General features: G+C 42.5%; 1 protein-coding gene across 1 annotated transcript; it reads left to right on the top strand.

Moving 5' to 3' along the window:
• Positions 1 to 652: 652 nt before the first annotated feature.
• LOC146547444 (TSC22 domain family protein 1) lies at positions 653 to 29111 on the top strand. The gene is made up of 3 exons (XM_085263787.1): positions 653 to 3426; positions 25534 to 25585; positions 27200 to 29111. The coding sequence occupies exons 1-3, from the start codon at positions 1388 to 1390 to the stop codon at positions 27446 to 27448; spliced, it is 2340 nt and encodes a 779-aa protein (XP_085119913.1). The 5' UTR covers positions 653 to 1387; the 3' UTR covers positions 27449 to 29111.
• The last annotated feature ends 31837 nt before the right edge of the window (positions 29112 to 60948 follow it).

The following is a 60948-nucleotide window of genomic DNA, read 5'->3' as shown; positions in this document are numbered from 1 at the left end:
ACAATATCTGAAAAAGGGGATCCTTGTTGGTTGAATAGGTCCCAACAGGCAGAACAAGGCGATCCTATCTGATGAGGTGGTTAGTTTGTGTCAGCATTATAGTTATGGCCTGTTGTCAGCAATAAAAGGGTTGAAACCCTGCCCATAAAAAAGAATACATAAATTTCTTGCATATGTATAGATGTGATTGTTTGAAGTAATAACTCACAATAAGGAAATAAAAACAGGGGTAAGACCCATGCTTGAAACAGGCTTAAAGACATCAATCAGTGCTGTTTATTTTAACAGTTTAGTAGTTCTTTCAAAACAGTGGCTTCCTAGAAAAAAACAAACACAACACTTAGGCTGATGCTGCCTTTCATGTGCAATCAGGTCAATTTGTGAAACATATTCTATCTATGTCGCATATGATGTTTTTACTGTTTTTGAAATTCCTGAAGCCAAATCTGTTACACCCATGGTCCAGAAGTTGGGTCATCAAAAAATTAAATTCATTATTAAGCTCAAAACCCGTTCTATTACGCGACAGTGTTCTAGTGTTTGGGGAAATCCGTTCCAACAATCGAACATGAACGTTGCACTAGTGTGAAGAAATGGACCCGGATACGCATGCGCAGTGGTTATGTTTGCGTTCCTCCTCCCTCCTCTGAGACTGACAGCCCGTTAGCTGCTGCCGCTGCACACCGGCAATGAGACAGCAAACACGGACGTGATACGACAACCTGAGATGGACTTAACGAGTACTTTTTACCACTACAAAGACGGATATTATTTAACACCGTCGTTCATTAAGAGCAGAAGGTGTCTCTGACTCATTTTTTGGTCTCTGAGGTGTAAAACGAGACTCGACGTCCGGGAGAAGGAATGGATGCGACGGCTGATTTCCTGCGACACGCACCGGCCAGCTAAGAGGCTTGCAGATTCGCGTTGAGGAGCGGTTGAGTGCAGCTGAATTTGCTCACGGTTTGCCTTATTTCTCCGTGCTTAAAGTGGCAGCAATATCCTCAAAAATACAGTCGTAATCGGGAGGGTGAAAGGATACACGAAGTTCCAGAGGAGCGTATCTAATCGACCCAGCGCAGCTTTAGCTAGCCAGCGGCTACCTGTATTTCGCATTCTGTTGATTTATTTTGTAATCGATTATAGTGTTGTTTTTATTGTCATGCAGCTTAGCTCCTGCAGAGTTAGGAAGAGGAACACCGCCTGCAAGCTTGGGTTTTAGCCTGACTGCAGCTGGGAGCGTTTGGCTTGTGTGTGTGTGTGTGTGTGTGTTTGTTTGTTTTTCAGGGCACGTTAATCACGTGACTTTTTCACTTATGGCTCGCTATTTGCGCTAGCTAGTAGGCAGCGCAGCTTTTTGGCCTCGAGAAACTCTTTCAGCATAAAAATGCACCACCAAGACTTCCCCGGAGACCTGTCCGGGACCGGGAGCCGGAAAACCGCTTACCACTACAGGAGAGGCAGCAGCGGGGCGCCCCCAGCCTCCTCCGCTGCCGGTGTCAGCGCAGTGGACGACAATCCAACCCAGGTTGGATCCTCCTCTCCTGGACTCCACCATCAGCCTCAGTCCCAAGTGGCTGGAGCTCAGGTGAAGAAGAAAAGCGGCTTCCAGATCACAAGTGTCACTTCTGCTCAGATAAACGTTAGCGGCAACAACAGCTTGGCAGATGATACTGAGAGCTACGACGACATGGATGAGTCCCACACTGAGGACCTGTCCTCCTCTGACATGCTAGATGTGTCCGTGTCAAAGGCCACGGATACGGGTGTGCCGGAGAGGAGCTCCTCTGATGAGACTTTGAACAGCCTCCATGGAGTCGACACGCCTGGACTGGTGTCACCCAATGAGCCTCTCCAGCCTCATTCTATCCCACAGGGGTCTCAGCATCACCCCTCTATGGTAAACGGGACTGTGCATCATCAGTACTACCCTCAGCAGCACAGCCAGGCCCACCATCATCACTCTGACAGCTTAGGAGGAGGTGAAGCATCACTGCCAACACTTCCCATTGCTCCTTTGGCAAGCTCCAGCCCATCTATAGCTTCCAAAGTTGGTCTTAACCAGCCTCAGAGGCCACCAGCAGTGTTTGATAACACTAAAACTGCAGGGGGGGCAAGCCAGCCTGCAGCCTCTGTTGTTGGTGGGGCAGCCACTGATCCACTTGTACAAGGCAGTGTGAACATTTCTACTGTGTCGGCTGTTGCTGCTGCTCCAGGTTTTGATAACACTAACATGGGTGGGCAGGTGGCTCCTGTTGGTGGAGGAACTGGTCCATCTGCTGCTACTGCTCCTCCTCCCAGCACTCAGACTCACCACACCCAAACTCAGACAGCCACCGGCTCTCGCTTCAGGGTGGTCAAACTAGACACAAACTCGGAGCCGTTCCGCAAAGGGAGATGGACTTGCACAGAGTATTACGAAAAGGAGGTTCCTCATCCTCCTATGGCGGAGGCAGCAAAAGGTGCAGAGGTGGTTGCAGACCCTGAAGCAGGTAATGCTGGGATCAGTCCAGGTGTAGCTGCCGTACAGCTCCCTCACACCGTGCAGCCCTATCAGCCACCAAGCCAGGACTTCACTAGTCCACAAGCCATGCAGAGTCCACTGCTGGGACTGGCACAAACCACACCTGTAACCTATGTTTCACCTCAGGAGGTTGTTGTAGGGAAGCCAGCGGTTCCTGTCAGTATCCCTCCTGCATCACCACAGGTGACACCACAGACTGGTGTAAGCCAGCCTCCACTAGTAAAACCCCAGCAGCCCTATTCTGTGGATCCTCTACAGCCTCAGCCACAGGGAGGGTATCCTGCACCTCAGCTCCAAACGGGGGTCAGACAACCAGACTTTATTCAGCCCACCGCACCTTTCCAGACACAAGTCCAACCTCCACTGCCGCATGCCACGGCTATAGTCTCTGTGACGCCACTGTCAGGGGTCACGGTGCAGCAGCCCGTAAGCATTACCCAGCAGCTGCCCCATCATGGTCAGGTTGCCCCATCTGCTACAGCAACCATTGCCGCAGGACAGCCCCAGACCCTCCCAGCTCCACCTCAACCCCAGATTCGTCCACAGCCACAAACCCAACCCCATTCTGCTGGCACCATCACCATAGCACCCACCCACGGGACCCCCTACATGCCTCTGACTGCGCTGCAAGCTGATCTTCAGCCCATCCTCACGCCAGGCACAACCTTCACCCATGTTCCTGCCATAACAGCGTCCCAGCTGGAGGACGCCCAGAAGCTTCTGCTCCAGCACCAAGGTCTGCTCGGGCTGCCCAGGCTGGGGGCTGCAGCAGGTGGAGACGGCGTCGCAGAAGCTGGCAGTGCTGCTAGAACTCTGGCCCACATGGGGATGTCCGCTGAGGCCAGTGCCTTCATGGTGGCTGCAGGCCTGAGAACTCATCATGGTGAAGGAGAGGAGGACAGGTGAGGATGAATGGCTTGTGCTACCTAAACTGTTTGATTCTAATGTAAACTGTGAAGGTCTTTAATTAAACAAAAAGCTATTCTTGGTACATTGTAGGCAAAGCTGAGGTACAAACAAAATAAGTCTTTCCCATTCCTGTAATTTCTTTTTCCCCCCCACATCAGTGGTACACACTCTGGTCTTGTTGTTTAAATCAGAACTAGAAGTTCAGTGTCACATGTGCTTGATCCTGTGTCCCTTGAGGTGGTCCCCCTGACAGCTATCAACACACCAGACATCAGAAAAAAAAAGCCGACTGGACACTGCTGCTGTAAAACATCAGTGGCTGCGGAGCTGCTGACTCACTGAGGTGCTTGTGACTCAGCAGATGCTGTAGCCTGTTCATCCCCCCACCCCCCATTTCTATCCATCTACTGGACACTTGTCCAGTTTTTTAGTCTGAGTTTCCTTTCCCTTCACTCTCCCCTTAGATTTAATCTTTTGTTAGACACCAGCTCTGTTGATATGTGCCATGATATGGAGAACTGTGCAGCAGTTTATTTATATGCACACATACCAAATGCTCATTTTCTAGAGTTAGTAGTTTCTAAAAAAAAAAAAAAAAGCAAGCTTTGTTTAAATTTAGTTGCTTCGGGGGGGACTTGACCCATTTGCGTAAAGTTGTGTTGCATAAATCTAAAAACTGTGGCGACAGAGAGAAACAGAATAGTGTCATGGAAGCATTCTCCTGTTACCATAGTGCTGCCCTGTGAGCTGGTTAAGCAGGAGATCCATGTTGTGAGTACCGTTAACCCCCCCTCCCCAGAGTGTAGAGGGCATTTGATGGACTGCCACCAGGCTCCACTGAAGACCACTAGGAGAAAAGGACAACATATTCTGTGGATGTTGTGGTGTTTTTGTAACCAACTGTTGGCAACAAATAGACTTTTTTTTTTTTTTTGCTTCCAAATTGTTAGCAGCAAAAGAGAGAATATTTAAAGCTGAATTCAGTTATCACGTCATGATTTCAGTTGTCTTCTTGGCGTTCGAGTTTAAGAAACAGAGAAACAAATGATTGCTGGCTTAATGTTGACGTAATCTCAGTAACGCTGAGCCACAGACAGAGCAGGACAGTGTTCGCTTGTGGAGGCTTTTGTCAGCAGTTCGTGGCACCCCATCAAGGCCGTGTGCAAGTGCGTTTCTGTCTGTCAGTCAGCTTCTTTTCTTGCCATGAATCAGCCACTGTCCTGCAGCAGCAGACTGTCTTGCTGTGTGTGTGTATCATCTTTGTTTATAGTCATTGTCCTGTCATGGTGCGATCAGGCTGTGTGTTTCCGTTACTGTCACAGCTTTCGTTCCACCCCCTCTGTCACAGTCTCTTTTCTTCCTGTTTCCTTTCTTTGTGAAAGCATCTGAGGTGATCTCTCTTCTCTTAGACACCAGGGCTTTTGTCTTTCCAATCCTAAGATGCTCCTTTCTTCTCTACAGGTTGTGACCTTAATGATGACTAACATTTGTACACATCCAGTTGTAGGTGTAGCTTTTCATGAAAAATAGGGTGGAAATTGTTGTCTGTGGCTGTTGGCTTATTGGAAACATGTCAGTGGCTATCGCTGAGGAAAAATAATTTCCAAAGAGTTTCAGAGGTCTCTTTCCACTTCCACCTCTGAATCGACACTAACTCATTATCCTGGGTGATCGGTTTCCTGTTGAGCCCAATCAGCCCTGTTCACACTCAATATTGTTGCTTCTGTGTGTCAGAGTCCAGATTGAGTCTTTAAAAGCCGTCACGTTGCAGCTGTCAGGAGGTCGAAAACGCTTGATCTAGCACAGCTGCGGACACGGACACTGCCAAGTTCTGAAACAAAGATGCAAGGGTGTGTCTGCAAAGGATCCTGCTCTCGTTTTTTTTTTTTTTTTTATATCTGCCCCTGTGATGTTAATTAGTAATATCACAGCAAGACCAGGGTCCTCCTCCCTAGGGCAGAATATCAGCTTGCTGTAATTGGACTTTGGGATATCAGAGTAGAAGGAAAACACTCATGACCTCACACAAACACACTTCTAGGTGACCGTGCACTTGCCGTCTGTGTCCTGCACACACGTTTCTCCATTTCTGTCAACAACACTGTGTAGAAGTGCGAATCTGCAGAGAAAGTGACTTTAGGAGTAGCCTCCTTTTCAACCTCTGCAGGTAGTTTCAACTCAGAGTGTACATGGTCTCCTGTGCAAATTTATTCCTTTTACTTCCTTTATGTATGATGCCGTATGTAAATATCTGTCATGTGCTCTTTTAGACTTTCAGCTGACTGAATGTCAAAGTTACCTGAGCTTTCGGTTTGCTTGCAGCACATTTTGCATGGATATTTACCCATATGACTTCATCCTCAGCTGTAAAAGCTAGAGGTGTGCTCTAGTGATTTATGGCCTGTAAACTTTTTACACAGCTTCTTTTTTCAGCTTTAGATTAGCAGCATTGTGTCTCATCTTGAAGCTTTCTTCTGTGTTTTACAACCCTTTTCAATGAAGTCCACATCCTTGGCAGCAGTTAAAACATTTGTTCATTGTTGGATTAATTCCACTATTATTATTGATCATTTTTAAGAGTCTTTATCTGATCTGATTCATGAGCATCAGAGTGTAGCTCTTCCTTCCTGTTTAAATGACTCCCTTTTAGATATTTTAGCAGAAAAGGGCCATATGAATTTGAGATGTTCGGCTTCTTAAAACCTCTTCAGGTCATAGAGATAATAAGCCACCTGTCAAGCTGTATTTGTAGTTATACTGGCTCGGCCTCATGATTCATGTTTGCTAATATTGGCACACCTGCTTTTAACTGACTTGTCATTCATAGCTAAGCTTTGACAAAGCAGAGGAAGTCCCCGATGGCTAAGATTAAACTTGACTGTAGCTGGCATCAAAGAGAAGTTGCTCTGGGTGCCCTTTTATTTCAGGGAAATCCAGCTGAGCACTCCCACAGTTACCAGGAGAAGGTCCAACAAGTCCAAAGCAAGTAATATGATGCTTTAAAAAAAAAAATTACCTGGGAAAAGCAAATGTTACCAAAAAACCTCATACTGTTCTGTTAATGGCAATGGTATTAAGCTTTAAAACAGTCATAGTGCAGCACACATTTTTGCACCATGACTACTACAAACAAGCTGAGACAACAAATTAAAGAGTAAAATAGAAACTCATGCCTGACAGCATCAGACTCTCAGGTGTCCAGGAATGTTTTATTCTATTTTTGCATCTGGGTGTTGGATTTAAAGCTTTCAGTAATACTAGTTCCTAAATGAAACCTTTTGAGGTCTTGTTTTTTTCCACGTAGAGCCTTTAGGGTGTTCAGTAGCATTTATGGTTTCATGCCAGTTGTACCTGTTGGAGCAGTGTGCTCAAGGTGAGTGACTTTTCCATTTATTTCTTCTTTTTTTTTTTGTGGTTAAGGCAAACCGACAGACACACCTGTGGCAAACTGTCTCAATGCCGGTGGTTCTCAAACTGTGGGGCAGGCAAACAACCAGGTGAAAAATGTGATGGGAATTCAGGGCTGTGTAATTGTGTTTTGATTTTGGAAAGTTTCTCAGGGGGAGATACAAAGTACACATTTAACCTTACTGCACACGGAGAGACATGGAGCAGACTTCTGATCAGATTTTGTAATTGATACCTTAGATTTGTCTACGAGAACGCTGAAGGGTAGTTTTTATTCAGTTATTGTCTTGTCTATCACATGGGGAAAAAAGTTAATGCCCATCACAGTTCTTCAAAATTACCCCACTACTGATTAAAATTTTTAAGGTGTGGGGCGGTCCTCATTTTCTGAGGAGGGCATGTCACCCAAAAAAAAGATCTGAAATGTGCTCAGTTCCTTTTACGTTCCCATCAGATGAAGGTTTTGCAGTAAGCCCCACCAGTACATAACTTTCCTCCATCACCTCATCAGACGCTTCTCCTCAACTTCAACAAGCATTCTGATCCAGCTTTTTATGAGATTGACCAGGTTTTTCTTAGAAAGGATGTTTGGCTTCCAGGTGCCTCTTCAGCTTTGTATAGCAATATGGTAGCATTTGCTAAAATTCATTGAAGCCACAAAATAGTAGCTTTCACTATAGTTTCTGCTGATAGTGTTATATCTCTTTATTTTAGGTGGTGAGTTATCTGCACTGGTAGTTAATTGTTAGCTTATGGATGGGTACCAAAGGATGGTAGTTTTGATTCGGCATTTGCATGCTTGCCTGTGTAAATTTATATCATTTGCACAACATGAATGCAGAAATACTTCCTTTATATACAATGCTGATATGTAAATGTCTGTCAAGTACTTATTTTAGGCTTTCAGCTGACTGAATGTCAAAGTTACCTGAGCTTTCAGTTTGCTTGCAGCAAATATTATGGAGATATTTCTTTATGAATTAATTCTCAATCAAGTGATTTACTGCCTATAAAACTTGCACATTCGCAGCTTTATATTAGCGACATTGTTTTGTAGTTTGATTGCAAGCATTTGGATTTCATTGAAAAAGGTATTTCATTGGTTATGGTAGAAGTTTTGCCAATACCAAAGTATTGACCGTTAGAAAGCAGCAGCTAATTTCATAGCATAATGCAGTTTAATTAAAGACAATGCGTGTGAAGAGGTGGTTTCGGTTAAGCAGGTTAACACCAGCAAGCTCCTCGCAGGATGGCCTGCTTGAAGCTTTCCTGATCATTTCAGATAATACACCTTATGAAAATGAATTGCTCACAGCTGTTTTCAACAGGAGAGAGAGATGCCAGATGCTGGCAGCAGAGGTGCATAATATTGAAGGTTGAGATAGAAAGATGTAAAGTTTCATTGGTAACAAGGTCTGTCAAAGCTAGCATTAACTACTTTTATGTCATTATTTTACACCCACATATGGATAGCAGCACTGATAATAGTATTGATAAGTGTCATTGAGTAAATCAATAAAATCTGAATGATAGCCACCCCAGTAAAACTCATAAGGCAATAATACACCCCCCCCCCCCCCCCCCCCCCCACACACACACACACACACACACACACACGTTTTATTGTTCTCCTTACCATCAGTCAGAACTGTTTGATGTGAACTAATATAATTATGTAATATTGGTTTCCACATGGGAACCACTTTTTTTCTTGATAAACCAAGCTTCAGTTTTTCCCACGTGGAATGTTTGCTTTGATCAAGACAAACCTATGAAATCACAGATGTTTTCTGGCAAAAGATGGCTTTGTTTTGCAAGTGGAATCAAATGTTTTCAATGGTATTTGGGGTCATTTCTTTGAGGGAACACAAAGACTTTCATGAGGTCAAACTCAATGAGTTCACAAGCACAAGTTGTTCCCTCTTTACCATAGGTGTCAAACTCTAATTACATTTGGCCCGTGAAGCCATATCAAATTATTATTAGAGCTGGCCTACTGGTGTTATACAGCTAATATATATATTGTTTAGTATTAAGCTTTCCTTGTTCCATATTCAGTTTTTCAGCAAAACTTGTTTGAGTCCATAAGAAGAGATTCATTCTTAAATCTGGAGGAAGATTATTATTATTATTTTTTTCAATAAATATTAATGTTAGCCCGCGACTTTGTTCCAGTTTTGAATTTTGGCCCACTGTGTATTAGAGTTTGACACCCCTGCTCTATACAAATATGTCTGTGAAGTTTTGTGAAATCCTGCAGCAGAATTTGTCTTGAGTTGGCCAGCTTAAACCCTTTCCTGCAGGCGCCTCTCCAAGCACGCTCATTACAGGTGTATTATTTGAACTGTGAACTGCCGCAAGAGCTCAGCAGGTTTCCCTTTGAGTTGTCGTGGATGGTTTAGCTCTGCTTCAGGTTTACTGGGCGGCATCTCCTATCTGTCATGAGCGATAAGTCACACCTGAGGGCTGTTGTTTCTCCGGTAATTAGTTTTAACATCACGTTACGCTTCAGTAGAGACGTTGACTCAACTGTTGGTCTGCTCTGTTGTGCTGCTGCTGAACCACGAGGTGGCAGTGTGGGCTCATAAATGATCACAGCATTGAAACGTGGTTGTTTATGTAACCGTAATATGCTTGTAGAGTCACTGACCTAAAATATGCCTTACAGCTAAGCGGACACATCCCTCCTGCATGCAGTGTACAAACAAAATGAGCAGTTTAGGATCTTCTCTGTGCTTGCTGTCAGAAATCGGCATGTAATAACTGTTTGGACGGTTGCTGCATGCAGGGGTTGTTATGATTTATCCCAGGGAAGGGTTTGAATTGCACTGGAGGTTATTTCTGAGATGGATTTGCTCCTATAAGCATATTTGCATCAACTTGTCGCATAAATATGCATCCCCTTTGCCTCAGTGTAGAAACATTTTGTATATAGTTGCATTTGAAAGGCAGTAGATGAAGTTGTCATGGCACAGTGTAATTTTTCTGTGTGGTGACAAACCTAAATTCTGCACATTAATTTCAAGGTCATTGGGGATTTATATGCAGTGTAACCTGCACGCAAATGTCTGCTTTCTACATGCGCATTTGATTTTCTGTCATGTTTGAGACTAGGGCTGCCACAAACGATTATTTTGATAGTCGACTAGTCACCGATTATTTTTGCGATTAGTCGACTAATCAGATCATCATCCATTGGACGTAAAACTACAGCTTATTGCACCAGCAGCATCTGCTCTTATATAACTATCATTAGCTTACAGCTTTAAGTGTTTATGGTCTGTGCTAACTAAAAATAAAGACAAGATGATAGTTTATTAAATTTTAATGAAATTTGCAGATTGTTTCGGTGAAGTTTAATAAACTCCTTGCTATCTAAAATATAACAGGACACTGGAGTATATTCTGGAGCATCTCACACTTCTGATAATCAGCTGTCTGCTTGACGTTTATTCAGCTGTGTAAAAACTATAACTTTAATCTCAGACAAACTGATTTACTCAGGAACAAATAAAATACTAAAAAAAAAAAACCAAACAACAACATTTTTAAGTTATCTAAGTGACTCATATATATTTAACCTGAGTAGCGAAAGACGGCGGTGGGTTTGAAAACGATTTGCGGGGAGTCCGGTGTTCTCACGGCGCTAGTGACCTAGCCCCCGGCTCGCTAACGAGCTAGTGGGTAACAGATGTCTCCGAAAACGTCGGAGCGCTTTTGAAAATATGTGGTGTCTTGATAAACTGAGCAGATATTTGAGGTTTACACAGCTACATTCTCACCTGAAAATATGTTAAACGTTTATTTTGTGACCCAGAAAGAATAATAAGAGTAACATTAAAACTAACTAACTGCCGCCATTGTTGGAAACTGCGCTGGGCCGCGCTATGAATTCTGGGACACAGCTGCTTCTTCTTCTTCAGGGTTTAACGGTAGCTGACATCCTTGTACATGCAATGCTGCCATCTTCTGTTTCAGTCCGTTATTACACTCTTAAATCCTGCCACTTATTCCTGCGTCTTTTGTGATCTTACAAAGCTTCAAACGACGCGTCGACTATTAAATCAGTCGTCGACGATTTTGATAGTCGACGTAATCGTGACTAGTCGACAAATCGTGGCAGCCCTATTTGAGACTGTGCTATCATCTCTGAAAGTGCATCTTTGTGCGTGCGTGTGTGTGTGTGTGTGTGCGTGTGCCTGCGTGTCCTGAGATCAAGATCAGAGTGTCCGCTGGCTCTGACGGGTTCTGTTTTGGGCAGCATGTCAAATCAAATCAAATCAAATCACTTTTTATTGTCACATCACATGTGCAGGCACACTGGCACAGCACATGCGAGTGAAATTCTTGTGTGCGAGCCCCACAAGCAACAGAGATGTGCAAACACAACAACACAAACGAGCAAAATACAAGAATGGCCAACCTGAAACTAATAAATATATGTACAATATATAATAGTGTATGCATTTCTGGATGTGTATACTAAATATTTTCCTACGTGTGTGTGTGTGTGTGTGTGTGTGTGTGTGTGTATATACACATTTTTACAAATTAAATAGTAAAAAAATAAAATAATAATAATAATAATAATAAAATATATAAAATATACAGAGTTGAATATGTGCAAAACAAGTGGCATTTATATACAGTGTGGAGTGCATAATGTTGAAGTTCCAGTAGTGAAGCTGAGGTGTCTATGACGTGTTCAGCAGTCTGATGGCCTGATGGAAAAAGCTGTCTCTCAGTCTGCTGGTACGGGACCGGATGCTGCAGAACCTCCTTCCTGATGGAAGCAGTCTGAACAGTTTATGGCTGGGGTGACTGGAGTCCTTGATGATCCTCCCCGCTTTCCTCAGGCAGCGCTTCCTGTAGATGTCTTGGAGGGAGGGAAGCTCACCTCCAATTATCCGTTCAGAGCACCGCACTACTCGCTGGAGAGCTTTGCAGTTGTAGGCGGTGCTGTTGCCATACCAGGTGGTGATGCATCCAGTGAGGATGCTCTCAATGGCACAGTGATAGAAGGTCCTGAGGATGCGGGGGCTCATGCCGAATCTTTTCAGTCTCCTGAGAAAGAAGAGGCGCTGCTGCGCCTTCTTCACTGTTTTGTTTGTGTGTACTGACCACGTAAGATCCTCAGCCAGGTGTACGCCAAGGAACCGGAAGCTGCTCACTCTCTCCACAGCAGCGCCGTTGATGGTGATGGGGGTGTGTACTTCTCTGCACCTCCGGAAGTCCACTATCAACTCCTTTGTCTTTGCGACGTTGAGGGTGAGATGGTTGTCTTGACACCAGTGGGTCAGGGCGCTGACCACCTCCCTGTAAGCCGTCTCATCACCGTTGGTGATAAGACCCACCACTGTAGTGTCGTCCGCAAACTTCACAATGATGTTGGAGCTGTTAGTGGCTGTGCAGTCGTAGGTGTAGAGTGAGTACAGGAGAGGGCTCAGTACACACCCCTGTGGAGCACCAGTGTTCAGTGTGATGGGGGATGAGGTGATGCTGCCCAGTCTGACCACCTGGCGTCTGTCAGACAGGAAGCTAAGGATCCAGCTGCAGAGGGAGCTGCTCAGTCCTAGATCCTGCAGTTTCCTGTCCAGCTTCGAGGGAACGATGGTATTGAATGCTGAGCTGTAATCTACAAACAGCATCCTCACATACGTGTCTCTCTTCTCCAGGTGTGACAGGGCAGTGTGTAGTGTCAGGGCTATGGCATCATCATGTGTTGGGGTTTTAGGGCAAACGAGTGTCACGTTTCTCCGCCTTGTGCCTTCATGCAGAGCTGCTCCTAAAGAAAGTCCCACACCATTGAGATCATAATGTGGGTCCATGCATGTAGAAGCGTGTTTATGGCTTGAGCTGCTGGCATGGTTTATGGTGCATGTATGTGTGAAGTTGTCGCTGTTTACAGGAGAGGGAGTTTATTGGAATGAGTGAGCTGCTGTTTTCCTCCAGGCTTTTGTACTGAACGGAAAAGATAAGCAGGGAGGTGCATTTATGATTTTAACTGGCTGTGTCACAATAACTGTGGTGTTATTTTTTTTTTTTCTTTTTAATTCTCTGGCTTTTCTCACACTGACCTAAGAAGTAAGAAATGTGATGATATTGAACATGAATCCATGCATTTATGGTAGGTAACTGAGCATATAGTAATTTCATATCCTCAGCGTAGCTAGGAAGTGGGAGACTGCTTGTACTACTGAAAGTTTTGTTTTTGCAAATGTAAAGAGGATCTACTTAAAAGTTTCCACATGCTCAAACTACATTCTTTAAGTTTAATTAAGGCTGATCTCCAGGGAAAAAAATTCTCTACTAAACCGTCCAAAATAACTATTCTTCTGACAACCCAAAGCACATGGCACATTTCTGAATTCATCTTCTATAGCCTAATGCATCTTCTTGGAATTTTCTTTTAAAGATACCCGTTATGGGGGGGAAAAAATCCTTATTTACTTAATCCCTTTCCCTTTATTCCATCCTTCTTCTGACTGGCTGCCCTTCACAAACAGAACGTTTGAACAGCAGGTGCGTGGGACTGGTGTGCATGAGATGACAAAGTCTCTGAGTAGTGAAAACCATCTGAAACAAAACATTTCAGAATGTGGAACTTTTAAAATCATGGCGTAGTATGCTCATAATGCCTGGCTTTCTAAATTATTTGAAAGGCTGATCCTTACAGCTTCACAAAGTAAACTCTGTAAGGAGTGTAACTAATCAGTACATTTTTACAAAGCCTCAAATATATCCCTCTAGATATACATGGGATTTCTGACTGTCCTTAGTTATTATTTTGCGAGTTGGTCATATTGGCTTTTAAAAATTTTTTTTTGAAAGCCACTTTATCATATAGCAAACAGTATATTAATGGGTGTATAAATCTAGTGTTTGTAAAGCTAATGTATAAAAATGTCTGAGACAAGAGGCCCAAGCAAGAAAACCTCTGTGGCACATGTTTGATTACAATTTATCTATAATTAATTATTGTTTTTATGTTTTATTTTTTTTAACTCATCAACACTAAATAAATGAGAATAACCACAGACATGATTCTAGATTATTGGATACTAGCACATGGCCATGCTGCCTTATTGTTTGGCCTGTTTGTGGTGTTGGTAAACTGACACACTAAATCACCTGGAGAGACTAAAGACATGGTGTTGGATTTGGTTTATATGCTAAAAGTGGATCATTTTAGCCTGTTGCCAGGTTGGTGTGTAACCTTTGTGGTTATACATGAGAGCTCATTGTCATTGCGAAATTGAAAAAATGGGATGCTTTGATAAGGTGTTGTAGCAGCATCGAGGCTAAAATCGGGCCTTTTTCAGCCTTTTGATAGCTGGTTGCCAGGTAATGTGATGGCATCATAATATTAGCATCCTTCAGAGAGCTAAGCTGTAGTTTTTGTTAGTTTGTTTTTGTATTTGAACAACCAAACAGGCAAATAGATTCTGTGTTATAGTGAAAAAGTAATAGTAACAAAGTATAGAAATTAGGCGTATTTTTTTTATGCTTTAAGCTATAAGACCTGAGCTTATACACCTAGGTTTTTTTGTTTGATTGGGGGGTGATTTTAATCACAGTCTGATCACTTGATCTTGATTGGATCATTAACACAAAATAAACTTAGTTATTGTTATGCATTTCTAGTTCATTGATTGCAGACTAGCATGCTTTAAGGCAGCATTAGCAGCTCTACATGGGTGTTTTGGTGATAGTAATGTGGAATATGATATTGGCGATGTTTGCATTGTGGTTTCAGTTTCAGTGCTGAGGAGTTTCTGTCCCAAAATAAACTTCGTGGGGAACCCGTGTGCTGTAGTTTGATATGGCTGTGTTTCTTCAGGGGGACTCTGTGCAGTCATTACCCTACACCTGCTCTCCTGAGCTTCTCCTTTCCAGTTTCTCTGGTCTGTTTTTGAACACCTTTCATTCTCACATGACAAGAACATGAGAATTGTAGCACCCATCCAAGAAAAACATTTCCCCCTGAAAGTGAAGCGGTAAAATCGTAATTGTGTGTGAAGCCTCTGCGGTTCTCATTGTTCAAACACATTAAATTCACTACGTGATGCCTGCTGACCACGGAGAGCTGCAAGCAAAGTTTCTCAACTGCTGGTGAGAAGATCTTTACTGTTACTGTAGTGACAAGCAAGCTCGCTGTGTTTCCACCGAGTGCTCGAACTTAAAACAAAACACTTACCCATATGACCGAGGCTTGGCAACATAACTTCCTCTATATTGTAATTGTGTCCAAGGTTGTCTAATATTTGGATGTATAATCATTTAACCCATGGATTATAGTGAGTAAAGTGTGCAGGGGAAGCATCATTCTGGGTACTTGGAAAAGCTTGGAAAAGCTTTTTAGTACTACAGAAATATAGTCGGGCTCATAAATATTTAAACACTGGCATTTCAGGTATTTCTTGTATACTCAACCACCACAGTGCGCTTGAAATTCAAGGTGTTTAACAAAAAAGTATTGCAACACCTCCTAGAATTACAGGCGTTGTTATAGACCTCCTACCTTCACAAGCTTTAGGGGTAAACTGTTGATTGACAATCGATTATTTAATTGTTCAATTTGAGCTCCGTTTGTTGGGAACTACACATTATCACCTTATTTTGAGTGTAACTAAATTTACAGACATTCTGTCGACCACATGATTACAAAAGTGATGTCTAAATTCCCTCATCGAGTCTTGTCATTCAACGTAATTTGAGAAATTTTTAAAACATTAAAGTGACGTCTCCCATATTTTCCTTATTTCTATTTGTTTGATGCGGGTAAGATTTATTGCAGAATGTCTTTTTCTTCTTCTTCACTGTGTCCAGTGGTATAGAATCTGGATTGACATGTTTATAAGATCACTTCTAAGTTTGCGCGTAGTCCCACCTCCAGTATTATGAATGGATAGTCATAGAGGCCTATCAACAAGTCAATGATCCCCTGGCAACTGCTGGTCAATGGTCAAAAATCTTGCCATCTCCTAGTTTGCATTGAAGACACGGACTTGTCTGGAACTCCTTGCTAACTGCTTGCGAAGTCTTAATCATTAGTTATTAGTAATCTCTGGCTCTCTTCCAGTGTGTGTCTGTTGTCCCGTCTTCCTCCCTTCACCTCTAACCGATCACAGCAGATGGCCGCCTCTCCCTGAGCCTGGTCCTGCTGGAGGTTTTTTCCTGTTAAAAGGGAGTTTTTCCTTTCCACTGTTGCCAAGTGCTTGCTCATAGTCAGCCATTTGATTGTTGGTGTTTTCTGTATTATTGTCGAATTTTTACGCTATAAAGCACCTTGTATTGTGAGTTGGCGCTACATTAATGAAACTTTATGTAACTTTATGTTGAAGAGTGCGACACAAACTGGTAACAAACTTTTATCATTAAAATTAGTCATGCCATTTGAAGCATGTTAGTTACAACTTTAAGTTACAACTAGTAATCACAGGGAGGCTTTTGGTGTGGCACCCTCTTGGCAGCTGATTTTAATTAGCAAACATTTCCAACCAGTTAAAGAATACACCTTTTTCGCCCTAGTGACTGTCAGGGGTTTTCTGACTGGTAGGTAGGCTTGTGTGACCGAGGGCACCTATTGCCCACAAACACAAAAAAACGAGCTACCCACATAACCTCATTCAAGGAGGTAAAATATGTAGATTACAGTTATGTGTATCACATTCGGTCTTACAGTCTCCTCCCTTGGCTGTTTCTGATTGTCTCCTTTTTTGGCAATTATTTATTGTTGCACTTACTCCTCCCAGCTTTATGGCAGATCATTATCTGTCAGATGGCAGATAATGATATCTCTTTTTTTTATTTTTTTTCCCATGAGGAGAAGAGGGCACATCTGCACCATCACGAACTAGTCGCTCAGTCTACATCTCGCTGTCTTCCCTCCCTTTCCTGGACCATATGGCACTGAGGCTGGTTATGTAAGGCATTGCGTGCACGGCAGTGAGCTATTCTCTTTCGCTTCACTGAGCTTCAGCCCTGAAGGTCTGATGCCATGAGACTTATTGGAGTTTTGTCTGTGTTTGGGCATAGATCAAGGCAGATTATCCTCTGCTGCAGACGGGTAGAATGGTGGCTTTCATCGCTACCTCTGCCCAGTCAGGTGTTCCACCCTTCAAAATACTAAAATGACTCAGTTGTCATTCCAAATTCAGTTCAAACACACCTTTGTTTTTTCCACATTTGGAAAAATTATCTGAGATGTCATCTGTTGCTGAGTAAAGGACAGAGTTAAAGCCTCCCAAACTGGATTCTGCCAGTCTGCATACATGACCTCAGACGCACACACAAACATGATGCACATGCCCAGGGAGACACACACAAGCTCACGCCTACCAAATGCTCGAGAAGAAGTGATGCGGAAGGAGGTGGGTGATGTGCAGCTTGGAGGACGGGAGAGATAAAGAGAGGGATGTAAGGGGAAAAAATGGAAGCAGAGGAATCTTACTTGAGGGATAAGCTGAATACCAAAGTGTGTGAATAATTCAATTTGAGCTTTTCTGAATGCTGCTGCTCTCTCTGGTCATTTTTGAGAGACACCCCCCCCCCCCAAAAAAAAAAAAACAGCAGCCGACAGCACTGTACATGACTCGTGCGTAATAAGCGAATGAATATTGCAGAAAACAGAGATTTGAGATAGAAAACTGTTCTTGAAGAACATTGAGAGAAAGAGCTGTGCAGCAAGTGTGATTTTTTTTTTTTTTTTTTTTTTTTTTTTTATCGTGGTGGAAGCAAAACAGCACAAGTTAGAGGAAATTCATGACGATGTTTATGTGAAGCTAAATGTGAAGCTTGGTTTTGATCTTCTTTTGCTGCTGGTTCAGTCAATTTTGGTTGGAGAGAGACAAAACCTGCAGCAAAGAATATAGCACAAAAAAAGATGTAAACGCAGGGCGCGGAGCTGATGCATGAGAATCTGTGAGCTGTCGGCTTTCAGCACCGATTGTGTGTTCGTGTACGTGCCGTCGGGTGAGAAAGCCGATATCTCAACAATTCTGATGCGCCAGGTTCGCGCCCTGCGTTTACGTCTTTATGTGGAATCCGTTTATCTGCTCTCACTTACTGTTTTAGTTGCTTGGTGGTTGTTGAAATAGTTTTGAGGTTTAACCTCAGATTCCGGGGTTTCTGACAAAATACAATTACATTTAAAAGTCGATTCAGGATTTAATGAATTGATATCGCGTTATTCAAGCTACTCACCTCTCTCTATCCGCCTGCTCTTTCAAACGTATACACGGGAAGGACTACAAGAATATCTGGACCACAACCAATCAGAGAGGTCCTGGCCCTGACTATCTTAGATCGTGATATGGGCATAATGTGTCTGTTGTTGATAACGCAGAGACTTCCAGAGTTGCGGAGACCCTTTTTTTTTTCTTTTTCTTTTTTTTTTTTCGCATAGGAGACCAAATTGGTCACACTGTAAAGCCCTGGTGTTGGTCGCCCAGCTCTGCTTCCTCTCAAACCACATAATAAAAATGAGGTGGAAGTGCTAGTTACACTCAGCTGGATGCTTTTATGAGGCAGAACATAGATAAACGGAAGTAAAATACACTAAAGGGCATTTATGTTGCTGTTGGTGCAGTTGGTTTCTCACTTTTCTACAGCATAAAGCTACTAAAGCCTAAAGACATCCTCTGCTTCGCTTGTTTTGGCATTTATCTCCATTTCTCTCTTCCTATTTCTGTACACTCTTCAGACACAGAACAGTGCTGCTCCTCTAGATTTACAGAATATTTAACGCTCCACGATTTTTATTTTTAATGGTCCCTATCCTGCAGATTAAATTGATACTGCCTGACTGTGCAGTTCCCAGTGTTGAACAGAAAAGCCCTAACACTCAATTCTGAAGCTAGGAGCCACAAACTGGGTGCGATAACAATCAAACTGAAGCAAGGTGTAAAACAAAACATTTTAGTTAACTGAAATATGAATTTAAACTAGGGCTAAGAGAAATATATTAAGTAACTGAAGCAATACAGAGCATAGGCGTGAGATGGTAACATGAAAAATGTAACTATTTAAAACTAAATACTTTTTAAACTACATGTAAATTGAAATAATCAAACCCAGTGTGGGAACTAAATGAAAATAAAAATGGGAGAAAATGCATTCAAATTAATTTAACCCCCCCAAAAGAAGCAAAACATTATATTTAGACTAATATATTTAACTAGGTGAACAACATAAACCCTGCATCATCTGCTACCACATTGTGGCAGCGCATCCACTCTTATGTAAGCTCCACAGGGTGTGGCAAACGATGTACCCCACCACTGTTTTGCCTTCTGCTCGGAGCTGTACAAAAAGGTGGACAACAGTGTTGGTCGAGTTCTGCTTGTATTGAATGAAGAGAAGGGTGAAGCTGTTGCAAAGGTGCGCTGCTAAAGCGTTAAATTGAGCACAGACTCCTGCTTGTTGTTTTGTGCAGCGTTTGGGACGTTACCTAACTAAGTCAGTCTCATAGCTTGATGCAGTTGCACAACAAGGTATCACCGCCAAAACTAAGAGGATTTTAATTTGCTATTAAAGTCCCTGAAACATCAGGGTCACATCAGTGTTACTACATTAGTTCTTATAGGCTGTAGTCTTCAGGGTCCAATATCTACAGTAACATACAGGTCAGACTTTTGTACAGGCCACACACAGAAGCTTTAGAGGGACTTGGATGCATAATGAATGAAAGCAGCCCATATGCGATGTCATGACGTCAAGGTCTGCCACAATTGGCTGAGCCAAGTCTGTTGCGGCACCAGTGATTGGCTGAAAGTAAAACTGCCTGAACATCAGTGAAGGCTTAACTCAGACCTTTTGTTCCAAGCGAGCATGCGTGCGAGCACACAATGTACAGATATACAGCGTGAGCAGTAACGCTGGCCGTCTTGCATCGGTGCTTCAAGTCAAAAGTAATTGCACTGATTATTTCCGATACCAGCCAACTTCCAGCTGTTACTAGGATTAGTGGCACTGGCAGTTAAGGAAAGAAAAGATGATGTGACTTCCACCTAATGGGGTTAATAATTTCACTGTGTGCATCGAGTTGAATCCCACCAACAAACTCCCCAAGTGTGCCCTTTTTCCGCCATTTTGTGGCGCCCACGGCTCCTCGCCATCATCACTCTTCAGAGTTGCCCTTTTCCCTCTTTGTTCTCTACTTTTCTTCAAGTCAGCAACTCACAGAGCTGCTCTCTGTGCTGCTGATTGACCTGATTGACGATGTTGGCAACAACAATTGGGCTCAGTTTGTTGTTATTGTGGCCTTTGTTCAGACACTAGTGTAGACTTTGTATGTGCTTGTGTTTGTTTGAAGTATTTCCCCATCTCTTTTTTTTTTTTTTTTTTTAATTTTGCTAGTGTGGAGGTACACGTGAGGCGTGCTATAGCTGAGACCCACACTCAGGGCACGTGTGCGACCACTGATGAGAGGTGGCAGCATGGCTAAAAATGTGAACGTTCTCCGCGAAATGAGTTGAAGAGTCGGTGCGGTGTGCGGGGAAGTGCCTGGTGTATTCAGGGCTTACCTCTCTTATCATCAAAGACAGGCTGTTACAGAAAAGATGAAAGGGAGACAAGGTGTAGAGCAAAGGGAGTGATTTAAAGACAGCCAGGAGAGTTCTTATGGGGGGTGCGTGGTCAAAAGTGGCTCATCCTATTGGACGGATCACCCTGATTTCTGCTGACAGTTTACATAACAACAGAAGAGGAGGTGACGTGACTCCTTACGCAGTGACATCACTGCCCACCCTCCTATGCTTTTGCTCCACGTACCCAATCATCTCAGCCTCTACTTGTAATTCAGGCCTAGTTAGGAGGCAAATCAGGAGGACGTAACACACTAAGGTGCACTCCTGTTGTGTACGCGCACACACTCCTCTCCTAGTCTCTGCTGCTGGTCAGACGCCCCTATGTGAAGCTCCCACAGCTGAAGGGAGTGAGGGGGTCGGGCCCAAAGGACATAGGTCAGGAGGACAGAGGAGGGGGTGCGGTTGTAGTGTTGGTGGCAGTGGTGTTTGTTTTGGGGACACTTTGGTGGGGAAGTGGGTTTGCATCAATGAGAGACAAGGGGCTGGCCAGGGCAGGAGCAGCAGAGCAGGACAGGGACGGAATGGCCCTGAAGCTGCTCTTCTGGGAGCTGGAGAAGCATCTGAAGAGGTAACGATAGCTGTGGTTTTGTCACATTGTCAGAGGACTTGCAGCGGCTAGGTGGGGTTAAATCCAGGCGGATGGCAGCGGGGCTGTGCGGTGATGTGTCTGTGTGCTGTTGTTGATCTTGTGGTGCAGTTTCCAGTATAAACGTGCATCAGCGTGTGAATGTGTTTCCCACTTCTACCTGCAGCAAAGGCCGCTTAAACTCCAGCTGCCAATTTGTTCAGTGACAATGCGGGCTTGCTTCTACATGTGCACGTTCCCCTCGACTGTGAGAGCACGAGGGCGTGACTGGCTGTAGCTGCTTTGTCTTTGTCATTTTTCCCTCCAGTCCAAACTGTCAGTGATAAGCACTGTGTTAAAGTCACTCTAATGAGCCACTCAACACGACCAGACCCCAATAAAATATTTGCATAACAATCTTTTTTAGTAGATAAATTGCCTTACTTTTTATAGTGGGCGTGCAGCCCCCTCACCTCCCCATTGTTTTCTTTTTATAAGCAGATATCACCGCAGCATGTGATGATGCTTCTTAGGATGTGAAGTGTGCTAAAGGGGGGAAAGCAGAAGTAACTGGAGATGTTATTTTTCCGACTTCTCTAAAATCACTAGATCCTATCAAAGTTCCTTCATCAGAGCCACCACAGTCAATGCCGGAGCCAGAGGAAGTGAAACACAAAGATATTAGCAGGCCACAGGCCTTGTCGTCCTCCTCCTCCCCAGAAAGGGGTCTGATCTCCAACCTTCAACACTCCCTTGTTTAAACACGGCTATTTTTTTAATGAATATCCCAGCCAGGGACTGATATAACCCAACTAAAGTGCTTAAAAGGTGCAGATTGTTCCAAGCTCTGATTACAGTCTCTTACATGCGTGCAGTCAGTCAATGAAATTCAAACCGAAAACCACAACACGAATGCCAGGACAGTAACGGCTTCTTTTTTTTCATGCTTTGTTTCCAGTAAATTTACTTCCTTTATTTTATGTCCACTCCTCCATACCGTAAAAATCACACTGTTAAATAATCTGATTGACCATTTAAGGAAAATATTGATCCTATTGGAGAGGTTTGTGCTTTTGTAGTGATCTGAAATATAATTATCACAGTATGGTGGTTTTTCTTTTGTTTTGTTTTGTTTTGTTAATTTATTACTGCATAACATTTTAGTTTTCCAAGGTGGAATATTAAAAAAGAAACTAAATATTTACATTTGAAATTGAGAAATTTCTATTTTTCTTTTTCTTTTTTTTCTTTTTCTTTTTTAAAGGAAAAAAAATCCATGATCATATATAGATGATGATGATGATGTATGGAGGGTTAATTTGAGTCATTGCCATTTTTTCCCACTAATCTTGTTCCACCAGTGCTGAAAGCAAATAATGGTTAATTAATTTATAATTTAAAAAAGTAAATCTGGGGGCTGGACAAAAATAAATAACTCCTTAATTAATGAGAGATAAGATGTCAGCTCTGCAGTTTTCCTATGCCTCATTTAATGTTTTGTTTTACTCGTAATAGTAGTAGTATTACACAGTTGTAATTGATATGTTTCAGGTAGAGTTGCTTTATTAATTTAAACTGGAATAATATATATTTAATGTGATTACACATTGTATTTCCCAATAATTACATAAAAAATGTTTTTTAAAAAAAGTCAAACCATCCAGTTGTTTAAATGAAATTAGAACGAAATTAATCAGGAAACTATTGAAGTTTGTTTCCACCACTGGAAAAAAAAAACCCTAAACAAATTTAAAACAAAACAAAGAAATAAGTCAAAATTTTAAGAATTCTTCTATGAAGAAAAATAAATGAGAAAATCTGTGGCAGCAACAAACAGCAAAGTGCCGAATTTGGGTTAACACCCATTCGTTTCTGTTTAATGATTAACAGTTAATGAAATTCAGTGCTGAGCTTTCCTCCAGCTGAATCGTTGTTCTGGCAAAAGAAGAGCAGGAGGGAGTTTATAAATAATCTGCAACAACGCCTCCTCGCTAACAAAGAAGAGAGGGTGGTCCAGTGTGACTGTACAGCAGAGTGCATCCACATATCAAACAGGCCTGGAGAGGAGAAAAAGCTGCTGCACTGTTTGGTATGAAACATGAAAACCACTCGGCAGACTTTCAGGCTTTGTTTATATTTATCTTTGACATCTGGCCAGTGCCAAGGTTGGCTTTTACCTGCTTTTAGGGTCAACTCCTGGTCAGTTTGATAACATTTGCTCAAAGCCCATGGTAGTGCCAGTAATGCATTCAGATGTATGAGTGGCTTTAATACACGACTTACACCCAATAGGGGGCGACATTGTTTTACATAACAGCTTCTGAAGGTTTGCCATACCTGCATTACATTTTTATCCTGTGTATGATGTGAGAAAGCAAAAAAAGGCTTGTTGTGTCTGAACAGCTGCCCTGTTGTGTGACCCTCTTTTAGCGGTGGCAAACATAAGGCTCCGGTGCAAGAATCTGCCCACTAGTGACTCCAATCTGTCCCACTGGTCAGTTTTGGAAAATGTGAAGAAGGGGCATAAATCTTAGATCTTTAACTGTATTTTTACAACTTTTGCAGCTTTTACTACTGATAAAGACCTTCCCCATGGTCAGTCATACTACACGAAAGCAAATAAAGTACATAAATAACAACTAAGTAAATAAACAAGTAGATGATGAAAAGTTTTTGCTTTTTCTCTACACTTTTTTTTTCACTAAAATTTTCATCTATTGTAAAAATACATGGGTTTTTTCAGTTTTTTATTATTTTATGTATTTTATGATCACAGGACAGTCTGCACAATAAGCTAACAGAAACTTTACTGTCATTTTAAAATATTTATTTCCTTCAGTTTAAGCCAAGAGTCATGCTGACACAACTGGTCAAGTTACATTTACTAAAATGATTTTGTGAACTTGGAAAACTAACGAAAATAAAACAAAATATGGAGGAAATACTCGTTTTAGTATTTGTTAGTCTGGTTAAAAAAATGTTGCAACTTGCCTGATGATTGACAAACATGATTAATAACAATTTGGACGTCTGCTTTACTGAGTCAACTGCTTTCAAGAAGTTTGTTTTTATTGTAATATTTGTACTGATTTTCCTCAAACTTACGTGGGACATATTTCTTCCATACAATAAGAAGTCATAATCAGTCAAAGTGAAATAAAAAATAAAAGCTAATTAGAAAACACAACTGTAATAACTCTTGAGGTGTGACAGGTAAAACAGGGATGTTCTTGTTTTATTTAGTGAGCCACCTACAGCCCAGTTTGATATCAATGGGAGCCGGACCAGTAACAAAAAAAAAAAAGAAAAAAGAACTATCAGTGTACAAACATTCAATTACACATTTAATCTCCAAGATATCTCAATGTAAGATAAAGTAGTGCAGTTTAAACATCACGCCCCAGTTTTTTAATATGATAAAAAAAATTCTGCTTGAGTAAATAGGAGACATGAGTCAGCGTGACTCTGGGCTTATATTGTAAGATATGGGTAAAATTACAGAAAAGGTTCTGATGGACTCTTTTTTTTTTTTTAAATTATAAAACACAAGGTTTTTGTTTTAAAAGGACAGAAAAATGTCCCATCTACATTTCTACTGTAGATAGTGGGGGTGGGGAACGCAGTAATTTTCTGTCATTATGTTTTTTAATATATTAAGTAATTACTCTTTCGTAGCATAAATAGCCATGGGGGAGGTCTTTATCAGCAAGAAGCTGTAAAAAAACAACAAAACAAAAAACATTAAAAGTCCAAATATGCCTGTCCTACTTCACGTTATCCAAAACCATCCGTTAGTCCGTATTGGAGTCTTTGTCGGGCCGATTCTGGGTCCCCGGGCCTCATGTTTGACACCCCCTGAGATAGCTTAAAAAAAAAAAAATATATATATATATATATATATATATGTCGCATATATTGTTATAAGCAGCTTCCTCTCCGCCAATCAGGCGCCAGCCAGCCGCATGTGTTATGCAAATGAGCTATCTTGTCCTCCAATCAGCGGGCTGCTGGAGCTGTTTTCCCGCATGCATCAGGGAGAGAGGGAGCGGAGCTGCAGCCCGCCGCTTTCAGTCTTTGTGTGCTCTCTCCCGGCCGGTCGCCCGGAGAGCTGTGGCAGCACCCGGCTCTCAATAATGCGCTGTTTTTTCTACTTTTATACCGCCGGAGTCCAACTTTGTACACACGATGCGTCGCCTGCGCGGCTTTTAATGGACGGGATAGCATGAGCTCCCAGTGCTACCCGGTGGCGATGGACCTTGGCGTTTGTCAACTGAGGAATTTCTCGATTTCGTTTCTGTCCTCTGCGCTTGGGAAGGAGAGTGCATCAGTCAGGGTTGACAATAGGTAAATGTCAGCACTCTGTCTTTGAGGCTGTAAGCAGAAAATTAGAAGGGGGGGAAGGTGCCTTTGCAGACTTCTTAAAATCCCTCTCAGCGCTGTCTTTAAGGGGAGAAGGAGAAAAACAACAGCCGCAGTGGTCACAGCTAATGTTGCATCATCATCATCATCAAACAGGTTTTCCTCTCTCTGTCTTGCAGCTCCTCGGGTGCAAGTGTGGTGGCCATCGACAACAAGATCGAGCAAGCAATGGTAGGTGACACTTTGTACCCCTTTAAAAAATGTATTTATTTTTAAACCATCTGCAGTATGCTTTCTGCACGTACTTGCAGCCCTGTGGTGTTATGTAACCCGAGCACCTACAGCGGTAAACTGTGCCCCTCCTGCCTTTTTATTTTCGCGTTTTCTTGCACTGCATGCAGTGTAGTGAGCACAGAGCGCTGGAAACTGGAAAGAGCTTTCTAGAAATTAAGATGCAGATGCGTCGGAAGGGGTTTTTTTTTTTGTTTTGTTTTTTGCGCACTAGGGCACCTGCGGGTTTGCGGGGAAGCTTTCTGCTCTGTCGCGATTTGTCCCGATGACCCTCGAGCTCTCTGGTAGCTCAGTTTGAGTCGGGCTAAGGATTCACACGCCGCCCCCACCCCCTCCCCCCCAAATACATCTACATACGCCCCTTCTCTCTCTAGTTTCCAAGTGTTGCTAGGCAAGCAGGAGCCTCCCCTCCGCGCGGTATAAATAACTCGGCCGCTGATTGGCTCCTCCCACTCCGGTGCAGGAACATTTTGTTCCCTAGTTGCTACATATCAGGGCAGGGGGGAGGAGGAAGGAGGGTCCGCCAAGGATGCTCAGATTATTAAACCCAAATCCCCCTTCAGCTCTGTTCTGCCTTCATCATCACCGTCATCGTCATCATGGGAATAATCTGTGAAGCTGTTTCTGCAGGAGTTCATGTCGCCCTTGTTTTCCTCGTGCTGCTGAGACAGCTGGCATGCCCCTGCAAGACTCATGCTAATTTAGCCTTTGCTGTGTTACCCATTTCCCCCAGCAGCCTGTCAATGTCTGCTTGTTTTTATTCTGCAGAAATTACTCAAATTACATTTGTGCATTGTGCATTGCAAGTGCATTGTGCAAGCTTGCCGACTAACCCTTTTGCTTATAAAAAGTCTTAAATATTGAACAAAACATGCATAAATATTTACCTCACAGTGATGTAAAGTAGAGGAAAATGGCGTTTAGTCATATTGGAAATGCCAAATCGTGGCAGGTGCACGGAGGAAAAACTTTGTAGTCTACTCATGGGTTTCTTCTTTTAGTATGTTTTATAAAATGTCAACAAAAATGCGAAACCTGACTGTAGGGGAAATCTAAATGTAACCATTTAAAGCCTGAAAAATAATTGCCAGAAAATTTGTTTATTGAACCTTATGACAGTTTATTTTCATTAATAAAATATTCATTTAAATGTATGGATTTTAATTTGTCATATTTGCAAAAAAAATGGATGTAACAATCTATTGCTTCAAACTGTATTGTGCAAATTATTCAGTTTTTTTGGAGCCGTGCACCTCTGACACATCCATATCACACTGATGTAGACGTGTCAAACTGTGTAACACGTGATTTTGAAAGGGGTTAAGGAGCCTCAAATAGTACAGTTTGAGTTTTAATTTAGCTTAAAAACTACGATAATTGTTGCTAGCTTAGCTTTCTGTTGAACAACCAGCCAGTAAACATTCAATAATTTCACTTCTGACTGGAAATATAAAGTTGAAAGAAGCACATTTGTAATTGTTGTCGTCATTGTGTAAGGAGCCCAGTGCCGCTGTATTATTTACTCATTCTTTATCCCCCACCCTCTTCCTCCAGGATCTGGTGAAGAGCCACCTGATGTACGCCGTGCGCGAGGAGGTGGAGGTGTTGAAGGAGCAGATCAAAGAGCTAATCGAGCGCAACACTCAGCTGGAGCAGGAGAACAATCTGCTCAAGACCCTGGCCAGCCCCGAGCAGATGGCTCAGTTCCAGGCTCAAGTCCAGACTGGTGGCTCCCCGACCGGCACTGCCCAACCTCCGGTCCCGGCTGGCCCCTCCACGCAGAGCTCCGGCACATCTGCGTAACCCAGACATTGGAGAGCCCTCTGACGATGAGAGACCGGGGGGATGGAAGAAAGAAGATGAGAAGGAGGAGGAGAAAGGAGTCTCGTCATACTGTGAACAGACTCTAGCATTAAGACTCTGCCAGTGTTTGGAGGAGCACACACTCGGGCTCAGCCGGAGGATGAACCACTCTCTTTTGTTGCACATTTTATTTAACTGACTTTGGAGTCACACCGATGTGTAATGTGTAAGTGTGTGTGCGTCTGCGTGCGCGTCTTTGCCTCGTTTCTGACTTTTAACCACCCGCTTCAGACAATCCTCATTGTCATGCTGGTTGTTGTTGTAATCATCATCATGGTGACAACAACAATGTGGGGAAAGGGACAGAGCTAACAGGAACCGACCCTGCCGCCATCTTCAGGGCCGCTAAAAAAAAAAAAAAAAAAAAAAGAGGGCGGGAGGAGTTAACCAAGGGCCCGGCCAATCAAAGAAGCAGGCTCTTGTCAGTGCCGTTGAATACGTTGCGGTGTGACCCCCTCCCCACTGAAAACATGTGCCATCGTCCCCTACCCCGCCTTGCCGCACCCTGACTGTCCATCAGCGCACAGTGTTTTTTTTGTTTGTTTTTTTTAATTCAACATCTTCCTGTTTTCCTGTTGCACTTTTTTTTTCCAAGCGGACTTTTAACGGATGACCGAAGATTCATACAACCCACCCTCAATCCGGGAAAGTCCCAGATCTCTGAGGATCACCAGTCTTGACATTCTTCAAGGGGAGGATGGTCATAAAATCTATGAATTAAATATCAGCTGCTTCTCATTGTTCACTTTGAGAACTGAGTTTGAGGTCCACGTTGCCCACCCTTGACACCCCCTCCTTGTTCTTTCTCAGACAACGCATTAAAGATTTATGCAGGGGATCAATGTTTTTTGGCGTTTTTTTAAGGAGGGCTGGGAGAAGCTTGTTTTGTCTGTCCTATTAATTTTGTTTTGGCTCTTGTTAATGTAATAATGTCCAAGTGATCTGTAAAAATAAATGGCAGGAAGGCAGTTCAATAGGACATGACTGTTTCTAGCTAGTGATCTTTGTATAGGTGAAAATTTTCCAGTTCAACTCTGCCAAGTGCCTGGTTTCCAACCATAGATACATATATAGAAGCCTTTTTGTTGTTGTTGTTGTTCTACTATTTTGTATATATATCTATGGTATGGCCAGGTTTTTCTCTGATCTACCTGTGATGTCATTACTCAGGGTGGCAACAGAAGAGGACCTTTTACCTCCACACTAAGATGCTGTCTCTCCTGTGGTGACACACGGCCTTGTACTGTATCTGCCGTTGCTTCAAACTCACTCGCTCAAATGTTCTGGACTCTTTAACCATTTGGAGACGTGTGTAGTTTTAGTTTTTTTTGTTTTGTTTTGTTTAAATAAATCTTAGCATTTTTTTTTTAATTATTATTATTATTATTTTTTTTGTACAGCCAAGTGTTTGAGTTGCTCAGTGCAACTGGAGCGCTGAACACAATAATGAGACATCTGGCTTAAAAAAAAGAAAGAAAAGGAAAATGCCCAGCAGCAGAAGTATGTTGATGTTTTGTGCATGTTCCTCAGCCCATCACAAATGTGACGTTACAATTGCACTAGACAGTTGCACCTCAAATAAAAAAAGAAAAACATGACAAAACTGGGAATGTTTTTTTGTTTGTTTGTTTTAAGTCATAAATTTATCATATGTTTACATCTTTTCTCCTCTGGAAGCTGAAAAATTATAGGTATTAGAAAAATGGTAATTTATAAATATTTATGGCTTCCCAGTTTACAACATGAATGGCTGGCTCTGCCAAACCTCCGTGCGCATGCGCAAGTGAGTCTACTACGTAAATATTTATATATTACACGGGTGTCTCATTGGTTCCATATGGCCGAGCCTCCCCAACAGAACCTTATGGTCGGCCCGCCCATCCGCCCGAGAACGTGCAAAGGGGGAGCGAGCAGGAAAAATGTAGAACGACGGCTGAGGAGCCGAAGATGGCGAGTTTGACACTGAAACGTGTTACAACGGAGGTCCCGCCCCGTTTTTAGTGCATTATATTTAAACGGGTAAAATCAGCCGTTAGTTTCATTTTGCAGGGAAAGTTGAGACTTATAAAATGCTTGAACAGTATGAATGTGTAGTTTTGCGGGTAAAGATTAGCTGCCACAGTGCGTGATATATTTATTCAGAGCCAGAGATTTTAGAAGTAAGAAATCAGAAAAAGACGAACATAATTTCTCCTGTTCAATCAGGCCAAAGCCACACCCAGAATCATTAACGTGTGCAGCTGTGCAGTAAAATATTCATTAATATTTATGACTGCTTGTCAATGAAAGTCAATAAAATCACCTGTATTATTTATTAAAATAGGACCATGCTCTGTTGACTTTTACTGTGAGCTGTTTATATGTTAAGGTAAAGGTTTGATGGAAGGACATTAAAGTATAGGAAGTGCAAAACATAAGGTTAAAAGGAGCATCACTGAGAATTATGTGTAACCAAATGTTGCTGTTTAAGTGGGGCTACACAGCATCTTTATTCCTTGTCCCCCTGTCCCACTTCTTGAGACAATGTCCCACATTTTGACTGGGGCTCTGCAGAACATGCAGGTCCTTACAGTCCATCTGTGGCCTTTTTCCTGAAAGGCTATAGATGGACTGTAGAGTGAAATGAAAATTATGCCTATCAATGAAAGTTACAAAGTGTGTGTCATAATTGGATAGAAATTGCTAAAATTAGTCAGATATGTCTCAAAAAAGCCAATCTATGGATACATCCCAACTGAAACCCCAAAACTGTTACTAGACAGAAAAGCATCTGAAATAACAGATAATACAGTATATGAAGACTATCGCATGCTAGCGTAAGAAGAATTTCTTTTTCTTTCTACCAAACCTTACTAGCTATGCATGGGATATATGGAACATAAAAACACATGTCTATACTATGATATTCAATTCTATACAATAGCATTCCATTTAGTGCTCATTTGAACCATCACATTTACAAATATATATGATTGTGGGATTTGCATGAAACATTTGTATATGCCATATAGATGTTGGCAATCACGGTGCCCTAGACAATGTTTATGCAAAGCTTCATCAAGATTGGAAAGAAAAGAAAAGTTGCATTTAAATATAAAACATCTGACTACCTCCCAGCATTGTTAACGTGTCACACTTTGTCCCACACAAACACTGTGTTTAGTTTGTTGGGTTCTGGTCACCCTAACGAGAGGTTTACTGGTTGAACTGTAATATTTTAGTTTTACCAGCACTTATATTTAAATTTTTTTAATTATTTGGTTCACTTCACAATCTAAGCAAACACCATCCGTTCATGAAGGACATGAGTTGTGGCAGAAAGCTCGAGAATACCGAGGCTTAACCACGTCGCAGTGACTGACGTTTAATTTCAAAGCCTCATTTGAATCTCACAGTGGAGCAGCTCACTGAGCCTGCACGATATTTTTAGTAGCTTTTTCTAGGCTTCACTCTGCCTCCTGTGCCAGAGCCGACTCAATTTCCTCTGACTGCAGGGAGTCTAAAAGTCAACTTTTAGGTTTTTTTCAGTTATGTAAGTTAAAAACGACCTGCCTTGTGTGATATTCAATCAAATTAAACTGTTGGAGCCCATAATTTTATGGCCTATGTATAAAAAAACACCTGAGTACGACAGAGTACATCACTTTGGGGAGTCCTGGGTTAAAATCTAGTCAGTAGTGGTCTTTGATCTAACATATACGTAACTAAAGGCTTCTGACCTGACCTCCTCAGATCAGTCTGATCTTAGATCCTGACCTCGTAATGACCATCTCTGGTGGATCAGACACAGAGTGGAGGCAGAGCTTCTGCTCCTGTGTCCAGATGGCACTTTCGCAAATCCCATTTCATTGACAAAAGGTGTTTTCTTCAGGCAGGCCAGACCCTGAGGACAGGATGTACAGCAAGCCTGAGGGATAACGTGCAGATTAATCTCCTCATCTAGTCTCCCATCTATTTTTGGTGATGTTCAGAGGTAGATATGGAGGGCACTTACTCACTTTTTTTGTGGTTGTTGTCATCCCTAGTCAGTGTTTACTGACAGGTACATATAAGCTAAAACTAATTCTCTGTGTATTCATGGCCTACTGTTTTCAGACATGCAAAGACCATTCTGCCCCACAAACGACCCCTGAAATCCTCTTTACACCCCCACGAGTGGACCTCCCCTGTGTTGTTGATGTATTCCTTATTGCTGAGAAAGCAGGTGTCCTGCTGGTTAAACCCTCAATGTCCAGACTGGCAAGAAGTAGGGCTCCACCTCCTCTAGACTTACGATTAAGACTCTATGTAGGGATTAACTCATCCAGAGTCCAGAATCAGAAATACACCTTGTGTTTGTACACACACAGAGAGAAAACCTGTTAACATGGTGAATGTGAAATCCCAAATATATAAGTTTTAAACCAGATTTTAGCTGAGCTACGATAAAAAATCCAAAGTAAATCATCTAAAAGAGATAAAAACTTTATATTTGTAAAGGGTTTCAGGCAACGTTTAAAGTCATTTTCTTGTTCTCCAGGCTTCTTGAAAGATATTCAAAGCTCTTCTTTGGATGTTTCTGCCTTTTGTTCTGTTCTCAGTCAACATGATTCCACACTGCTTCAATAATGTTAAGGTCTGGGCTCTGGGGAGGCCGATCCATGACTGATAGAAAAACACAAAGTGGGGCACTATCCAGGTATGATTTTACTCCATTGGCAGTGCATTGGCAGTGTATTTTTTTGTGTTCATAATTCATCAGTTTTGAAACGACTAGCTGAAATGTAACCTAAAACTATGACAGAGCCTCCACCATGTTTCACAGATGGCTGTAGACGCCCAATGTTGTACCTATCCTGACCTCTTATGTACATACCTAGGATGATTTGAACCAAAAATCAGTCCATCAGACCTGTTACCACTGATTTTTAGTCCAGTTTTTGTGTAATTTTGTATACCTCACCCTTTTCTCACTGTTTCCTTTCCTTTAGTGTTGCTTCTTGATAGTCTCCCTTCCGCTGAGGCCATTTCTATTAAGGCTGTATTGCTATGAGGTTCAGCCTGTCTAAGAAGTTTGGCAAGTGAACTGCTAGAATTTTACTAGTCTGTTGTTTGACATTAATTAGAAGGTATGTGTCTGTCTATAGTGAAATTTACTAGTTTCAGCGGATAAATTAGTAGCCAGCTCTCTCAAAAAACACCAGCATGCCGATGACATTAAACCCCACGTCAAGACAGCAAAGCAGCGGGTGACGTCATGGTGGCAAACACAGACACAGCAGGACACATGTGCCCTCAATCAGCACTCATACTCAATCAGAGTCAGCTGCTGTCACAGGCAACCCATGAGAACATCCCTGCACAGATCTTAACATCAACTCACGCAGAAAGTACACACAAAGAGCGAGCCGGTTGATTCACCATGTGATGCCAATAAGAGAAATGCTCCAAACTCGTCCGTAGACGTTCCTGTGGAATCACTGTGACTCTCGCCACAGTTAGTTAGCTGCTGCTGTATGTGGGTCATGTCACTGTGTTTGGGTAGCAGCTGAGGGGAGGTGTGAACACGCTGCTGCTGTGCCTAAATAGAGCGTGACAGACGAGGAAAGAGTCAGCTAGAAGAGAGATTACAAATTATAGGGAGTGCACCTCTAATACCTACAGAATAAAGTATGTCAGATGATGATCAGTGCTCTGGAGGAGGTGTTCTGATTGGTACAAAAATGCTGCAAAGGCATCAGTGTGGTTATCTCTGTGACCTTTGAAAAGCATTCCCATGCATGCCTTCATATGGTGATCACACGTGGGCGTCTATCACTTTATGTGAACAATTGCGTGCAAAAAACAGGCCTCGTTCCCACTTTTTTGCTTTGTTTACTGCGTGGAAACTTTCCACTTGCTGCTTATTGAATCAGTGGCTCATAAACAAGATACAAAAAGCACCGCTAGTAATACTTTGTGTGATTAAATCCAAATGAAAGATTCTGCAGCTGTATGCTCTTCAATGTTTAGCAAAAAAGGAGAAGAAATAAATGAAGAGAAGCTACACAAGTTGGGTATTTTAAGCCTCGAGATGCAGTTGGGGATGAGCACATCATTCTGGATTAAAAAAAGTTATGCCCTAATGTACTCAACATGCAGCGCGCTTTGAAAAGAGGAGTCAGTTTCCTGCTGTTGTCCAGTGTTGCAAGATTATTATTTTTACTTCATGCCTCATATTTTCCGTTGACCAAAAGCAATGTCAGTGACCTTGAAGCAGTAATAAGACAGTGAAACATTCATCTTCATCCTAAAGCACACAAAATAACACGCTTAAGTCATCTTAAACCCAGCTGCTGCCTTAACCTGAATTAGGCCCTTAAATTAACAAGGGACATTGCAGTAGATGTTCATGGTGGTCAGTACGTGTCCGTGTGTCCTCGTTTGTCCTCCATCCAAAGTCACATGTCTCAGAGGCACGTGCCCCCACTGCTGTGCCATGGGCCTTCTGAAATTTCAAAACAAACAGCAGACGGAAGCGTGGAGAGAGCGGCACGTAGCCTGCGCCCCCACTGGCGAGAGAAGGGTGGATTATGGGGGATTATGGCTCTATGTTATCCTCCACTTTTCCTCCCCTTAGCACCTTCACCGCTCCCCGGAAGATGTCAAAACAGGAAACACCTCCAGCTTAAAAGTGTCCAGTTGCCATAACTGGGCAATTTGGTCACCTTTTCCCTTTTTACTTTCTTCTAAATTTAAAATGATATTTTATTCACACAGCAGACACAGATAATGATTTTTGTCTGTTGTCTGTCTGAAGTTTCTCTCAGCTGTGCTGAACTGGTTTGACTGGTTCTCTGAGCATCTTTAATTTTTTCACCGTGTAACTGTGAAAAAGCATTTCTGGCTTGTGCTGCTGGAAGATTTGCAATGACGATAAAAGAAACCACACAAGGGCAGGGCTGAGCTTTTAAAATTCATAAAATCTACACAGCCCTTGTGTTATTTAAATGAACACCCAAATTTATCCGCCTTTTTCCCACTAACTCTGGGAATCTTTGTTCACCTGCTCATATTTTCTCAAGCAGACTGTATCTAAATCAGTGTCGCATGCTTTTCAAAACAAACTTTATTCTCCTGCCTATGTGCAGTAACTTCAAATGTCACTTGGATTCTTCTTAAGTGCACTTCACTTTAATTATGTTTGCTTTGGCCGCTTTGCTTTTGCCTAGTGTGAGTGTCTGTGCAACCAGACAGTCATTACACCACTGCTAACCTGACACAGCAGGACAGACAACAACAGGCCCAGCAGAGGTACGTTCACTTAAAGAGCTTTCCTCTTAATCAGGTTGTTTATGGTACAAACTGATCCAGTTTCTGAGAAGGATGCTTGAAAGACTTTCAGTTTATGAGCCATAAAGTGGAGTACAGAGCCGGTGTCTGGTAGGTTAGCCAAATAAAATTAATAAAATGAGAGTGGTTGAAAACTGTAACTAAATATAAGCTACTGTCACACAATAAAACACGCGCACAGACACAAAGAACAAGAGAAACAGAGGCCATATATTGGCATCACACTTACAAACACAATTCAATAACAGTTTGACCAAAAGAGCCAATTTGTGTCTGACCTACTTAACTCCATAACTCATCAAACTAAATAAGCTATTGGCTGTCCACTCATACTAGTACCCTTCAATATGTCTGTAGATTCCTTTGATAATAGCTAGCACTGGTAACCCACAATCCAAACAAACATAGCTTAACAAGCAAAACTACTATCGAACTGCAAGCCATTAACAATTATTATAACTGTTAGGTACAATTATTATAATTAGCATTTAAAGTTTCTGAGAAGTAAACTTTTCTGTAGTAGTATTCAAGGATAATAAGATATATAGAATTTTTTTTTAATTTATTCTCTTCAAAGTTTAAAAAGTGTAAAGTATTGATTAAATGGTGTTTATCTGCAGTAATGGATGCTACACATATTAGCTCAAGTTACTCACAGTGCTACGCACAGTGGTATTAACACAACGTGACTTGTAATAAACACATTATTAATTAAATTAGCCTGGAGAATTACAGGTTATGTTAAAAAGGGGTGTTCATGACAAATATTAATATAGTATTACAGGTATTAACAACGTCATCAAGTCTCTTTCCAATGTGAGAAGACGTTACTATAAAATATGCAGCAATAGTTTATTTTGCACAAGTCCTAAAAAGCCTCTTTCCTCTATATTTTACCTCCAAGCAACCTGACTTTCTTGACATTTTTAAAGTGCTTTTGAGCAATAGTTCTTCAGGCTTTCTGAAGGTTTTTCAATGTTTTTCTTTAGACACTAGCTGCTTTTTCATTTATTTTCAGTCCAGTTTTGTTTTTGTGTCAAACCCCTTAACACTGACCGATAAATTAACAAAAAAAGGCACCTATCTCAAGGGATGAACCAGTGTTGTGCCCACATAACAGAAAACTAGGCAAAGAACCAATTTTAAATGATATCTTTAGGCACTTTGTTACAAAAACATATAATTTGTTCCCATTTCTTTAGTTGAATCTATGAAAAAATGCCAACGATAACAAAATTTGACAGACATAAAATAGTTATTTTGCACCAACAAGGCTCTTTCCAAACAGCTATTAGCTGAAAACTTAAAATCTGCATGTGCAGTGTGTCCTTAAAAAAATTGAGGAAACTGGACAAGTGGGCGGCCAAAGAAGTGGCAGGCCTTAAAACTATCCTTAAGAAAAAGAAAAGAATCCAGCATAGACCTGACACGGGACCTGACAGATGTATCTGGGCATTTAGTTGATCTATTTATTGTTATTCCTACTAAACTTTATTGTTATTTCCAGCTAAACTCTTTTGCACATTCAAAAGCAGACAGTTCTGAGATGTCTGGCCGACAATGTGCTGAGCAGCAAAAATCAGAGGGCACGCATGGCTGTCACAATGCCACTGTGAGCATTAAATGTGTTCTTCCTCTGCTGCCACATGGAAACTAAGCACTCAGACTTCAGACCACAGGAAACAGAAGTCTTGACCTTGTGTGACACACTAATATGACCTAAAACCACAGCGATCTCATAAATAGCCACGACCCCCAGCCAGTGTTGCAAATGTTTCTCATTGGCACGGAGGACCAATGTGAATATGACCTGATTGATATAATCCAGAGTTTTTGCGTGTAAATTATTCTTGTTGAGTAAGTTAGACTCTTTCCTTTATGCAAAGTCTCCACTGGTTGAGCAGATGTGCACCAAATGGTGGACAAAGCCTGAGGCCTCTCAAGAAAGATCCACTAAAAGCCATGCAAGCCTGACCCTAGATCAGCCCAGATACTGGAACCTTTTTGTAAATGGGTAAATAAGCAGCTGGTTGACATGTGCCTGTCTGGATCGTGCAAAGCTCCTTGCAGAAACTCACAAATCCTCCTTTTTGTTTGTGGAGACACAGCCTGGGTGTGCACAGTGTGGACATCATTTGAGAGAGCAAAGTCACTTCATATTTATTCTGAGTTCATCCTTCAAGCGAGCATTCCTCTGCAGCTCGTATTTCTGTCACAGGACTGCAGGGAGGCATTTTGCTTACGCTCCAAACAGACAGCAATTTAACTGAGATAGATCGAGCTGATGTGGGTCAGTCTAAATATCGTTCTTGGCCTCACAAAAAGCATTCAACCACACACACATACACACACAGCTTCTATCATTGCAGTGTTTCCTGTTTTTTTCCTGTTCCCCAGACAGAGGAAGAGAAATCAGTGCTCTTCTTTTTTCTTCCTCACGCCATACTTCGCGTCTCACCTCACACCATTTCCACATTCATCGTCTTTTTCCATCAGCAGCGGAAAGACACGCAAAACCTTATCACCAGATCTGTAAAGTTCCTTTCAAGCTGTATTTTTCCTTCCTATGCTGAATTTTTCTCCGTCTATAATCTATCTGCATCTCTGATGATGGCAGCACTTTCTCTACAGTCCCGTTTATAAATAAGACTTGGTGACTTTGACAGTCCTTTTCCTTTTTAATCCTTAAAGTGTGAGAGTGCTTAAAGGCTTTCATGCAAATTTACAGAATAAACACTATATACATATTATATTTTCAAAAAGAAAGCTAAAAGATTTTATACACTTAATCTAAATAGACAATGTTATAGGTTTTTTTTTTTTTTTTTAATTCTTCTCTCCTATGATGTGTGTGTCCTGGTCACGTTTTCAGTGTGGCTCCAGGCAGCAGCCAGTGACACATGGAGCCAGCATCAGCAGGAAGAACCTACAGACGGAGGCAAAACAAAGAGGAGAGCTCAGACACACCCGAGTGGAGCTTAACTTGCGATGACATTGAAAGCAAACCATCTCTACTGACACACACTGTCCATCTTCTTTAATTGGACACATGAGCAGCAGGAATGTGATACCTCCACAGGTCATGTCTCGATGTTCTGCAGTTATATGTAACTCAGTTAGCATTACACTGTTAATCATGCCCTGCAATCGGCGTGTTGCAAGCTTTAGTGCATTAATTTGAAGCCAATCAAAAGGCATGTGACCTTCAGGTGGATCCTACCAACTGATCCTAATTTACCATCATCAGCTGATAGGAAGCAACTGGCACGAACACTTTCCATTTCGTAGTCCCGTTCAAAGCCTACTTTATTGCATGCATGGCTTTTTGGTATGCTGCCAATCACCAGTAGGCTGTGTGCACATAAAAAATGCCATCAGATACAAGTAAGAAAAGTGAAAAGATTTCCAAAATGCTTGAGATATTGCTGCTGTCAGGGTCAAACACATGCTTGATCATCTACATCAGAACTCTGTGTGAAGGTGAGACATGCAACATCTTATTTTAACGTGTTGAGTTAGAGTCATATACCAGGGGGTTAATCTGTGAAATCCTGCTAGAAAGCACTGATATGCAGGGCAGTGCTGAAAAAGCATTAGGTTTATTATATATGAAAAATCAACCATTTCTGAAAAATAGCTAGCACATGACCCCCTCACTCCCCTACTGTTTATTTTTATTGTAAAATAACTTGAACATATTTAAAGGAGTCCAAGATTTTACCTACGCAGTCAGACCATCAGACCGCGTAATGTATAAAAACCCAAGTACTACATCTCAGACTCAACAGGCCTCAGTTAGCAGGTTAAATATTTAAGAGTACAATTAGAAAAAGACAGAACAGGTTTGGCTTGCTTGGATGGGTTGCCAGGAGAAAACCGCTTTTTTCTAAAAAGGTTTTGTCTCCACTTTGGTCTTCTTGTTCTAGAAGACCAAAGTGGAGATGTTTGACTATAAAACACAGCAGCACATAAGACCTTATACCAACTGTCAAGCACGGTGGTGGAGGCGTGATGGTTTGGGTTAGTTTTACAAGTAACACGTTACTGCCCATCTCTGCCCACAATATAGATAGTCCTGCTCTGTTCAGTAATGTTCTTCTTTGGTATGATTTTATTGAGCTAATATGAACACAGCTATTATGCTCAAAGTAAACCAACCTTTGAGAGGAAGTGGGAGGAAGTGTTTTGTAGTTTGAATTTTGGCCGACCTCTGACCCACTACATGGCGTCAGAGCAGCAAGCTACAGCAAAAGTGGATTCTTCTTGATATCTGGAAGAGGAGTAAACACTGTCAGGTGACTCTTAGAGATGCATTTTGGTTTAAATTAATCTGAGGGTAAAATTAACCAAGTCATCCACTGGGTTAGTTCATTTAAATATGCAGACATGGAGGGACAAGCAAATCCTGCAGCTGGAAATGGAGGAAATGAGCTACATGTTTGGCAGCAGTCTTCGCAGAAACTTCACAAACTCAAACTTAATGATCTTTTTTCTTATTAAGCCATTAAAAACTCAACTAAACGTTACACTTGGCACAATGCAGGCAGACAAGTAACACTGTTCTGCCAACCCCTGAACCCTCACCAGTCCATTGGATTCCCAGACGGAAAAGTGTGACTCCAGAAAGCACTGTTGTCTCCACTGCTCTAGAGTCCAGTGATGGCGTGCTTTACACCTCTGCATCAAACACTTTGCATTGTGCTTAGTGAAGTAAGGCTTGGATACAGCTGCTCAGCCATGGAAACACTTTCCATGAAGCTCTCTATGCACTGTTCTTGAGTTAATCTGAAGGCCACATGGAGGTCTGTAGCAACTCTCTTCGCACTATGTTCCTCAGTATCCGATAACCCCACTCTGTGATTTTACATGACCTACCACTTCATGGGTGAGTTGCTGTCATTCCCTATTGCTTCCACTTTGTTATAACACCACTAACAGCTGACTGTGAAACATATAGTTGTGTGAAATTTCACAAATGGGCTTATTGCACAGGTGGCATCCGATCATGGTACTACACCGGAATTCACTGAGCTCCAGAAAGCAAGCCATTCTTTCACAAATGTTTGTAGAAGCAGTCTGCATGCCTGGCTGCTCAAGTTTCTACACCGGTGGCCATGGAAGTGAGTGAATACTTTTAGCAATATAGTGTACAAAAAAAGTTTTATTTCATGAGACCTTCCTGTATTCTCTCTTTCCTGTGCTCTTCTTTGTGCAGCTTACTTTTGACCAATCCCTCCCTTATTTTACATCACCTACATGCATGTATCCATGGAGAAAGAGGGGAACACACAAAAACTCAAGGCCAAGATGGAGAGACACTAATTGCCTTCTCGTGAAATAACACCAGAGATATAACAGATACACACACACACACGGAGGTAATATTTAGGTCAATCCCACTGTGGGCGACACACTGTATAACACCCCCCACCCCCATCCACACCACCATCCCTCCTCCCTTAAGCTGAGGGGTTTTAGGCTTTCAGAAGTACAGAGTGTCCCAGCACATGAAGCATACAGTAGACTAGCACGTATTCGCACGCACACTCATAGGGAGTTTTCCCTCCCAGCTCATACGCACATGCAGACAAACTGCATTTGCATTCTTTGCATTGTTTTAAATATTTCCATCAGCCATACAGAGCGGCACATCGTCCTCTTACAGGGCAGGTGCAGGGCCACATTTAAATATGCAGCCATGCGAGGGACAAGCAAATCCTGCAGTTGGTTGGACATGGAGTTTACGGGAATTCATCGTGTGTTAAATAGTAAAATAGGAGTTGAGTCCATGTTTCTGGGGAAAAAAATTAATAGATCTCAATTCAAAAATAACATTATTTAATTTACAAAATAACGTGTATTTTTTTTTGATTTCATAATAAATTGCAGGACCTTTCCCAGAAAAATAACTGGCAAAATAGACAGTGAATTTGCTTATGGGTATAGATGGAATGTGTCTATTTGTTCTGTTATTATGCAGTACTTTCTGGAAAACTACCAGGGAAATGAGCTGGAAATGTCTTCAAAGTAAAGTGTACCACAGACGTTTAAAAGGTCACTAATAACAACTGTTATGTCATTCCATGACCAGCACAGTAGGATTTTAAGAACTATAAAAGGTAATGATTTTATTTTCTATCAACTATAATCAAATTTTCATTACCTATTTTAGGCATTATTGAGAATTTCTCCTAATTATATTCTTGAACAAACAAACAGGTCAGTCCTGAGCTGCATACGTGCACAAATAGTTTCCACCCATTAAGACATTCCTGAATCATCTGTCATGCAACGGTGTGCACTGACATTTGTGGGCATACATTTTAATGTCTCTTAAAAATGAAGCACAACCTCATGCTTCTAGACTTCATCATGTCTCCTGCATCTTCAAAACATTCTCAGAAATGATTTTATTTCTCTCCCTCCTCCAACTCTCACACAAACGGCATGATTGTAACTTTAGAAATGTGGGAATCTGCACTTGGCACAAGTCACGCAAACTCAGACTGATACTTGCGCACAAAGAGAAAGAGAGAGAGAAAGATAAAGAGACAATAACTAAGCAGGGGTAGGGTCAGTGTTCCAGCTGAAGTCACGATACAGCAGAGCGTGGGCAGGATGTGTGAAAAACTCTTGGATCTCGAGTGCTTTAAATAACAAACCCACCGCCTTTTCTGGGTTTTGCACGCCAACGTTTGTCTGTTTGCTTTTGGCAGCTGTGTCAAATTTGTCATTTTTACAATAAGAAGTGTCAAAGCAAACATGACATCAGACGTTGCCGAGGCTCACAAAGACATCCTGAATAACAGGACTTGACAGTTAGGCTTGTAACGGGACATGTTGTGATGGATTATTCCCAGAGAGAGACTCTCTGTACACAGGGGCTGATGTAATGCCACATGCTTACATGTTACACCTTAGTAGATTGAACTCTCATACTGATACTCTCCTTATGTAACAAAATAACAGCAGGAAAAGGGCAAATATTAGTGTCTGAACACCCCCATACACCTGCTCTATGGTACTAGGCAGTAAACAAGAGATCATCACAAGCAGCAGATAAAAGGGCTCCTGGGTTTGTTTGCATAATGTGTTTATCTCAGTCTGGAGCCTCTTTTTGAAATGCAAACAGGACAAGTCTGTCTACAGAAGTCTGTTTTGTAGCGAGTGACCCTCCTTTCGAATGTACTGAAAGAGATCCTGTGGATATTTCAGGTGTTTATCTGCCTTTTGTCAAGTATTTTAACATCAGGTACAGCTGATTTTCACTTCTAAATACTGAAGCAAGAAAACTCAGTGTTTATGTAGCATCATGTTTTGCAAATTTCTTCCTTGGTTAAGTTCATTCAGCCCTATAACAACCCCTCACGTTATTGTTTGATATTTCTGACAGAAAAACAACTGCAAGGGTAAAGTCAGCAGTCTTGACCTCTATCTTAATTTGGCAGATTTGTTCTTCGTGATCACCTCCTTTTCATCCCAGGACCACTTCAAGTACTTTATACATAGGGGGAGATATTTACTAGCAATGAACAGTCAGCTACAAACTAATGGGCTACTTGTACATTATATCATTTGTAGTTTTAAGCTAGAGTACATGCCAGTGTTTTTTACATTGAAGTTTAACTTATATTTAAGTTTTAGTATACCAGTGTGCAAAGCACAGGTGGGGCAGATGGGGATATCATTATTTCTTTGCAGAATGTGCCAAATATGCTGTGCATAAAATACTTAAAATGTATCCACAGGGGAATAACTTTCTGATAAATTTCATTGTAATCCATAGAAAATCATGTTTGAACAACAGGAAAAGTGCAGGATATAAAATTCCTCTGCTGGGGACATAGTAAGAGAAGTAAAGCCAACATGGAAGGACCTTAAACCCGGATTCTTTTGAATGGCCACCAGGTAGCTACCATTAAATCAACCACTGCCTGTAGTTGAAAAAAGTTTCACCCTTCTGTCACTCATTTTTGTTCAAATGAAGTCCATTTTGTAAGGATTGGTCATAGTATGCTTCAGAAAGGATATTCTCAAGTATGCTGATTGGCTAACAATTTGTAGATGACACGTTATTAACCAATGAATGTCTAGTTTCATAGCGAGACCTGGCTCTCTTGTTACATCTTGTTTTATAACACCAAAAACACTAACTGATCAGGTCTTCAGAGACCCCAGCGGGTGACCTCATGAAAGACATGTCAATGGTCAGTGGTCCCCATGTCCGTCAAAGCATCCACCATCATTCCTGTTCCCAAAAAATCAGTGGTCTCCTGTCTAAATGACTACCGTCCTGTTGCACTGACATCCGTCATCATGAAGTGCCGGGAGCGGCTGGTCAGAGGTCACATCTGCTCCTCCCTGACACACTGGACCCTCTTCAGTTTGCCTATCGGACAAACAAAGCCACGGAGGATGCCATCGCCCTGGCAACGCACACCACCCTCACTCACCTGGAAAAAGGGAATACATATGCAAGGATGCTCTTCATCGGCTACTGTACGGCATTTATCACCATCATCCCCTCAAAACTTGCCATGAAGCTCGTTGACCTTGGGCTGGGAACACCAATCTACAGATGGATTCTAAACTTCCTCACAAACAGGCCCTAAGTGGTGAGAGTTGGTAAAGACGCCTCCTCACCACTCATCCTAAACACAGGTACGCCACAGGGTTGTGTGCTTAGCCCCCTCCTATATTCCCTGTTCACACACGACTGTGTTGCTAAACACGAGTCCAACATCATCATCAAGTTTGCGGATGACACAACCATCATCACAGGCAATGATGAGACGGCCTATAGAGAGGAGGTGATGGTGCTGTACAAGTGGTGTCTGGAAAATAACCTGACTCTCAACATCAGCAAAACTAGAGAAATGATAGTGGACTACCGGAAACGACCAGTCAGAGAACAACAGCCCATCCACATCAACGGTGTCAAGGTCGAAAGGGTCAGCAGCTTCAAATTCCTTGGAGTCAACATCACCGAGGACTTCTCCTGGACCCTTCTGTGATGGCATGCCACACATGGTAAGCTCAACACCTCACCACCAGTTGATTCACCTTAGTCTAATTTACAGTCACTACTTTAAAATATTCTACTTATTGTTCAATATTGTTTCTTTATTATAAATGTATTTATTTTTCCATCACAACTTCCAATGTTTATATGGCGTGCACACATATTAACCTTGCAAGGTCAAAGTTCTGTTTTATGTTATACTAATACATCTTTCTTTGTTTGAGTTACCTGGGGGTTGGCTGGCGATTGTGGCTCAAGAGTTGGGAGTTTGCCTTGCAATCGGAAGGTTGCCAGTTCGAGCCCCGGCTTGGACAGTCTCGGTCGTTGTGTCCTTGGGCAAGACACTTCACCCGTTGCCTACTGGTGGTGGTCAGAGGGCCCGGTGGCGCCAGTGTCTGGCAGCCTCACCTCTGTCAGTGCGCCCCAGGGTGGCTGTGGCTACAATGTAGCTTGCCATCACCAGTGTGTGTGAATGGGTGGATGACTGGATATGTAAAGCGCTTTGGGGTCCTTAGGGACTAATAAAGCGCAATATAAATACAGGCCATTTACCATTTCTCCTTCTGGCAAAAGGTGTGTCAAAGGGCTGGGAGAGCTGAAGTACCACTGACAACCTAATTGGATAGCACCACATGCTTCATTGCCTGGGGGGTGTTTCATGTTTGTTTAATTGTTTTGTATTAGTTGCTTATATGGCAGCCATTTTGTCTTCCCCCATGTGTGTCATTTGGTTTAGCTAAACCGGTATTTAAGTTCCCCCGTGTGTCATTTCAGCAGGTCAGTTTATCTTATGTTTGTTTGAGGTTTTGTTAATTATTATCTTGAGTTTAGTCTATTGAGTTGACCTCTTTAATTGGTCTGCCTGTTTAAGTTTTGGCTTTGTTAAATATATTTTCATATTTTTGGGTCAATAAAACCCCTTTTTTAAATTAAAACCACCTGTGTCCTTTATGCTTTACTGCTTGGTCCCTGCCACCTTCACACAGACACTGCTATCAGGAAAACTCGCCAGCAGCTTTACTTACTGAGGAGGCTGAGGAAGTTTGGCATGGACGCCAACTTCACCTCAAATTTCTACAGGTGTGCAATTGAGAGCTTGCTGACGAGCTGCATTACAGTTTGGTACGGAAGCTGTTCTGCCAGCAGCCGTAAATCACTATAGAGGGTGGTGAAGGCAGCAGTGCACATCACTGGCATGAGGCTTCCTGGCATTCAGGACATTTGTCTTCAGCGATGCCTCCGTAAAGCACACAGCATCATCAAGGACCAAAGCCACCCAGCACATCAGCTCTTCTCCTTGTTACCATCTGGCAGATGTTACAGGAGTCTGTCTGCTCGGACTACAAGACTTAAACACAGTTTCTACCATCAAGCCATACAACACCTCAACCACAATACTTAAACTCACCCAGCACAGTCCACAGGACACACTCAGAAGCTACCCTGCAGCTTCACAAGTACTCTGTACAATCTGCACTGGTCACTCCACTTTATTGATATTTATATTTTTTTAAAAAGTGCAATACTGTAACAACTGCCACAAAAAAACCCAAAAAAACTTGTACTGCTCAATTTGTACTGCTGCTCATTCCTGTGCAATATCCCATCTGCCACCCCCCGCCCAGAAATCTATGTTTTTTCTTTTACTACATCTTATTAATATTTTGCTCTTTACTATTTTTCTATTTATTTTTTATTATTATTATTTTTCTTCTACTGTACCATTCTGCTGAGTGACTGTCTTCTGCTCGTCAAATACATTTCATTGCGATGTCGACCCTGTGTTAACTTGCATATGACAAATAAAACTGAAAACTGATCTTTTATACTTTTATACAAACTGTAGCTCCACAAATGACCACTTGAGGCTGAATCCGCAGGCTCCTTCAACTCCATGGATTTAAATGTTAGGCTCTCTCACACAAGCCTAACATGGAAATCCATTTACGCTCCAAGCTGTTGTGAAGCTTGAACAAGTGAGACACAAATTGGGAACTGAAAGTGTTTCCTTCAAAATAAAAGCTGTCCCTTAAGTACTGCAACTAACACATTTCAAAAGGTGCAAGTTCCAGTTTAAAGGCAAATGTGTCATGTTTAACAAAAACTGGATCAAAACTGTGTCCATATGTCAGGTCGGGTATCAGACGCCACCTCTCTGGGGACATCTCGGGCCCTTCAAGGTATGGAGGCCTATCTCCCCCACCACACCACTGCTCGGGCCACTTCGGGGGTGGGGTGCCCTCGGCCTCTCGGCCTGGGGCTCGGTCACTCTGGCACAGCTGGCTGCCGGCAGAGCTCACGGGCACGTCACTGCAACCCCCCCCCCCCCCCCCGGCTTCTGCTCCGCGGCTGCTGAGTGAGCCCTCATCTGGGACTCTCCTCAGCTCTTTCTGGGATAGTGGCGCAGCTGCCCCTCTGTTGGTCTTCCTTGGTCTCTTGTGTTCTGAGGGCCTCTGGATGTCTGGAGTCTTGATCTCCTCCATACCTGCTTCATGCCCTGGTGGACGGGGCTGTGGCTCCCCACACCCTCTACAGATCATTACATGAAGGAACCTTTTAAAAACAAGCTCGTCCATGCTCACAGGTGCTCACACACACAAACGACACCCTTTTTGGCTCCTACCTCAAAGCACACTGCGCTGTTGATCTTGCATGCTGCACAATAATGTTTAATATTTAGTATTTACCTTTTTCTTTTTTCTTTCTTAACAGGTGATCCAGGTGATTGATATATGTATTTTTTTGTCTGGTTATTTAGTTGGTTTTTGTTTTTTGCCCTTTATCCCCGTCCCTCTTCTCTGCTGTTTTTCCTTCCCTCTTTCTTTCTCCCTTTTCTTTTCCTCATTCAAGTCTGTCCCGTATCTAACAAGTGAAAATAAAAAATAAAATAAACAATAAAAGGTGAATCAAATAGATCATTACGGCAAGGCTGGGATGGTCCATTTGGTAAAGTTAATCCGTTGGCCATCTTTCTTCGCCTTTAGACAATAATTCTGATGGCAAAAGAACCAAACGGGACAGGCAAACCCCCCCCAAAAAAACTGGATCAAAACGCAAGGGTCAAAAACAACAATGAACAAGAGCAGGTTACTGAGTTGTGTGACTGAGGCTTTAGTTAATTAGTTAATTTAGTTTAGTTAATTTCCAGTTGATGACAAGTTGGGCGACCGTGGTTCAGGGGGTTGGGAAGCTCATCTTCAACCGGAAGGTTGCTGGTTTGATCCCCCAGCTCTCTCTGTCCTGGTCGTTGTGTCCTTGGGCAAGACACTTCACCTACCGCCTAATGGTGTTGGCCAGAGGGGCCGATGGCACGATATGGCAGCCTCGCTTCAGTCAGTCTGCCCCAGGGCAGCTGTGGCTACAACTGTGAAAGTGAATGAATTGTAAAGCGCTATATAAACGCAATCCATTATTAAGTTAGGGTTGCCAACTGTCCCGTTTTAGCTGGGACATGCTGTATAATGAGAAAAATTGGTTTGTCCCTTATTCTACCTTAAATGTCCTGTATATTGACCATTACCTGCAATGTCACATAAAGTAAATAATTACATTATATGTCCAGCATGGCTTTGCATTGTGCTTCCAGTACTCCAGAGCGATAGTTAAAAAGTTGGCAACCCTATGACAAGTGCAGTGAGGCCAGTTTTAATAACTTACATACTCAAATTGTATTAAAGAATAAGTTATGCACAATTAAAGGAATAGGTACTTTGAGTATCAGGTAGGCGTCATTTCATCTTGTTTTTTATCCACTTGTCGCTTAGCAAAAGCCATTTTAAGAAGTTGGTTGTTAAGTTTTTTCCAGTATCTTGTTTCAGTCATCATACAGATGACGTGTTCCAAGCTTGAGAAGAGACAAACATGGTCATTTCACATTCACCAGAGACAGTCATTCAGGGTAATTGAATGAAGTGAAACATCCAGTGTTATAGCGTAATATTTAGTCTTAAGTCTGTCTGATGTAAATGCTTTGCAAGTCATCCACTGTTCTTGGAATAATTTCCATCTCAACCTTTCATCACATATGACGTTAACAATGAATAATTAAATTCATCTCGCATAACAGTTCTTTGATGCAATAACGTAAGACCAGTATTACAAAGACCAGTATTTATCTCTTAATTCTTTCTTTCATAACGTCTGCCCTAATTTCAGAAGCTGGACAAACCTAAGTTATGAATGAGCCAGGCAAGGTTTGTTTGCTTTTTTTGTTGAGAACACAAAAAGCAGGTACGTTGGTGGGAATGCATTGTTCTTTTTTTTCATTGGCAACTTTCAATACCCTGAAAAAAACAAAAAATCAGTGCTGAGTGATAAAACTGCAGCTGTGGTTTGTGTGTGATGGGGGAAAAATCGGGAACAGTTTGTACAGGAAATGGCAGAGCTTTTCTATCTCTCTATGTGAGAGAAGAAAGGAAACAGCAGAGAAGAAAGACGCCAGAGTTTTAGTTCCTTCTCCTCCAATGCTCCCTTCTGGGTTTCATTCATAATTTACTGCCCCAATGTTCTGTCTGCAATTAGGATACAGAGAGGGAACGAGTGCAGGCAAGCCTCTCTCGTCCTGCCAGCACACACACACACTTGTTCTTATGTGATGTGATGGATGGTCCGGGACTCCCTGTTGCCCTCCACCCCCACCCAGCTGTCCTACTTTTTGACAGTGGAGGAATGAAATAAGCCTCCTCATCTCTTGTGCTGCAGTATCAAGAAAGGCCAAGGCTTTTACAGTCCTGGCTGTCTGTGTGGTATGTAAAGCATCCAGTACCCAACAGGACACTGTTTATTTACCACAGTATGAATAGTGTGCCATAGGCATACTTTGAACTGGCAAGGACTATTTGAATTTACAAGCTGGTATCTAATTCCAAACACCAGGTTGATACCGTGTTCTCAAATTTTGCCCATTTAGAAAAGGTTGTGCTGTTACACATCAGCATCAGCCTGTTTCTTTTAATCTGGGTCGCCATATGTACTATTTATACAGCCACATCAGATTAAAGCACAAAGAAGATTAGCAGTGTAAAATGAGTTGCATTGTATGTATGTAAGAATAAAATGATAAGTTTTCTTTCATATATACAGGGAGTGCAGAATTATTAGGCAAATGAGTATTTTTTCCACACCACCCTCTTCATGCATGTTGTCTTACTCCAAGCTGTATAGGCTCGAAAGCCTACTACCAATTAAGCATATTAGGTGATGTGCATCTCTGTAATGAGAAGGAGTGTGGTCTAATGACATCAACACCCTATATCAGGTGTGCATAATTATTAGGCAACGTCCTTTCCTTTGGCAAAATGGGTCAAAAGAAGGACTTGACAGGCTCAGAAAAGTCAAAAATAGTGAGATATCTTGCAGAGGGATGCAGCAGTCTCAAAATTGCAAAGCTTCTGAAGCGTGATCATCGAACAATCAAGCGTTTCATTCAAAATAGTCAACAGGGTCGCAAGAAGCGTGTGGAAAAACCAAGGTGCAAAATAACTGCCCATGAACTGAGAAAAGTCAAGCGTGCAGCTGCCAAGATGCCACTTGCCACCAGTTTGGCCATATTTCAGAGCTGCAACATCACTGGAGTGCCCAAGAGCACAAGGTGTGCAATACTCAGAGACATGGCCAAGGTAAGAAAGGCTGAAAGACGACCACCACTGAACAAGACACACAAGCTGAAACGTCAAAACTGGGCCAAGAAATATCTCAAGACTGGTTTTTCTAAGGTTTTATGGACTGATGAAATGAGAGTGAGTCTTGATGGGCCAGATGGATGGGCCCGTGGCTGGATTGGTAAAGGGCAGAGAGCTCCAGTCCGACACAGACGCCAGCAAGGTGGAGGTGGAGTACTGGTTTGGGCTGGTATCATCAAAGATGAGCTTGTGGGGCCTTTTCGGGTTGAGGATGGAGTCAAGCTCAACTCCCAGTCCTACTGCCAGTTTCGGGAAGACACCCTCTTCAAGCACTGGTACAGGAAGAAGTCTGCATCCTTCAAGAAAAACATGATTTTCATGCAGGACAATGCTCCATCACACGCGTCCAAGTGCTCCACAGCGTGGCTGGCAAGAAAGGGTATAAAAGAAGAAAAACTAATGACATGGCCACCTTGGTCACCTGATCTGAACCCCATTGAGAACCTGTGGTCCATCATCAAATGTGAGATTTACAAGGAGGGAAAACAGTACACCTCTCTGAACAGTGTCTGGGAGGCTGTGGTTGCTGCTGCACGCAATGTTGATGGTGAACAGATCAAAACACTGACAGAATCCATGGATGGCAGGCTTTTGAGTGTCCTTGCAAAGAAAGGTGGCTATATTGGTTGCTGATTTGTTTTTGTTTTGTTTTTGAATGTCAGAAATGTATATTTGTGAATGTGGAGATGTTATATTGGTTTCACTGGTAAAAATAAATAATTGAAATGGGTATATATTTGTTTTTTGTTAAGTTGCCTAATAATTATGCACGGTAATAGTCACCTGCACACACAGATATCCCCCTAAAATAGCTAAAACTAAAAACAAACTAAAAACTACTTCCAAAAACCTTCAGCTTTGATATTAATGAGTTTTTTGGGTTCATTGAGAACATGGTTGTTGTTCAATAATAAAATTCCATCCATCCATCCATCTTCATCCGCTTTATCCGAGGCCGGGTCGCGGGGGCAGCAGCCTAAGCAAAGAGGCCCAGACCTCTCTCTCCCCAGCCACCTCCTCCAGCTTATCCGGTGGAATACCAAGGCGTTCCCAGGCCAGCCGAGAGATATAATCTCTCCAGCGTGTCCTGGGTCCACCCCGGGGCCTCCTCCCGGTGGGACATGCCTGGAACACCTCACCCAGGAGGCGCCCAGGGGGCATCCTTGTCAGATGCCCGAACCACCTCAGCTGGCTCCTTTCGATGTGGAGCAGCAGCTGCTCTACTCTGAGCCCCTCCCGGATGGCCGAACTTCTCACCCTATCTCTAAGGGAGAGGCCAGCCACCCTTCGGAGGAAGTTCATTTCTGCCGCTTGTATCCGCGATCTCGTTCTTTCGGTCACTACCCACAGCTCGTGGCCATAGGTGAGGGTAGGGACGTAGATCGACCGGTAAATTGAGAGCTTCGCTTTTACACTCAGCTCCCTCTTCACCACGATGGACCGGTGCAGCATCCGCATTACTGCAGCTGCAGCCCCAATCCGTCTGTCGATCTCCGGCTCCCTTCTCCCATCACTCGCGAACAAGACCCCGAGATACTTGAACTCCTCCACTTGGGGCAGGAACTCATCCCCGACCCGGAGTGTAAAAATACAACTTGCCTAATAATTCTGCACTCCCTGTATACATACATATACATATACATATATATATATATATATATATATATATATATATATATATATATATATATATATATATATATATATATATGTATATATACATACATATACATATACATATATATATATATATATATATATATATATATATATATATATATATATATATATATATATATATATGCGGGTGGCTTATCGGTTTATCCTTCAAGCTGTTCCCAGGACTACGCTCTTCTGGACAGAGATCTCCAATGTTGTTCCCGGGATCTGCTGCAGCCACTCGCCTAGCTTGGGAGTCACCACACCTAGTGCTCCGATTATCACGGGGACCACCGTTACCTTCACCCTCCACAGCTCTTCTCTGAGCCCTTGGTATTTCTCCAGGTTCTCGTGTTCCTTCTTTCTGATGTTGCTGTCATTCGGAACCGCTACATCGATCACTACGGCCGTCTTCTTCTATTTGTCTACCACCACTATGTCTGGTTGGTTAGCCACCACCATTTTGTCCATCTGTATCTGGAAGTCCCACAGGATCTTAGCTCGGTCATTCTCCACCACCCTTGGGGGTGTCTCCCATTTTGACCTCGGAATTTCCAGGCCATATTTGGCACAGATGTTTCTGTATACTATGCCGGCCACTTGGTTATGGCATTCCATGAATACCCTGTCTGCTAGCATCTTGCACCCTGCTGCTATGTGCTGCATTGTCTCAGGGGCATCTTTACACAGCCTGCACCTGGGGTCTTGCCTGGTGTGATAGACCTCAGCCTCTATGGATCTTGTACTCAGCGCTTGTTCTTGTGCTGCCATAATTAGTGCCTCTGTGCTGTCTTTCAGTCCAGCTTTGTCCAGCCACTGGTAGAATTTCTGGATATCAGCCACCTCCTCTATCTGCCGGTGGTACATACTGTGCAGGGGCCTGTCCTTCCGTGATGGTTCCTCGTCTCCCTCCTCTTTCTTGGGTTTCTGCTGCCTGAGGTAGTCACTGAGCACTCGGTCAGTTGGGGCCATCTTCCCAATGTATTCTTGGATGTTCGTTGTCTCATCCTGGACTGTGGTGCTGACACTCACCAGTCCCCGGTCCCCTTCCTTCCGCTTAGCGTACAGCCTCAGGGTGCTGGACTTTGTGGTGAAACCCTCCATGCATGGTAAGGAGCTTTCTTGTCTTTATGTCAGTGGCTTCTATCTCCTCCTTTGGCCAACTTATTATACCAGCTGGATACCTGATCATGGGCAGGGCTTAGGTGTTGATTGCCCGGATCTTGTTGTTACCGTTCAGCTGACTCCTCAGGACTTGCCTGACCCTCTGCAGGTACTTGGTGGTTGCAGCTTTCCTAGCTGCCTCTTCATGGTTCCCATTCGCCTGCGGGATCCCCAGGTACTTGTAACTGTCCTCTATGTCTGCAATGTTGCCTTCTGGTTGCTCGATCCCTTCAGTTCTGACTACCTTCCCTCTCTTTGTTATCATCTGACTACACTTCTCCAGCCCGATGTCATTGCTGTATATCCTGGTAGTGTGGATCAGTGAATCGATGTCTCATTCACTCTTGGCATACAGCTTGATGTCATCCATGTACAGGAGGTGACTGACAACTGCTCCGTTCCGTAGTCGGTATACGTAGCCAGTCTTGTTAATGATCTCACTGAGGGGGTTCAGGCCTATGCAGAACAGCAGTGGGGACAGAGCATCTCCTTGGTAGATCCCGCACTTGATGGTGACTTGTGCTATGGGCTTGGAGTTGGCCTCTAGTGTTGTACGCCACATCCCCATTGAGCTCTTAGGGTCCTGTTGATCTTGTACAATTCTAGGCATTCCAGTATCCAGCTGTGGGGCATAGAGTCATAGGCCTTCTTGTAATCAATCCAGGCAGTGCACAGGTTGGTCAACCTGGTCTTGCAGTCTCGGCTGACTGTTCTGTCTACCAGTAGCTGGTGTTTTGCGCCTTTGGTATTCTTGCCAATCCCTTTGTGTCCCACTCATGTATTGACCCATGTACCTGTTCATCTTAGCTGATATGATGCCTGACAGGAGCTTCCATGTAGTACTGAGGCAGGTTATTGGTCGGTAGTTGGATGGGACCGGTCCCTTCTTGGGGTCCTTGGGGATCAGGACCGTCCGACCTTCGGTTAGACATTCCGGGTGTCTCTCGTCAACTAGCAGCTGGTTCATTTGTGCTGCCAGACGCTTGTGGAGTGCAGTCAGCTTCTTTAGCCAGTAGGCGTGAACCATGTCGGGGCCTGGTGCTGTCCAACTCTTCATACTAGAGACCCTTGCTTGGATGTCTGCCACCGTGATGGTTACTGGACCCTGTTCAGGGAGGTTGCTATGGTCTGCCCTCAGATCCACTAGCCACTGAGCATTGCCGTTATGGGTTGTGTCCTTCTCCCATATGCTCTTCCAGTATTGCTCCGTCTCCAGCCTTGGTGGTGCTGTTCTCTTATTGTTCCCTTGCCACTGTGGACAACAGCTCGTTAATTCTCCTGCCTTCTATCTCTCTGGTGTACCTCCTCAAGCGGCTGGCCAAGGATGTGAGTCTTTGCTTGGCAGTTTCCAAGGCCTCAGGTATGGACAGCTTGCTGTATTTTTTATGCACCTTCTTTGTCGTGCCTGCAACTCCGTTAGTTGGCTAACTTCCCTCCATGCTACTTTGATCTTGCCCTCTAGCCTCCTTCTCCATGGAGGGTACTGCTCCTTGTGGCTGTTCAACTTATAGCCAAGCATCTCACTGATCACTGCTGCCGTATTGTAGATCAGCTTGTTAGTCTCGGTAAACGTGGCTGTAGGTATCATCCGTAGTGCTGCATTAACATCATCTAGCAGACCTTCTGAGGGTACTTCACGTAATCTTGGTAACCGGCTACGGGGGATCCAGGTTTCAAACTTGGGGCTTTGTACCCAATCTCGGGTGGGGGTGATGATATCTCCCCCCTGACCTGGCGTCCTGGCTCCCCCTTGCCGTAGCATTTATGTTGTACCTCGTCAATCTCTAGCTGTGAGAGCAGTCCCTTCTTTCGAATGTTGGAACACTGAGCTACTAGTTGTTTCGCCATCATTGTGGATGTTGGGTATCGAAGAATCCATAGGTCCCTCATCCTATTCATGGAACCCTTCCGCCAGGGTTACTTGCGTAGTAGCATTCCAACAACGCCCTGTTTTTGTGTCTTGCCCACCGATGCCTATTTGTTCCAGTAGCCCACTTTTCGTCAGGGTGCCCTGGTTCCTCAACACCTGACTCGGACCTTGTTGAACCGGGTGACGTCTGAGCCGGCATGCCTTCATATTTATCTGTCTCGCTCATGTCTGCGGTAGGCTCACTTAGCATAGGGGGTCTAGCCCTAGGACCTTTACTGGATACAGACGCCCCAGGCGGGAATCGGACTTGCGATCCTCTGCTCCAAAGGCGTGTTGCGAGTTCACCTTGTAATCGGAAGGTTGGCGGTTCGAGCCCCGGCTCGGACAGTCTCGGTCGTTGTGTCCTTGGGCAAGACACTTCACCCGTTGCCTACTGGTGGTGGTCAGAGGGCCCGGTGGCGCCAGTGTCCGGCAGCCTCGCCTCTGTCAGTGCGCCCCAGGGTGGCTGTGGCTACAATGTAGCTTGCCATCACCAGTGTGTGTGAATGTGTGTGTGAATGGGTGGATGACAGGCTGTGTAAACCGCTTTGGGGTCCTTAGGGACTAGAAAAGCGCTATCCAAATACAGGCCATTTACCATATATATATATTTATATATGTATGTATGTATGTATGTATGTCCAAAATCCCTGTTTCAGCAGAAACAGTAGTGCTCTATAATTGATGTTATTACAAAACATACTGTGCAACACAATTCAGTGCATGTTAAAATATTTTTTACAGATATTCCCAATCAATTTATTTACTCACATACTGGTTTCTAAAGTCTGTAGAGAAGGGTTTTTTGACAAACTGTCATTTTAAAGTCTTTCTTTTGGGAGAGAACAACAACACTTGGAGATACTTGGGTTGGGAATGCTGTTCTGTTTGTATTTATCTATGGTCTTGTCCAGTGATAACTGTGGTTTCTTGTCTCTCTGTCTGAATTTGGTCCTGTCCTTTTTTCTTTTGTAGCCTATTTCCTGTTTTATTGTGAAGGTTAGTTCCTGGTGTGATTTTTGTTTCCTTACTTGTGGCCCAGCTATCTGCTTGCTGCACCAGTAGAACTTAAATATTGGTCTTTGGTTCAGAGGCTGAGGGTGGGTTTGTCTCAACAAAATCTACCAGAGTGTTTTCTTGATTTTTATTTTAATATTTTTTGATTGTTTTTATACATGGTATTTTTAATGAAATACAGTGAAGACCCACTGAGTGTCTTGTCCTGTCTTCCTTTGCACTTTTCTCTTTGCCCTCACCCCTCCAACTTACCTCTTCCTTCCCACTGTAACCAAGTGCTTGTTCAATAAACATTACTTGATATTTACAATTTTTCTCTCTAATAATGTAGGGTCTTTCAAGACAAAACACCTTGAGGCAACTGATATTGTGAATTAGCACTACAGAAATAAAATTCATTTGAAATGAAGACCCTGTTATATTACCCAAGTGGTGAACTAATGGAAGCTGATTTATTGTGTGCATTGTGTTATTAATGTGGTAGGTTTAAAAAATATAAATCATGCAAAATGTATCTTAAATCCACTTTTATAGATTTGCAGTCAAGACGATGAATAAAAATGTTTGCACTTTGTCACCTACATCATTAAATAGCTGCTTTGATACATGTTTGATAATCCAGGTAAGGAAATCCCCGAAAGTCGATTCAGTTCGTCATGTTTTCACCGGGAGAAACGTTTCATGACTCATCCATGTGACTTCTTCAGTCTCAGCTAACTGTTGGTTTCCCCAGCCTTATAGTTACATAACAAGTAAAACGAGCATAATTTCCTAACAATAAACTATGAGCTCAGTTTCATGATCGTTACTATGCAAACTGTCACATCTTTTGGTAAATAGCGATGAGGCAATAAACGCCTGTTTTCCTGTTAGCATATATTCAATGAATAACAAAGTATTACTGAGGGAAGCTTGAGAATACTTTCATGCTATAACAACAAACTTTTACTGAAGTAAGATTTTTAATGCCATAGTTTTATGACTAAAGAAGTTAAATTTGATGTTTACATCTTTGCTATGTTCGGACTGAAGGATTTCAGTTGGCTAAATGCTAAACAGGCTTTACAAAAATGACTCAGTGGTGGGCGGCTGTGTGGCACTGGCTGTACACATCCACATGTCATTTGGCAGCAACCCCCAGTTGATACAAAAGGTAAACTGTATACATATACACGTTCATTGGACTCTTGACTCATCTGAGTATCTATTAATCATTCTATGTTACAATTCCTGTCAATGTGAGCGGAAATATGGTATGATGTAAGTTTGTTTTTGGACAATGACTGCGTCACGCTGTAGTTTATGAAATGTGCTGTTACCTGCCATGGACACAAGGATATCAAAGTGTGTGTATGAGCTTGTTTGTTTGCGTTGCTGTGGGACGTGGCAGGGTGGAGCTCTGTTAGAGGCTTGCTTGTGAGTTAAAGGTTTCTTTTATTATCTATTTTAAGCTCGGCTACTTCCTAGAGTTGAGTGAGACCTTTGAACCACACCACGCTCTTAAGTTCTCTCATCCCACATTCCTGAAAGTGTGGACCCTGTCGTGTCTGTGCAAATCAAAACATTACTCATGCTAATGCCTAGCCACACCTTGACACAGCATGAAACACCTTTACCTGGTTTCTGTGTGCACTATGATGCCAAAAAAAAGGGTACAACTCTTAACTTCTGAAAAAAATAAATCTCCAATAAAGCCTTGGTGACCCACCCAGAAGGCTTGTTTTAAGCTGAAAGTGAACATTTTAGTCATCAATGAATCAGCTGCTGACAATTATTACTGTATATGAGAACACAAAAGCAACAAGGATAGGCTGGATGTTTAAACTTGACTTAGAAGTCAGCAGTGTTGTCGGTAAACCGGGAAGCGGCGTCACGCTGTTTAGTCTAACTAGGACCACTGGGAGCAATTAGAGGCCAGCAAAGTCACAGCGGTTTCCCTGTTAGTCCAACGCTGGTTTCTGAGGGATATCCCCTCCTCACTTCTTTTTAATTTGCTTATTCATGCACAAACCTTTTCCCAGCAGCATCATGAACAGCTCTGTTACTGTCTCAGCACAGCTCTGGATGGTTTATAGACGGTAAAGACTAGAACAAACAAAAGAAGGTTAAAAACAAAAGGCCTCAGTTCTCAGGAAATGCATCCATACTCAGGTTGACAATAAGCTGTTTCATGCAGGTCTTTGAAGTTGGAAAGCTCTTGAACCCACACTGAAACAATTACTGGCAGCAGGGTGATAGTTTTTTTCTTTGAATTGATGCTTCTTAAACTGGAGCAGTTCAAAGCCAAACAATCCTGCAATTACTCTAAACTGCTGTGTCACAGGTATGATGCTCATTTTGTGGAGCAATTCAGGTTTATTTCTTGTTCCCGGACACCTTATTCCACACTGACATAAAGTCAAACATACCTACCAGCTGCTGGCTGTATCAAATGTGTATGATTATTGAGTTTTAACAACAAAAAACAGCAGAAAAAGTATTTACAGAGGGAACAGTTAGAAAAATTCAACTTTATTTGGCACTAATGACCCAAACAGTGTCCGGTCTGATAGGACCTGATCTGGAAAAGTTAGTGAAGTATTAAAAAAGGTATTTACAACCCCTCAAATGGGATACAAGGCTTTAATTTTATTAAAGTGCCTGTGCTTTAAGTAGTTGAGCAAACATATTGCGCAGACTCTTAAGGAACTGCAGTCGGGACTGAATAAAATATTAACAACTTTTGTGTGAAGGTGGGTTTTTTTGAATTTCTTTTAAATTGATTTCACGATACTTTGTCTCTTATGGTGGCAACTTGGCATATTTTTATCATCATGAGAAGCCAGCTGAGAAGCCTGATTCCAGCTGATTATGAACACTGTATGAATTTTCTGCCAGCTGACAAAGTGTTTGAGTATGCTGCAAAACGTATTGTTTAGATCTCAGCACCCACACTGCAGCCAAAAGCAGTCACAGCCAACTGCCATCTGTCTCTTTGTTTAAATTGTGCCAGACTTTGATGTTTAAGTCTTAAATGTTTAAGTCTGGCACAGGCAGAAATAAATACTAAAGAGAATATTCAACATTTTCAGAGACAGGCTGGTTTCTTGATAAGAGTAGAGTGATACTATTGTTACGTCTGTATTCAATTTGTGTTAACATGATGATAGCATAAAGATAACAATCAGGGTATCACAGCTGAGCTTGTATTGCCTTCAGTTAATAATAATGTTGTCGCTCAACGTGGTTTCCAAGAAAGTAGGTGAAAAACAAGCTACTCTACATGCATGTTGGGGTTTATATCTGTCCAGCAACATCCTCCTAAATCTTGTTACAGGAGCTTTTTAATTTTTTTTTATTATAAGACTTATAATATTTTCCTATTTTTATTTTATTTGTTTTATTTTATATTTTGTTTGAAATTGTTGTTTTCAGATAGTTCATTTTTCTTTTCTTAATTTTTAAAAAGCATTGGGTTTTAGGTCCTTTTTCATTAGTTTCAGTGTTAGTTTTAGACTTTGTTATTAAGATATGTTTGTACTGTTGAACTGTAAAACTGCTGAAATTCAGAACAGTCCAGAACAATGCAGTGACCTGACCAGTCCCGTGACTGATCTCAACCGAAAGGGTACCCCAGATCAGGTGGCATTCATGCAGGTGAAGGAGCCTAACCCTTCCATCCCTTTTATTGTACAGACAGTGTTGGGAAGGTTACTTTTAAAATGTATTCCATTACAGAATACAGAATACATGCCCCAAAATGTATTCTGTAACGTATTCCGTTACGTTACTCAATGACAGTAACGTATTCTGAATACTTTGGATTACTTAATATATTATGCTTTTTACAACTACGTGAATGTACTATTGCTGTGTGATTTATTACTATTACTGAAGGTCCGCGGCTCCGAACCTTAGTAAAGGGATCTCTGACTAATACAGCGGGGTCCCTGTCGGCTCGTAGCTGAAAAATAGCTTTACTTTGTTGTGTGGGTCAACTTTTCTTGCGAGAGACAGAGAGAGGCGTTGAAAGGCTGCTCCAACGGAACTTATTGTTTTCGGAGGAAAACACGAACACGGTGTACAGTCGAGTCTTAATAGCTTACTTACAACTGGGCTCCTCAGGCACTCTTCTTGGCTGCAGTGGTTATTATTATATTTACATGCTTCCAGCTCCCGTTTTTGCTCGATGACTGCTCGTACTTTTCCACTATCCTATCCTATAGAGGAGGGAGACTATTTTCTCCCTCCTCTTGCTCACAGACACATAACGTGTATGGTGGTCCATTCTCCCTGCAACATGGACTACACTGCCCATGAGGCTACATTCTTTAGAGCTATGCTTGTAGCATGTTAGCTTAGCACAACAACAACAAAAAGGCGCTCTCTCACCCAGGAAACACACAGGTCGTGCCCAAATCCATGGGCTGTATCCTCCTGAGGACCCGGCCTCAGGACTTGTCAGCAGCTTTTGACACGGTCGACCATGGCATCCTGTTATCACGGCTAGAATTTCATGCTGGCCTAAAAGGATCTGCCCTACAGTGGTTTCGTTCCTATTTGTCAGAAAGGTTTTTTTTTATGTCAATATGGGCCCCCACAACTCCAAAATAGCCCCTCTTAAATACGGTGTACCTCAAGGCTCTATTTTGGGTCCTGCCCTGTTCGCACTCTATTTGTTGCCATTGGGCTCCATCTTCTCACGGTACAGCATTTCGTTTAAGATAAGATAAGATAAGATAACTCTTTATTGTCATTGCACAGTCATACATAGTACAGTAGTACAATGAAATTGGAAAAACTGTCCTACGTCGGCACTACATATAACACAACACGACACGATATGACACATCACAACGTAACAAACAACACAACACAGTATATTAACTTAGTATAAAAAAGAAGAATAAGTGTATGTGTATTGCACACTGTTATTATTGCACATTAATTATTATTGCACCTTGTTATAAATATAAATATTATTGTTATTGTTTTAAACATTGTTACCTCCCCCTAAAAAGTCCAGGGAGGTATCCAGTCAGGTCAGCTATTTACATTGATCAGGGCTATTGCCCTGTTGTAAAAGCTGTCCTTGAGTCTATTTGTTCGGGACCTCAGCAGCCTGAACCTCCTGCCAGACGGCAGCAGCTTAAACACCCGGTGTCCTGGGTGTGTGCAGTCCCGTAGGATGCTGCGTGCCCTCTTGAGACAGCGAGTGCTGTACAGGTCCTTCAGGGAGGGAAGAGGATGTCCAATGATTTTTTGGGCCATGTTGATGACCCTCTGGAGTGCCTTTCTGTGTGCTGTGGTGCAGCTGGAGAACCACACACCGATGCAATATGTCAGCACACTTTCAATGGAGCAGCGGTAGAAGACGGTCAGCAGCTCCTTCTTCAGGTCCATTTTTCTGAGGATTCTCAGAAAGTGGAGACGCTGTTGGGCCTTCTTTAAGACCGCAGAGGTGTTAGAGCTCCATTGGAGGTCTGTGTCTATGTGCACTGTTTTGCTGATGATTTGCAGATTTATCTACCTTTAAAAGCAGGGTCAGACCATCTGCAGCTCTTATTACACTGCCTTGATGATGTCAAACAGTGGTTGTCATTAAATTTTTTAAAGCTAAATGAAAATAAAACTGAGGTTGTCATTTTTGGCAACTTTAATCATATCAACAGCACTCTGGGCGCCCTTTCCTCGTATT

The sequence above is a fragment of the Mchenga conophoros genome, linkage group LG23 (assembly GCF_057382185.1).
Source record: "Mchenga conophoros isolate Kocher_MC1m ecotype Shallow Benthic linkage group LG23, M_conophoros_male_GT1.1, whole genome shotgun sequence".
Taxonomy (NCBI): Eukaryota; Metazoa; Chordata; class Actinopteri; order Cichliformes; family Cichlidae; genus Mchenga; species Mchenga conophoros.
The sequence above is the reverse complement of the archived record's forward strand: the minus strand, read 5'-3'. Positions and strand labels throughout refer to the sequence as shown.

Bases quoted from the DNA above. Each gene is read 5' to 3' on its own strand.
- LOC146547444 (XM_085263787.1), top strand. From the start codon at position 1,388: ATGCACCACCAAGACTTCCCCGGAGACCTGTCCGGGACCGGGAGCCGG. The intron at 3,427-25,533 runs GTGAGGATGAAT...TCTGTCTTGCAG, and splicing joins GGTGAAGGAGAGGAGGACAG to CTCCTCGGGTGCAAGTGTGG. The intron at 25,586-27,199 runs GTAGGTGACACT...CTCTTCCTCCAG, and splicing joins ACAAGATCGAGCAAGCAATG to GATCTGGTGAAGAGCCACCT.